The sequence below is a fragment of the Cyprinodon tularosa genome, unplaced genomic scaffold (genome assembly GCF_016077235.1).
Source record: "Cyprinodon tularosa strain WSP-4 unplaced genomic scaffold, ASM1607723v1 ctg452, whole genome shotgun sequence".
Classification (NCBI taxonomy): Eukaryota; Metazoa; Chordata; class Actinopteri; order Cyprinodontiformes; family Cyprinodontidae; genus Cyprinodon; species Cyprinodon tularosa.
This window is the reverse complement of record NW_024039177.1, coordinates 335,757-404,120: the sequence shown is the minus strand read 5'-3', so window position 1 is coordinate 404,120 and position 68,364 is coordinate 335,757. Positions and strand designations below refer to the sequence as shown.

The 68,364-nt window shown below is 40.8% G+C and overlaps 2 protein-coding genes across 3 annotated transcripts; one reads left to right on the top strand and one right to left on the bottom strand.

Annotated features, from left to right (window-relative positions):
• The first annotated feature begins 36,860 nt into the window (after window positions 1-36,860).
• On the top strand, window positions 36,861-44,135 carry LOC119793430 (homeobox protein DBX1-B-like). The gene is made up of 4 exons (XM_038300645.1): window positions 36,861-37,326; window positions 38,009-38,086; window positions 42,357-42,568; window positions 43,660-44,135. Exons 1-4 carry the CDS (start codon window positions 37,008-37,010, stop codon window positions 43,930-43,932), a joined length of 882 nt encoding a protein of 293 aa, XP_038156573.1. The 5' UTR covers window positions 36,861-37,007; the 3' UTR covers window positions 43,933-44,135.
• A 2,620-nt stretch (window positions 44,136-46,755) lies between these two features.
• On the bottom strand, window positions 46,756-62,288 carry dnaaf4 (dynein axonemal assembly factor 4). Of its 2 annotated transcripts, XM_038300653.1 has the most exons (10): window positions 62,154-62,288; window positions 56,366-56,499; window positions 52,552-52,699; window positions 52,281-52,414; window positions 52,004-52,205; window positions 51,792-51,928; window positions 51,126-51,235; window positions 50,899-51,052; window positions 49,475-49,580; window positions 46,756-47,119 (listed from the first exon to the last, which is right to left on the bottom strand). In XM_038300653.1, exons 2-10 carry the CDS (start codon window positions 56,486-56,488, stop codon window positions 46,989-46,991), a joined length of 1,245 nt encoding a protein of 414 aa, XP_038156581.1. In that variant the 5' UTR covers window positions 56,489-56,499; window positions 62,154-62,288; the 3' UTR covers window positions 46,756-46,988. The 2 variants fall into 2 exon arrangements, with proteins under 2 accessions (XP_038156581.1, XP_038156582.1); XM_038300654.1 differs by lacking the exon at window positions 62,154-62,288 and having other exon boundaries at window positions 56,366-56,611.
• Window positions 62,289-68,364: the final 6,076 nt, after the last annotated feature.

Sequence of the window (68,364 nt, the reverse complement as noted above, 5' to 3'; positions counted from 1 at the left end):
ATATCAGTGGAAAAACAATCTAGAAATAAGTACAAATTTCTTAAATTAAGTGCATTTAACCTTAATTTGAGTAGGTAAATGAGATGATGTGTCAATGGAATTAGTATTTTTACTCTTAAAATAAGATATTTAGATGGAATGCACTTGAAATGAGACAATGCAATTGTGTTTTCTTATTTTAAATGTAAATTGTCTTGTTCCATTGGCAAAATGTGTCTTTTACCTTCTCAATTCAAGAACAAATGCACTCATTTTAAGAAATAATGACTTATCTAGATTTAGATTTTTTCCAATGTAGAACACAAGTGATTCCTTTATTGTATAGGCTTGCCCTGTGATGGACTGGCGACCTGTCCAGGGTGTACCCCGCCTCTCGCCAATTGACTGCTGGAGATAGGCACCAGCACCCCTCGTGACCCCACTCGGGACAAGCCTGTCAGATAATGGATGGATGGATAGATGTATAGGCTACCAGTATTTATTTCCTACTTATTGATTTAGCCCAGTCACACTTGTTCAGAAAATAAGAGTTTTAGTTTTTTACAAAATAAGGATTCCTGAAGAAAAAGAATGAGAGCTTCACGGCCGACCGATGTTTTTGGTAAATATTAGTCCTTTTTTTCTCGTTTTTGTGAGAAACTTCAGAGGACTTAGGTGGAGGCATCAACAATCGCCTGGATCAAAGACTACCTAACAAACAGACCACAGCAGCACAGGAGCACCGCAGGGGACGGTACTCTCTCCGTTCCTTTTTACTCTGACTTCCAGTACCAGACAGAGTTCTGTCATCTACTGAAATACTCAGAGGACTCTGCAACCAAAAAAGTCAATCAATAAAGTCAATTATTGGGTGCATCAACAGTGGACAAGAAGCTGAGGACAGAGAGCTGCTGAAAAGGTTTATGGCATGGTGTGGAAACAATCATCTGATCCTGAATGCCAACAAAACAAGGATATGATTGATTCAGAAGAAAAAGGAACAAGTTAAATCCTATAAAGATCAGAGGAGAAGAAGTGGAGGTGGTGGAGGAGTATAAATACCTTGGTGTTCAGCTGGACAACAAACTAGACTAGAGACACATCTAGACGGAGCAGATTGTACTTCCAAAGGAAGTTCAGGACCTTCAGCGTTTGCAGTAAGATGCTGCATATCTTCTATAAGTGGAAAGTGTGATCCCTTCTGCCATCATTTTCTGGGGAAACATTATTAGAGCTGACTTAAAGAAGCTCAACAAGCTAATTAAGAAGGCAGATTTTGTTTCAGGAACTCCTCTGCAACCTCTGGAAATTATTTCAAAGAAGAATTCTTTATAAAGTGAAGAAAATTATGGACAACAGTGAGCATCCTCTTCATTAAGAGGTTTTTCCAGATCCGGTGCAAGACAGACCTCTACAGGAGATCCTTCCTGCCTAAACCTACAGTATCAACACCTGTAACTGCAGCGTTTCATTTGCCTTTAGGATTATTAAAGTTTTTTTTTTTTTTTTATGTATTGCTATTGGCTGATACACTATATTGCCAAAAGTATTTGCTCACCTGCCTTGACTCACATATGAGCTTAAGTGACATCCCGTTCCTAATCCATAGGGTTCAATATGACGTCGGTCCACCCTTTGCAGCTAGAACAGCTTCAACTCTTCTGGGAAGGCTGTCCACAAGGTTTAGGAGTGTGTTTATGGGAATTTTTGACCATTCTTCCAGAAGCGCATTTGTGAGGTCGCACACTGATGTTGGACGAGAAGGCCTGGCTCTCAGTCTCCGCTCTAATTCATCCCAAAGGTGTTCTATCGGGTTGAGGTCAGGACTCTGTGCAGGCCAGTCAAGTTCATCCACACCAGACTCTGTCATCCATGTCTTTATGGACCTTGCTTTGTGCACTGGTGCACAGTCATGTTGGAAGAGGAAGGGGCCAGCTCCAAACTGTTCCCACAAAGTTGGGAGCATGGAATTGTCCAAAATGTCTTGGTATGCTGAAGCATTCAGAGTTCCTTTCACTGGAACTAAGGGGCCAAGCCCACCTGAAAAACAACCTCACACCATAATCCCCCCTCCACCAAACTTTACACTTGGCACAATGCAGTCAGACAAGTACCGTTCTCCTGGCAACCGCCAAACCCAGACCCGTCCATCAGATTGCCAGATGGAGAAGCGCGATTCGTCACTCCAGAGAACGCGTCTCCACTGCTCTAGAGTCCAGTGGCGGCGTGCTTTACACCACCGCATCCGACGCTTTGCATTGCACTTGGTGATGTATGGCTTGGATGCAGCTGCTCGACCATGGAAACCCATTCCATGAAGCTCTCTGCGCACTGTTCTTGAGCTAATCTGAAGGCCACATGAAGTTTGGAGGTCTGTAGTGATTGACTCTGCAGAAAGTTGGCGACCTCTTCGCACTATGCGCGTCAGCATCCGCTGACCCCGCTCCGTCAGTTTACGTGGCCTACCACTTCGTGGCTGAGTTGCTGTCGTTCCCAAACACTTCCATTTTCTTATAATACAGCTGACAGTTGACTGTGGAATATTTAGGAGCGAGGAAATTTCACGACTGGATTTGTTGCACAGGTGGCATCCTATCACAGTTCCACGCTGGAATTCACTGAGCTCCTGAGAGCGACCCATTCTTTCACAAATGTTTGTAAAAAAAGTCTGCATGCCTAGGTGCTTGAATTTATACACCTGTGGCCATGGAAGTGATTGGAACACCTGATTCCAATAATTTGGATGGGTGAGCAAATACATTTGGCAATATAGTGTATGTGCCTGACAGTTATTGGTGGATTCAGCAGCCATGCTTTGGGTGCACGCATCATCCCTCCCTCTATTTAATGTCCATTGTTGATGTTTTGTTCAATTAGTTTTTTTTGTTTGTTTGTTTGTTTGGATTCAGACAGTATAAAATTCATTATTATAATGCCATTTTATTATGTAATAAATAGAAAGAAAAAAACAACATCAGCTTCAAAAATCAGTCACCTACAATTGTTGGTTTGATAAACTGAGGTAAGAGAAAAATGTCATCGGCCATGAAAAAGCCATATTGATCAACCGCTGAAAGAAAAAGTAGAAATAGATTCAACAAGATGAAAAAGTGGATTTTGTCTAATGTAGACCCTTGGTATGGAGTTCATTTTGTTCTGTTGTTGTTGTTGCAAGCAAGGAACATGCTTTATGTATGGAAAAATAGAATAAAAAAGAAAACAGTCAAGAAATGTTGCTATTTTGTCAGATTTTCTTTCCCCTTTTGTGTAAAAAAAAATCTTCTCACTACAGTGTTGTGCATAAATGTGTCCAATGAATGGCGTTCATTGAATATATATACACTATATTGCCAAAAGTATTTGCTCACCCATCCAAATTATTGGAATCAGGTGTTCCAATCACTTCCATGGCCACAGGTGTATAAATTCAAGCACCTAGGCATGCAGACTGTTTTTAAAAACATTTGTGAAAGAATGGGTCGCTCTCAGGAGCTCAGTGAATTCCAGCGTGGAACTGTGATAGGATGCCACCTGTGCAACAAATCCAGTCGTGAAATTTCCTCGCTCCTAAATATTCCACAGTCAACTGTCAGCTGTATTATAAGAAAATGGAAGTGTTTGGGAACGACAGCAACTCAGCCACGAAGTGGTAGGCCACGTAAACTGACGGAGCGGGGTCAGCGGATGCTGACGCGCATAGTGCGAAGAGGTCGCCAACTTTCTGCAGAGTCAATCACTACAGACCTCCAAACTTCATGTGGCCTTCAGATTAGCTCAAGAACAGTGCGCAGAGAGCTTCATGGAATGGGTTTCCATGGGCGAGCAGCTGCATCCAAGCCATACATCACCAAGTGCAATGCAAAGCGTCGGATGCGGTGGTGTAAAGCACGCCGCCACTGGACTCTAGAGCAGTGGAGACGCGTTCTCTGGAGTGACGAATCGCGCTTCTCCATCTGGCAATCTGATGGACGGGTCTGGGTTTGGCGGTTGCCAGGAGAACGGTACTTGTCTGACTGCATTGTGACAAGTGTAAAGTTTGGTGGAGGGGGGATTATGGTGTGGGGTTGTTTTTCAGGAGCTGGGCTTGGCCCCTTAGTTCCAGTGAAAGGAACTCTGAATGCTTCAGCATACCAAGACATTTTGGACAATTCCATGCTCCCAACTTTGTGGGAACAGTTTGGAGCTGGCCCCTTCCTCTTCCAACATGACTGTGCACCAGTGCACAAAGCAAGGTCCATAAAGACATGGATGACAGAGTCTGGTGTGGATGAACTTGACTGGCCTGCACAGAGTCCTGACCTCAACCCGATAGAACACCTTTGGGATGAATTAGAGCGGAGACTGAGAGCCAGGCCTTCTCGTCCAACATCAGTGTGCGACCTCACAAATGCGCTTCTGGAAGAATGGTCAAAAATTCCCATAAACACACTCCTAAACCTTGTGGACAGCCTTCCCAGAAGAGTTGAAGCTGTTCTAGCTGCAAAGGGTGGACCGACGTCATATTGAACCCTATGGATTAGGAACGGGATGTCACTTAAGCTCATATGTGAGTCAAGGCAGGTGAGCAAATACTTTTGGCAATATAGTGTATATATGTATAGATATATATCCATATTTTTTTATTCTTATTTTTTTGGACAAATTTCCTCGTTTCAAATGTAGGTTTTTCACATTTTTCTTTTACAGAATCAAAGAAAGGTTTCCTCACACTGCATTGCTGTGAGTCCAGTATTTATTGCTGTAACGTCTGTCTGATGAACTTCATCAGACGAATTTCTCTTTTAAAAATTGTATTTTCTAGATCCAATTGTCTTCACTTCAAGCCAAATCCAAACGTTCACTCTTGACCAATAAAAGTGTTGCTAATGTCCAGCAGACTAATAGAATGTGATAAAAAAAAAATAAAACCTGTGTAAACCGCAAAGTTGTTCTCAAAACCTTTTTTTTTTTTTATAAAAGACAGTTTTTAAGATTTAATTTCTGCATTAAATTTTTTTTCTAACTTCCATTTATGAACCATGTTTTTTTGCTTGAAACAATAATGAAACAAATTGACTCCATACAGTTGGAGGAAACAGCGTTTTATTTCAATATGAATGCTGGTTGTTCTGGTTCCCATTGTTCTATTGTGACATTTTTTACCTATTATTAGTATTTTAATCTGTGTGTCTGTTGTTTTAGCTGCACACCGGGGATTTTCTATTCTGTTTATTTGCTGTTTTCACTTCTGACCACATTCTTATGAATTCTGCTTCAGAGAAAATGCATTTTTCACAACGAGTGAAAATCCAATTTAATTTTAAATAGCAATCAAAGTAATTTGTTTCAGGATCAGGCTGCAGATTCTGAAGCATAAACTGCAGGGTAATTGAACATTTGCTGCAGTATCCTCTGGTGGTTTTGTCGTCATTTGTATAATTTTCCCTGCCACCCTTTTTGCCAACGAGCTGCTATGAATCACATGATGAGCATCAGCACGAAAGTTTTTGGGTTCAGAGAGAAAATACCGGCAGATGGCCAGCTTGATTAGCAGCTCAAAATGGGACTAATGAAACTTTGGAGATGTCCTTAAACGTTTAGCAAAACTCCCTGAGCGTTGCAGAGCTCAGGCTCTCTGAGGAAAGATGTCAGAAACGCTGTTGGTCACGTAGGATTGCTCTCCTTCGTTTTCTGTTGCTTTCATGAGAAAAACAGCAATTATAGCGGCACAAAAAGAAGGTGAAAGGAGTTGGAAACGCCGTGATGAGGGAGGCTCTTAAATAAATGATGTGAATGATAATCTGAGCACAGAGCAGCTCTATTGGACATATGGCCGAGTGCTGCAGGGTGGAGGGAAGGTTTTTCATGCTCTTCACTCTATTACAAGGATTAGAGATGCTGGGAGCCTGGTGCCCCCCCAACACACCCACAGGGTGATTCAATCATGTATTCCTCAGGCCTTCATGTTAAAGCAGCGCAACAGTTTCTATCTTCTACTTTGTTCTTTACACATGTTGTTAAGAGCATGTTGTTGAAGTCTTCCCCCCCCCATTGTCATGGTGCTGCGGTTGGACATGGTTTGAATTTGAATGACTTCAGTTCTGATACCAACTCCTTGTTTCCATCCCGGTTGTTTTTTGAAGAATAATCATAAAAGTTTCCATTGGTGAAATACTCATTAAACTACTACTTCTCAATAAAATGTAATTGCTTCAGCTTCTACCGTAGCATGAGCCATACCTTAAATCATCACTGTTGTTTTCCAACAGTATTAAATATCAAAACCGTTGAGCGCTGATCAGGGTCGGATTTAGGAAATTTGGGGCCCAAGGCAAAGACAGGCAGGGGGCCCCCTGAATTGATAAGGCAACACATAAAAGAAAGGATTTTTATCAAAAACATAATTAATGTGCAGAAATAAGGAATAGTTGTATTAACAATACATGTAATCAGAGTCTTATGGGGCCCCCAGGAACTTGGGGCCCTAAGCAACTGCCTCGTATTGCCTAATGGCAAATCCCCCCCCCTGGCTCTGATATAATCTTAAGAATTTTCTTTTGACATACTGGTACTTATATTTTCACACAGACATATAACCAATTGTGATGTGCAGCTACTTATGCCGTATGTGACAATGTTAGTATTTTATTATGGTAACCCGATTCTTACCACGTTGCAGCTCTAGACTGAGTTTCTGAGCTAGAGGAAGAAGCGGCGCAGTGGGAAGGCATCCTAACAGTTTATATCCTCTGCATCTTTTAATGCACCTCATTTCCACTCGGCTGGATGTGGAAGGAGTGACGTTTTCCTTCTGTGGGCAGAGGAACGATCAGATGTCATACTCAGTCATTGAGTTAGTGGTTTTCACTGTATCAAACAGATTCTTGATTAACTAAAATAAGCAATCAATGAAATTGGTAGACTGAGATTAAACTTTATTGTATCCATAACAAGGTGGGTATCTGAAAATGCTCTTCTTTCCCTGCAGAAGCTGTGCTACTTATTAAGAGGTGGAACAAATTCCCCCAGGGAGCCTATCTTTGCAGAACACCGGGCAAAAAGCAGGCTTTCACCCTGAGTCCAGCATGTTTAATCATGCCGGCTATGCGCTCTCCTTTGCATAATGATGTCCCATCGCCAGAGTAGCAGGAAGATAATTTACTCAATCTAACTTTAAGCTATGCTTTTAAATGTCCCAAAAGATGGTTTGGTTTCTGCTGCTTTCATAAGAAAAAAACAGAAGTTATAACAGCAATAAAAGAAGATGAAAGGAGTTAGAGAATTGTTCAGAATTGAAAGGTTGGAACGAGTTCTGATCGACGATCGATTATTGATGCCGAATGCATGTCGCCTCTTCATCCTTTGTCGGTCACACCTGTTGTCAGGTGAAGCTGTTTGCTGCTCTAAAACTAAAATAGTGTTAAATTTCCACTGAGAGGATCTACACTATATTGCCAAAAGTATTTGCTCACCTGCCTTGACTCACATATGAGCTTAAGTGACATCCCGTTCCTAATCCATAGGGTTCAATATGACGTCGGTCCACCCTTTGCAGCTAGAACAGCTTCAACTCTTCTGGGAAGGCTGTCCACAAGGTTTAGGAGTGTGTTTATGGGAATTTTTGACCATTCTTCCAGAAGCGCATTTGTGAGGTCGCACACTGATGTTGGACGAGAAGGCCTGGCTCTCAGTCTCCGCTCTAATTCATCCCAAAGGTGTTCTATCGGGTTGAGGTCAGGACTCTGTGCAGGCCAGTCAAGTTCATCCACACCAGACTCTGTCATCCATGTCTTTATGGACCTTGCTTTGTGCACTGGTGCACAGTCATGTTGGAAGAGGAAGGGGCCAGCTCCAAACTGTTCCCACAAAGTTGGGAGCATGGAATTGTCCAAAATGTCTTGGTATGCTGAAGCATTCAGAGTTCCTTTCACTGGAACTAAGGGGCCAAGCCCAGCTCCTGAAAAACAACCCCACACCATAATCCCCCCTCCACCAAACTTTACACTTGGCACAATGCAGTCAGACAAGTACCGTTCTCCTGGCAACCGCCAAACCCAGACCCGTCCATCAGATTGCCAGATGGAGAAGCGCGATTCGTCACTCCAGAGAACGCGTCTCCACTGCTCTAGAGTCCAGTGGCGGCGTGCTTTACACCACCGCATCCGACGCTTTGCATTGCACTTGGTGATGTATGGCTTGGATGCAGCTGCTCGACCATGGAAACCCATTCCATGAAGCTCTCTGCGCACTGTTCTTGAGCTAATCTGAAGGCCACATGAAGTTTGGAGGTCTGTAGTGATTGACTCTGCAGAAAGTTGGCGACCTCTTCGCACTATGCGCGTCAGCATCCGCTGACCCCGCTCCGTCAGTTTACGTGGCCTACCACTTCGTGGCTGAGTTGCTGTCGTTCCCAAACACTTCCATTTTCTTATAATACAGCTGACAGTTGACTGTGGAATATTTAGGAGCGAGGAAATTTCACGACTGGATTTGTTGCACAGGTGGCATCCTATCACAGTTCCACGCTGGAATTCACTGAGCTCCTGAGAGCGACCCATTCTTTCACAAATGTTTGTAAAAACAGTCTGCATGCCTAGGTGCTTGAATTTATACACCTGTGGCCATGGAAGTGATTGGAACACCTGATTCCAATAATTTGGATGGGTGAGCAAATACATTTGGCAATATAGTGTATTTTCTTAAAATGAAAACCTGACCACCACATCGGGGCCCAGTAGGTTAAGAACCGAGATGTTGGAACTAATTGGATATGAAGAGTGTAATGAGAAAATGGGTTATTACTTTTAGAACAACAAAATAAAATAAGGTTGAGCCAAGCAGCCACTCAGAGACTGACATCGACAGTCTGTAACGACAGAGCGTGAAAAGGCGCCATGACAACAGGGGAGGAAGATGAGTTTAAACACATAGAAAGAAGAAATGTAGTGATTCATTGGAAACTGATTACATGTTGAACATCTGCACAAATAATGAGGCTTACATGTGCAAATAGATGTGTTACATTACATGATGTTACAGAATTTGCCTCAGTAAACACATCAACACATTTCTGGCACTGATGGAACCCCATAGAAAAAGGCATAGAGTCAATATTTGTCCTCATGTTGAGTGCTTGCTTTAACATTTCTGTTTTCATTTTTTTCCTGAAGAACCTTCCAAGGTTCTTAAATTTCTCTGGTTTTCTGCTTCCTGATTATTTATTTTAGATCTGTTCGTCCTCCCCTTCCTTTCTGCTATATCATTTGAATAGTTAATTCATCTTCTGTTTCTTCTCCTTCAGCTGCTCCTTGTAATCCTCTAATTATCGCAGCATCATTGTCCTCGCCTCCGCCTACATTTCTCTGTTTGCTCCTTCATGTTCCCAGTTACTCAGTTTCTGTGTTCGATATCTGTTTTATTATTTTCAAACTGGCTGTTCTGTTAAATCCTTATATTTATCACACTGCTCCAGAGTTCCTGTCTGCAATTTGGTCCTGAAAGCAGCCTGAGCTTCATGACATCACTTTGCAGCAGTTAATCCGGCGGCTGGCATGTGCAAATATGAAGCAAAGGCACAAATGGCGCAAACTCCAAAACAACAAACAAATGAAATGAATCAGAAATTGCTGCAGATAGATGAAAGCAAAAACCTCCAACCCTAATTCCAATCAAGGTGGAGTGTAAATAAAAACATAAAACTATTGATCACAATAACTTAAAGTACTTTTAATGTTCAAACTGAGTAAATTTCTTTTTTAGGAAATATTTATTTATTTTTAATTTGATACAGCACATTCCTCATGTGAACAGGTTTCACCATTCTGTGACAATCTGCATGAGCAAACAGTCCAACAGTTCAAGAACAATGTTTCTCACTGCACTACTGCAAGACATAAAGCATTTTATCATTTACTGACATAAACAAACGAGTCAAAGAAATCCTTTTTGAGTGAGTGACGAGACTGACAACCAGCGGTGACCTGCGACCCTTAGAAGACATTAGAACCAGCCGCTTTCTGCAACAGAAATGAACACATGGGCTCCTGTACTCACCAGAAAACTGCTGTCAGCATGAACATTTCACCGCTTTATCTACAGGAGGAAGACAAGACTCCATCAGGAAAAGCAAAAGCCAATGTCAACATCACCCACTCTGAGCCGAGCTCTCCCAAGGGAGGGGGGATGATGGTGCCCAATAACTCCCATCTGAAAGCGTGGGGGGAACAGAAGCTGGTTAAAAGTTATGGAGTAAAATATGCTAACATCCGATCAATGTTCTACATGTTACAACAGGCTTCGTAGTGAAAGGGTTCTGGTACTGAATGGGTCTGCATGCAGGCTGGAGATTCGCCCTCAGACACCGTGTGGCAAATTATTGGTGCAAAATAGTAGTAGTCATAGTGCTGAGTAAAAAGGTTTTTCCACCTGCAAAGAGTCAACCTCCAAGTCAGATGAAACTTGATCTATAGAGAGGATTACAGCTGAGTCAGCAAACAGTCTAACTGCTTACAGTCTAAGCAATTAAAAATCTGTGGAGTCCCAATAAAGAAAATCAACAATCAGTAAAGGTCTGGAGATAAATTTAATTATAATATATAATTTAATTATAAAATAAATTTTATTATAATTAATTATAATCTGTTACTTTAAACAGAATTTAACACTAAAATAAAATGCAGGTGTTTATGCATCCATATTGTACATTAAATTTGTAAATAAAAAATAGAATTTTTTTTCCATTTTAGAATTCAAAGTTTATTTAAATTTTTTTGTATTAATTATTATTATTTTATTTTTTTATAAACAGTGTCCTGTTTAGCGATGTGGCAATAAGAATAATTATCTTGATGCCAAAAAGGACCCAACATATTTTACTTTCACAAGTGGAGCAGTACGGCGGTCGCCATTTATTTATGCATATAAATAGCTTTATTATAATTATGCAGGGAGTATTACAAATTATATGGACACTGCAATGTAAATAGAACAGGAAAGGAAAAACAGGAAAAAGGAGAAAAGGATGAAAGAAGAGAATAAAGAGAGACAATGACATCTTCTGTCTGCTTCATCACCTGCAAAGAGATGTAAAAAGAACAGCACAACCAACGGATAAAGTATAAGAGATACAATAAAGTAGCACCTTGATACTATCGCTGAAGTATAAGTAGTATTATTTAATCTAACATGTATACTGTGGTAGCTGAAGATCAGAATATGGGCTTTCTGTAATCTAGATCTAAATTGTTTTTTGAAGTAGAAAACAACAATCTTTGGTCTCGTTTGGTATTTAAACAATTTCCTGACTTTTTTTAATGTTGGCAGTGGGCTTTATGCTGCCCTGCAGGGCTTTAAACCTGGGTTTGAATGGAGACAAAGCCATTCTAAAGCACATATCAAGGAGCTCATTTTGAGCCTGGTTGGTATTTATTTTTGATTCTGTTCATGGTGGAGAATCCTGCTTTACAGCAGCAGGTTGAGCCAAACATCCTCTAAATGTTCAGGGTCATCTTTGAGCACCATTTCACTTTTCGGTCACCAGTTCTCCACAGTTCTTCCAGCAGTCCACACTTTCTCTGCTCTTTTTTTCTCATCATCTTCTCCTTCTTTCCCATCGCCCGGATTGCCACAGGTTTGCCTGCTGTGTCTAAAAGTAGCAGCAGCAGCAACCCAGACTGACAGCAGCTCATTGGCTAATTTATATCACGCTACGGACGCTACGGCTTTACCATATTAACAGGAGAAGCGGTGCAAGTGAAGTTAGACACCGTCGTCGGACAACATGCGGTAATTTATAAATGTTTTAAATCAGGTTGGGTCCGGATGTACATGATGCTAAACTGACTTTTCTGAACTTTTAACTAAATTCTGATGCTTTTCCTTCATCAAAAAATGAATTTCTGAACTCTGCTCTCAGAGTACCAGCCCAAGAAAACAGCTAACGTTTCACCATTTATATGCTTATATTTGACTAAAAAAGGCAGATGTAGGATCTTTAAAAAAGACCTGAACAAAAATGTTTGCTTTGTTTTGTAGGAAGAAATAGAAAAATGTTTTAATCCACCTGAAGATTCAGAGGTTATGACCAAAAACAGATGAATAAGTTTTTCTCCTGGTGACCTTTTGTTGAGATGAGTGATGTTTTAGGAATGGATGCACTAAAAACTAACAGGTGGAAGCTTTGATGAGCGATGGAGCAGAGAAGCACCTGGACCGAGGAGGGAGGCAGCGATTTCCACACCAGCGTCACGTCCCCTCTTTCTCCGGACGGACCCCCATGAAATCAGGCCTTAAGTGAAGGATCACTCACCATGAGTGTGTGTCCATGCTGGTAAAGCCCATGGTAAATCGAAACCATTACTGTCTGGTGCTGAAAAGGCAGAACTAAAGAGCGTCCTGTGTCCCACCACTCACTGCTGGCTCCCTAATACGACAGCTGCGTGTGTCTAAGTGTGGGTTCGCCATGCAAACGTGTGGATCTCCTTCAACGCATTTTCACTATACAGCAAGGAAATGTCCACTAAATCATATAAGGAAAATATAAAGCAGAGAAAATGAACCTTGCATGTTTGAAAAGATGCACTGCAAAAAGTGAACTTAAATTAAATAAATGTTTTTGCATTTTATTCCAGATAAATTAAATGATCTGCTGAGTGAACATGATTTTTGCACTTAAAAGAGAAAAAAAACAACTCTATTGTCTTATTAAAGTTAAATAAGATGATTTTATTTGTTTGGAAATACTCTTTCACTCTTTCTATTGAAAGGTGAATTTATTTGCCTGCTCAGATAAAAGTTAAATACACTTATTTAAGTAAATCTTTGCTTATTTTTGGATTGATTTTTGTAGGGCCTGATGCAGCAGGTACACTGCTTGATCTAAAAATAATAAAATAAGTTTATTGGCTGTTAACATGAGCAGGTAAATAAGATGATCTGCCAGTTGAAGGAGACTTTTATCCCTTAAAATAATAATTAGTTTTATTTCACTTGAAAAAAGATATTAGAGATGTTTTTTTTTCTATATTTAATTTTAAATAATCTTATTCCATTGGCTGTCCTACTTAAACAAGAAAATAAACTTAATTTATGAATTGTCTAAAAGGATGTAAGCAAAATTTTCTTAAAAGTAGCTGAGAGGATCTGTTAGTTGAATGACTATATTTTTCCTTAAAGGTATCATGGAAGATTTTCTCATAATTTTTAAAAGAACCTAACTTCACTTGAAAAAAGGAAATGCACAACCCTGTACCCGCTCCTGAGAGGGAACGCCTATTTATAAAGGTTTATAAAAGTTGCTTTTCTCATAGCTCATTCAAGCTTACTGAGTCTGAGCATCCACCTTAACCCCTAAATCCCTCAATGACTATATAGAGCGGGGACTATATAGCTGACTTTATAGCGAACTCGGTTAACTTACTGTTCAGACAGATGATCACTACTTTTTGCTCCTCCACTGCACTGTGCCTGCGCCATCTCTGTTATTAGTCGCCACTCTCGGGTAGCGTTACTAACGCCGTTACCTTGTTTTAGTAACGAGTAATCTAACTAATTACTTTGACTGTAACTATAACGCAGTTACCATTGCAGACACCCCGTTACTGCGCGTTACTCAGGTCGCACAATGAACCTTTTTTCATGATAGGACTCGTGCGCGCCTTGTCATGAGAGAGGGGAGGATGAGATTGGCTGATGTATAGTGAGATTCCATCTGTCAGTTGGGTAGGTGGGTGTTTCTGCTGGTGGGTATTAACGCACAGCACACACAGAGAGATGGAGAGTGAGGAGGACTCCAGCAGCAAAACAACGTTTTCCTGATGGAAATACTGGTGTTACGTCGAGCTGTGTTTCCCCATCAGATACGGTTTTCCCTGCATCTCGGCACAGAGCAGGCGGCACGATTCACTGCGCAAGCGACAGGAAACGCGCATGCTCGCTAAAGGCGCGCAACAGTCCTGTGCTCGCACCACAGGAGAACTACGGAGAGCGTGAAGGATCAAATGTTAGCCTATATAGAGAAAGGGAGAAATCTTGATGGATGGATGGATGGATGGATGGATGGATGGATGGATGGATGGATGGATGGATGGATGGATGGATGGATGGATGGATGGATGCTCTGCCTTTTCAACCTACTGTATTTTTTATTTTAAACATTATTTTTTGGCCTTTGTGGCAGGGATGGAGATCCATATTTTATGTCACACACAGAGCATACATCTAGATAGATAGATAGATAGATAGATAGATAGATAGATAGATAGATGTTGCAGTATCTATAACAACCCAAACACACAGGATTTCAGAATTAGACATCCCCAGTTATTATTAATTTCACCAGATCTGAATGCCCTGTTAAAAAACTTCACATGGCGTTCCCCCCTGATGTCATTTACGTTGAGTTGCAATAAATGCTAAACTCTTTGCAGGTTCTTGTCTTTGTCGTCCGCTCTATTCAGCTGGCTTTGGAAACACACGGCGAGAAGGTGGGGGCCGGGTGGTGAGGGTTACGGGGGCGAGAAACGCAAAAGTAACGCAATAGTTACTTTTACTAGTAACTAGTTACTTTTATTGTGGAGTAACTCAGTTAGTAACTCAGTTACTTTTTTGGGAGAAGTAACTAGTAACTATAACTAATTACTTTTTCAAAGTAATGTGCCCAACACTGGCTACGGCCTAAATCAACAGAGTGCCGCTGTGACAGCAAATCCCATATGGCTTTGCGAGGAGAACTCTCTGTGCAAATCTGAGGCCTTTCTTTTCTTCTCTAAGACTTTGTGAACGCTTTTCTCTTACGACCCTTTTTTAAAGAACCACGGTGAAAAAGTTGAGCTTCAATGACTGTCTGAAACCGTAGCTCACCACAGATATAGGCCTGAAAGTGTGCAGAAAAAGGTAGCTAACGGGACAAGCATGTAAAAACATACAATTCAAAACATACAATTCAATCATAGACATGATCCCTTCCAGATATCACCAAACCCCCCACCCCATCACAGAGGAACGAGGGACTTACCCGCTCCAGCCGGTGAACAATACCTCCTTAACGACCAACCCTTAACAATCATAGACAGGTTTCAGGTATTACAGGAGACAATCCCCCCCTTAATGACAATCCCCCCTTTAACGACCGACCCCTAGAATCATAGACAGTTTCAGATATTACAGGCTAACGATGGAACTAACGACCCATTCATCGGTTTCTATTGCATGTTTCCAAGCGATACAAGGCGTTGTCTATATAAGACTCAAACTCACTGCGGATCCAGACATTTGAATTGAGAAAGCTTCCTGGAGAGGTGGCGAAACGTCTTCAAATCTTGAAAACCAAGTCCAGTGGATATTTTTTGAATTTTTACGGAATGACTATGACCTGGATGACTGAGAACCTTCATCAGCCTATTCCATTAGTCTTATGTGTCTTCTGAAATCAGGGGAAATGCTGGTATTTCTGGACATTTGAAATCACTTCGATTTCAATTTTCGCATTGCAGTGTATCTTTAGAATCGAGAGGGGATTTTTACGTTCAGCTTTTTTTTTTCCATCATCACCACAAAACTGCTTTGGTTTCCCAAACCAGAAATACAATTAACAAAAGATTAATTGATTAATAAATAAATAAATAAAGCTTGAACAAAGATTCCAAAAGGAATACCGCCACGTTGATGCCAGCATGTCCAGATGTGCAGGTTGTAAATATGGGTTTCTGTGTGGGTTCTGTGGAGGCCCCACCTGTATCGGAGGTTAGACGTAATAATTGTGGCTGTGGTGTCAGAAAAGAGAATAAAATGAAAGAGGAGTTTGGTAAATTACTCAGTATCTCTACTGCAGCAGGACAAGCTTTTTCTGTCTTCAGGTGAGTTTATGGAAAGAGAGAAATATTCGCATTTTGAAGGAAAGCAGGTAGTTAAAAAGCACCAAAGGTCTGGAGCTTTATACTGATGTGAAGCAGTCTTACAACCATGTAGAGAACCCCCCTCCCTCCCTCCCCCCGCCGAGACCTCCAGCCCAGCCATGTATGACAGATATGCCTGATTGTGAGCAGATCATTGATGTGAATGGATTCAGTGGAACCTCCCATTCAGCTCACAGCTGAAGCTTTCAAAGGAGCCCTGATATGGAAAAAATGGGGAAATCCTCCTGCCTGCTCCTTTATTCTGCAGGCTGCGTGTGAGCCGCTGACTTTAGTCCATCTGAAGTTATCCAGTAAAGCTGGAATAGGAAGTAGCATGAATGGCCCTCCTGCTGGGCACCATGACCATAATCTGTTGTATCTGCAGGCTAACTGAGGACGGCGGCTCAAATGTTTGAAAACAGGAAATGAAAACGACCTTTTCAATCTTTCTTCAATGGTAATGAACACAATCCTGAGTTTGAGCATCAATGATGATTTTTCTTCCAAAGGACCTTCAGCCTGCTTGTAATATGAAAAGAGGTGTTTTTTTTTTTAAGAATGGACATTTAAATGAGTCATTTTAGCAAATTGAATATCATCGTGTTCAGTTCGGCCCACAGTGCTCCGTGTTATAAAGGGTCACAGTGGGGCATCATGTCATCTTCATGTTTAGCTCTTTATGAAACATGTCTCACAGATCTATTTAACATTCTGAGTTCCTAATTTAACGAGGAAATCCAACCGGCTGGATAGATCTAAACTTCCCATCCAGCCTCTATGGACTTGCATATCATATTGCTTTCTGAACCTTGGATCATTCATTGTTGGAAATATTATTTAATATCCAACAACAGTAAATGTATAGGATCATTGTCTGTTTATATTTCTATTTGGGCCACTGGCTTAAAATCCCCACCAGATGTTTGAGAGAAGCCGAGTCTATGATACTGTACATCTGCAGGAAATCTAAGTAAAGTAAGCAAATATGTCTTTTTTTCACCACAGGGTAGATTTATTTATGATGCTTTACTGAAAAAAACATCTTTAAATCTAATTGTTATATAGTGAGAATTTAGATCATAGTGTGTTATAAAGGGTTTTTTGCCAATGAATAAAAATTAATTCTGATTTGACAGGATGCTAGAATCACACTAAAACAGTTTGCCCAATTTGGTTGTCAGATGTCAGAAAGTCAAACTTCACAATGTCAGAGTGACGGACCTTAAAAATAGACCTACTATTAGAACATTTACACTAATTCGAGGAATTTAACCTGAAATTCTGCTCATTTAGATCAAATGGGAACTTTGATCTGTATGATCTGGTTGACTTTGCTCTGTAAAGTGTCTTGAGATGACGTGCGTTGTGAATTGGAGCTATTTAAATAAACTGAATTGATCCAAGATGGCCGACTTCCTATGGAGTTTGGACCATGCTTCTGAGACTTTTGCAGAAAGCATCACTTAGGGCTGATGGTGGTCAAGGTGCTGTGGAGCAATTTGGTGACGCCCATCAAATTTTGGCCTGGATTCCTGTCTGGTGAGGATTTTATCAATTATATGGAGTTGGTATAGATTCTGGTATTTATGTGGATATATGAACAAATTGTATGGTTACAGTGTAATGGCACACTTTGCCATGCTGCCACGGCAACAACCTCCAATAAATACAGTCTGGGACGGAAGAAAGGTTAGTAAAACCTGTTTGAAATCATAGTATCCACCATTTCTTTTTCTTATTTAGACAAAACACCAGAAATTAGTTCTGATCAGACTCAGAGAAGTTCATTTAAACTTACAGGAGGATTGTTTGATAGTAATGAAGACACCAAGATGTCTCCTGCAAAGGGAAACTCCTCACATGTGATGCTTAGCTGTCATTTGGACCCTTTCCTCCATAGAATGGACTTGTCACAACATTAGGAGGGACCCTGAAATGGAGCCTTGGGGGACACCATATGGGATTTTTCTGCTCTCTGATTTAAAGTTACCATTGACACAGAAATGGCTGCTGATTGTTAGAAAGGTGTTTAACTGTTGAACCCTGTAGGCCTGTAGGTTTGCAGTTTGTCCAAGTCGCTCTTTTTCAAAAGCGGTTTGATGATTGCTGTTTTTTAGGCCAGTGGGAAAACACCTGACAAAGGTACGTGTGCTTGGTGTTCATGATCATTTGTGGATAGTTTTGGTCTAAAACCACCATTAAAACATAATCTTTAATGAATGTTATTTGCTGTTGTTTAAACGGCGACCTTAGGACAATTCAAATAAATCGATGTGTCCTGGACTGTAACCCCTGGAGTCAAACTCAGCCAGTTCAGCCACTCTTGCTTCATCCGCCTGAGAACGGCGACAGAAGCAGATGCTGTTAATGTGACGGATAGATTTCTGTTCCCACAGCGGAGCTCCTGCCAGTCGGACTATATGAGCAGCAGATCTCTGGCTGGGTTGGATCTGACTGGATTAGCTGTTTCCTGCCCAGACACAATAGACTACAGCAGGAACCCAGATCAAACCACACGCACGCAGCTACATGTGCAGACCCTGCATATCATAACATGTGCATGTGCACATTGGTGTGTGAGCATTTCAGGAGCAAAGAGCCGGGCTGAAGGGCCGAAAGCCAACAAAGAACAAGGAGAGGGAAGCAGCAGGAAGCTGACTAGTCACCTTATCCGCCCCGCGCTCTCTGTGCTCGTGCAGACGGCGGGATCAAGAGGCAGAGATGAAGTTAAAATCAAAGGTTGCAGCTTGGGATTAGTCCAGAGTGAGAATTGCGGGGGGGGGGGCTGGGGGGTCGGTTCAGGTTTAAAGAGAACTAAAAGCAGAGAAGCAATAATTTTCAGTGCTCAGATTAGATAGTCTGCCTGCTTCTAAGTCCTTCATTTCAGACAGAAATGCCTCCGTGTCTAAAAGCTTCTTTAAAGGCTGAGATCGACATGCGTCATCTGGAGGGAAATTTATTGACTTATAGAGATTTTTAGTCTCATTTAGCAGCTTACATACTTTAATTCATTTCAGTTTATTCCAATAGCTCCAATTCAGCTCATCTTATCTCAAGGCACTTTGCAGATATAGTTCAACCAGATCATACAGTCAGATTGGTTTAAAGTGTTTTAAGGAAAAAAAGTGGATTGCATTGCATTCAGCAATCCCTTACACCAAGCATGCCTGTAGCGACAGTGGGGAGGAAAACTCCCTTGTAACAGGAAGAAACCTCCAGCAGAACATGACTCAGTGTAAGCGGCTATCTGCCGAGGCCGACTGGGGTTCAAGGAGACAGAAGCAGAGAAACAAAACAGTATATCTGCCTTTCACGCTTCTTCTGTCACGCTTATCTTCAGATGTAAATCAATCACTCTGTTTCTACTTCTTCAGGCCACCTTGGTTTTCTAGGTTGTGGTGTTGTTGATGGTTCAAGATGGCTTTTTTAACCTTAAGGATATTTATTGAAAACTGTGAAAAAGAAACAAAGAGCAGCTTTTTTCATATGTTTTTTTAAACATATGAGTCTAAATTTGTAATATATTATCATCAGAAGAGGGAAAATGTTTATCATTTGTCAAATCCTACATTCCTCTGTGATCTCATCTCTTTATCTATTTATGAAATGATCTACGATGCGATATCAGACACACTCCTCTCAACCTATTCTCATTATGAGTGCGTATGAAATCGTACGAAAAGTTATGCACCGTAATTTCGTACGTTTTGGACGTTTTTTTCGTTGTATGCGCATGCGCATTTGACGCACCATTCACGAATATAGAATATAAATTACAATTAGCCCTAACCCTGACCCTAACCCTAACCCTAAGATATAAAACAGCAAGCAACGTAGTTAGAGACATGAATAAGTGCTGATTGCACTGTTTTTCCCATTTTTACGTCCGTCCGCGGATCTGCTTTTTTTTCTGTCTGCCAGCACATGCGCACTGATGTGGTTTTTTGAGGAAAAATGTCCAAAACGTATGTAATAGTGTGCATAACTTTTCGTACGATTTCATACGCACTGATAATGAGAATATCGTCGCTGTCGGATGGAAACCTTGTATGTCCAAAACCATAAAGTTTACAGGAAATTGTAAAAACAGCGACAGCGGAAGAGTCCAATGGAGTAACGAGATTAAGTCCCAACCTTTTTTTAACACTTTTAATTGGTTAATATTTTCCAAAACATACGTTCAGACGTGGGGACTGACCAATCGTATCAATTTATGAAAAAAAAAAAGTCCAAAATGGGAGTTACAAGGTTTTTTCCCGACAGCGACGATATGTTGCTCCTCTGTTCTTCACATTAAAATCTATCTTTTTATTAAAGGCATTTTTATTCCTGAGACATTTCACTTCACCACATTTTAATTTTAATTGTCTGTTATTCTTCTTCCCCTGTTTTGTGTTTTTAGTCTTGATTTCTGCATTTTGTTATTGCTGCTGTTCTAAGTTTCAGATAAACACAGGAAGTAATGGTGGTAATTCTGAGGCACGGAGGTGGAAGTTTCATTGTTTTTTGTATGCTTTGCTGCAGCAGGAACTGGCCAGCACCCCGTCATTCAATTAAATTGAATTCTGTTTATTTATATATGCATCGGCTCATTAACTCGAAGGCAATCCCTCACATAAGCATGCTTGTAGTGACAGTGGAGAGGAAAAACTCCCTTTTAACAGGAAGAAACCTCCATCAGAACCAGGCTCAGTGTGAGCGGCCATCTGCTGAGGCCGACTGGGGTTCAAGGAGACAGAAGCAGTTTCCAACATGACTCTGCCACATATCAGAGGGAGTTTGATAAAAATGTCAGACCATTAATAGATAAATGAACGCTGAAGCAGAACTGGGCCCCAAAGCAAGCAAAGAGCCAAAACAGAACCTGGACAGAGGCAAACACCAGCTCTAAATCTTACAGAGATGTTGTGGAGTGGAGATCTGTTTTATAAATAAAGTTTCCACAAAATAAAACAAATCAAGGCATTTTGATTCTGAATAATAATATTGAAAGTGTTTGTGAATTAAGTCGTTTATTCCTTCGGGCATCAGGAAAATTATTCCTGACAAAAGACTCTGGCAAAAGTAAAAATACTGAAAACCATTTCAATTTATCAAAAATCTTTACATTTTGCAAGTTCTATAATGGACCTAAACACAAAATTAAAATGACGTTTGCAGATGACATGGTGTTGAAATTTAAAGAGTTAATTGGATTAGGTTTTTTGGGAGTGATCATATATCGTACACTTTGTTGGAAACCATGTGTTATCAAAATAAATTAAAAGTTCATTAAACAAAAAATGTTTGCATTTGCATCTATTACAGCATATTGTGTTTTACCATAGCTTTAATATTGTTTGGTTTATTTACAGACTCCCCATGAGCCACAGCAGTGATGCAGCCATTCTTCCAGTCCAGAAAATATTTAATTTAACAGAAGATCATTTAAAATACAATACAAACATAAACAACAAGATTAGAAACAAAGGTAATAGGCAAAGTAAAATAAACAGGCACATGAGATGTGACCCTCAGGTTAGTCACACACTATACTTTTACCTCATAAATCCAGCAATGAAAAATAAAGTAAGCATTAAAGTGCAAGTTTTGTAAACTTCACTATAAAAAGTTATCATTTATATGCAAACACATAATATGTAAATCCAACGTGTTCACCTACATACACTGTATACTGATACACTTTTACACACAAATATACACACATATAAATAACAGTTCTGGATTCAATATTTTGAAAATAGCTGTTTTATATATAATTTAATATGATTTGGCTGTTATGATCCAGAACAGAAGGACCCAGTATTCAGGCAAGGCTGACAGTGGGATTACTCAAAAAGCGCTTAGGCTGCTAGGACCTCTGAGTTAGGAAACTCTGGAGAGAGGAAACACGGGTTAGTGACCCATCTAATGTAGGACGATCATGAAAATGAGTCACTAACCTGGTTTACAAGTTCAGTCCATAGCCAGAGAAGGTAGGATCCAGCCGGCGGGCGCCACCCAGAGTGTCCCAGATGCTGCAGCTACGGAGAACGTAGGGAGAACATGCAAGGGTCCTAAACCAGGTCAGGCAAACAGATCTGCACAGGAACAAGCAGGCTAAGAGACCCAGGAGTCTAAAGACAGTTGAGGCAAAATGTTCAGACAGGAACAGGCAGGCTCAGTGGTTGAGAGACAGAAAAGGTCAGCATCAGGAAATCAGAAACGGAAAGGAATTCTAAAAACCCCTCTCACGACTGGCTAGAAAGAACAAGAATAATCTGGCCCTAATGACTGGATGCAAGCTCCTTAAATAGAGGCAGGAGCAGGTGGATCAGATGAGCAGTGATGAGAAACCAGGCAGAGTTAGAAAGGTGAATGGAACGAGTAATTAAGCCGGTCATAAGTGTCAAGATTAAGACAATTAGCAGTTTATCCTTTCTTTCATTCCTCTGAGCATGACAGTAGGCATTTGTTCCTGCTATGTAAGAACCTGCCTTTAGTTGAACGTCTTCTACTGGCTTAAATTAAACGAAACAGCTTTGAGATGGAAAGCTCCTTATAGGAATCAGTGAAGAAAACAATCTATCTTTGACAGTTCAGATCGTTATGCATTCATTTCATATTTCTCATAGCTGCTCCTAAGTGCTGCACCAGCAGCTTTATTCTATGAACTGGTCATTTATTTATGGACTCAGCGCTGACCAAATGGCTGGACAATAGTTGAGGGGTGTGAGTATTAATGCTTTCTTTTTTTATTATTATTATTTATTTATTAGCATTAGTATTATTGCTTTCATCACATATCCCATAATATTGAAGTAAAAAATGTACATGGCTTCTCATAATAGTCAATACCATCCCCCACCAAGCATTTTGGTCTCTTAAACTTGATTTATAGTTATGTTATCAATTTTAAGATTAAGTAGAGGATTTATATTAATAACCTAATTACAACCTCGGATCAGAAAAGTAGTTTTTACTTTCATATTGTGCTTAATTATGGGAAATACATATAAAACCAATATTAACCTAATAGTCTTCAGGAAAGAGCCATGAGAATAATAAATCATTCTGGATATCAAGAAATGACTAATGCATTATTTGTAAAACCTTTACTTTCACATTTGACATTGTTCATTCATAAATATTGGAAATAACTTTTCAAGTTTTATATAAAATTATTTCTGGTTCTATTCAGAGTCTGTTTTAGTTAAGAAAATCACAATATAATTTAAGGGGATTACTTCTTTTATAAAACAAGTAAAAACTATTGAAAATAAATGTTTGTGGTTTTGGTTTTAATTTGTGGAATTGTTATTGGACCTCTGTCATGCTTGAAAAGCATCAGCACAGAATAAAACCTCAAATAAGGTGCAAGTTGCATGACCTACTGCCGTGATTCCTCGCCGCAAAGTTTCAAGCAATCCGGCTTAAATGTGTTTGGTACACTGTCAGAGCATTCTGCTCCTGGCTCTGGGTCATTAGGGAGAGCTTGTGATCTAAGGAATCCTGCAGGTGCCCGGTTCAAGCCCACATTCTGCCACTTTGGCCTCCTGAGCAACACCTCTGACCCAGATTGCTCTCTATTTACAGCCCACTGCTCCCTACAAAGTGGTGGGTGCTGGCATGCAGATATTTATTTTCATTCTTGCGCTGGACGTGTTATCCCTCAGACCAAAAAAGCAGGAGGAGAGAGTGGAGAGGAAAATCTCCTTTGAACAGGAAGAAACTTCCAGCATAACCAGATCCAGGCTCAGTGTGAACGGTCATCTGCTAAGGCCGGCTGGGGTTCAAGGAGACAGAAGTAGACATAGAAAAGGAACACAGAAGCTCTCATCTATAAAAAAAAACTTAGAAAAGCTAACAGTGAACTAGCTCCACAGTAGGCTCAGTCTCGGAAAGAAATATTTAATTAGATGAGCTCCAAGCCAGTTTCCATGTCAAAGGATAAAGGAGAGAACATCCAGTTAGTCCCAGTAGAAGCTGAGCCCATAGCTATGTCTAGGAGAGAAATAGGACCAAACACTGAAAAACAGGCCGAGCTCCAGCATCTATAAACAAAGGTGTTGATGGCAGCAGCACAGCTGATATTTCTTTCCAGGATGGAGTCACAGCCAAACAGGAACAGACCAGATGAAGCTACTATGAGAAAAAGCAAAGAGAACATTACGTTAGAGATGGAACTAACAAATGTTGCAAAATGGGAGGGGTCCCTATGTCCTCCAGCAGTCTAAGCCTGTAGCAGCAGAACTATAGAGATAGCTCAGGATAACCTGAGCCACTCTAACTATAAGCTTTATCAAAAAGGAAAGTTTTAAGCCTAGCCTTAAAAGTAGACAGGGTGTCTGCCTCACAGACTAAAACTGGTAGTTGGTTCCACAGGAGAGGAGCCTGATAACTAAAAGATCTGCCTCCCATTCTACTTTTAGAAGTTCTAGGAACCACTAGTAAACCTGCAGATTGAGAGCGAAGTGCTCTGTTAGGAACATAAGGAACAATCAGATCTCTGATATCAGATGGAGCTTGGCCATTTAAGGCTTTATATGTGAGAAGGAGGATTTTAAATTCTACTCTGGATTTAACAGGAAGCCAATGAAGAGAAGCCAGGATAGGAAAGATATGATCTATGTTGAATAATTCTCATCAGAACTCTGTATGCTGAATTTTGCATAAGCGAACGCTTTTAACTACAGTCTGCGAACTTCCAGGTATTATATAATTACAATAGTCCAGCCTTGAAGTAACAAATGCATGGACTAGTTTCTGAGCATCACTGCTAGACAGTCTATTTCTCATTGTTGCATTATCCCACAGATGAAAGACGGATCAATAGCTTGGTTCAAAAGCAGGCTACCTTTGGTTCTTTATCATTTGGGTTCTTGCAGGTGGACAGAGACGCGTCTCCTCCTGGCTCAGAAACTTTAATGGTTACTTTTTTTAGGTTTTTTGGAACCCCATACACCCTCCTGGCCTAATTTTAGTCTAACTGTATGTGGTTCAGTGTTTCTCTGAAGGTCTTTGATTTCTTTAAAAGGTTTTGTTTCATTGTGAAGTTTTTGCCCAGAACAACATTTATGGTGTGGATGTGAAGTCTACTTCAGCTGCAATTTTTTCTGGGGGCTGTAAAAGCCTTTCTGTTTCAGAGCAGGTTTTTATTTGCTCTTTGTCTAATAAGTGCATCACGCTGCGTGGAAATGCCATCACAGAGGTGATCTGAACGTGTGGATAAATGGCGGTATGCAACAGTGTTCAGCTCCAGAATCCCTCAGTCTGCTGATCCGTGTGAGAACGCTTGTCCCTCAGCGTATGCATACATAAGCCTACCAAACACTTTCAATTACAACACTGTTCCTGTTCCTTCTCTCACACACAGGCAGCCTGAAAAGGCAGAGTCCCTTTTTCCCTGTTATGCAAATAACAGCAGCCTTAAAACGATTTGAGTGAGAATTAAACGTGAATTAAATGAGGCTTGGTTCTTTTCTCTCCTTTCTGTCTGAATAAGGCAAAGTCCCGTCACCATGGGAGATCCCCACGCCGCTGCCATGCTTGTTATGGGATTGACAAGACGAGAAGTGACATAAATACCATGGCAAGCGTTCAATCCAATTATGTGGCGTGGCCCGCCTCAATACCTGCTGGCCACGCAGCGCTGCACTGGCGTCCTTGTATTCAGAAATGAGACGAGCTGCATTCATCTCCACGCCTCACACTAACCTTGGGCTCCTAACCTCAGTGAGATCTGAGTCTGTGGCCCCTATCCTCCACTCAGCCCATCAGCCCGACTTAGTACAGGCCTTTGGGACAAGGTGCTTTAGGCCGCCCCCCCCAGAATAAAGCCCAATCCGCTCTGAAATCCCCAAAGGGCCACAAATGAACAACTTTTATGTAATGTTATGCAGGCAGCTCTGCAGCAGGAAGCATATGAAGATAAATTCTGAGGTTTCCTTTTGATTTATACCGTGGTTATTTCCGAGGAAATTTATCAAACAGGAAGCACAGACTAGTTGCAAAATGTACATTACAAAAACAACAAATAACATCTGCACACACAGATGAAAATTACTACAGTGTCAATATTGGAAACAAAATAAAGGTTTACTGGAGGATGTTCTTTTTCTGGGTAGATCATCAAAATAAGTGGTCATCCTAATCGTCATCATTCTGGTAATATGTTTACGTAAGGCAGTCCCCATTTTCACTTACCGGTGGTGAGTCTGACAAAGTGGAAAAATTGCAAATCTTCTTTTGGAAATTAACCTTGTATGTGCAATGCAAACAGCAACTTTTAAACAGAGCATGCACGAGGAGAAAGGGGCTTGTGCACGCTCTCTCATGCGCTCAATAGGCATTCCCTCTCAGGGAAACAGGGTTGTGGATGTGCATTCGTTTTTTAAAGGGGAGAGGGCGAGTCTTTTAAAAACAATCATGAAAATCCTCTACTATAACTTTAAATAAAGACCCAGAGACCAGTTAGACGTGAAAAACCATAAGAAACCAGTTCAGCTGGAACTCAGAGGATCCTGATAAGATACTGTTATAAATACTGATGGACAGATGGATGGACGGACCAGATTTTAAAATTGGAATTACCCTAAAAATAGAGAAAAAGGTTTTAATCAAATCATATTTATGCCTCAGAATGGACCAGTCAAAGTACTGAAATGTTCTTTGCCCAAACTGACTGAGCCTGACCAGTTTTGCAAAGAAAAGGCAGAAAATCTCACCTAGATTTGCATAGTTGTTGCGTAGTTGTTAAATTCTGTGCTGGTCTATTAAATAAAAGCATATAACAGGATCAAACACACCTGAGAGGTTATTATTATAGTTTATCAAAATGTAAAAGGTTGAGGCACATTAATGATTTTGGTTGGAAAAAAAGTACCACAGGTCCTGATAAAATATTCAAATATTCCAAACTCTTTAAGTGAAATAATAAATACCCTTCAGGACTTTAGAACAACCATGTTTATCTTATAAAGTAAAGCAGTTCCTCCGGCATCCAGGATGAACACCTCAGGATGAAGAACTCTGTTGGCAGCCTGCAGACCCATGAATTTTCATCAAGCAGAGCTGGAGTGTGAGAAAGTCCTCAGCGTTTTGAATTTATACAATAAAAGTAAAACTTGACCGAAGCGATTAGCCTGTGTCGCTGACAAATATGAGAAATGGCTCGCCTCGGTGTCCCCATCACAGCCTCGGGACACAGTGACATAGAGCACGCTCGTTGAATGCTCATTAGCTGAAGATTTGTCATGGGAGCTCAGAGCAGCACATCGCTGTGCTAACAGTCTTCCCCTTTCTGTGCGCTTCCATTCTTCTATTCACAGCCCATTCTGCTCTAATCGTATTGGAGTCTCATAACGTTCTGCAGCCTTCAGCAGGAGGCTTAAAGCACCTGGCAGGTTGTTTAGAGGGAAGCTTGTAAATGCCTGTGGTTAAAATAGGCTGCGGGGCCCAAACACAAACCCAACGGTGCCGGGGAACCAGGGAGGGGGCAGCGATCTGGTTGTCAGGATAAGTTTATTTTTCTGGTTTGTGAGAGGAGATGGGAAAAAGAACGTTAGCGAGCCTTTAAATGGAACCAAATAACAGATACCAAAGGAAGGCGGTTAGTTCTCCGGGCAGACACCCTGTCTACTTTTAAGGCTAGGCTTGAAACTTTCCTTTTTTGTTAAAGCTTCTAGTTAGAGTGGCTCAGGTTATCCTGAGCTTTCTCTGTAGTTATGCTGCTATAGGCTTAGACTGCTGGAGGACATAGGGACCCTTTTTCATCATTCTGCTTCATTTTAGCTCTATTCTACCATTCTGCAGAATTCTTTGAGTTCAGTCTTTAATGTTATGATATCTGTGCTTTTTCTCATAGTAGCTTAATCTGGTCTGTTCCAGTTTGGCTGTGACTCCATCCTGGAGAGAAATATTAGCTATGTTGCTACCATCAACACCTTTGTTTATAGATGTTCGAGCTTGGCCTGTTTTTCAGTGTAGTCCTGTCTCTCTGACTGTAACTAACTGTATTTGCTCTCTTCAACCTCTGACATGGGAGCTGTCTCAGAGCTCGGCTGCATAGCTGTTTGTTTCAGGCCCCTGTGGAGCTGGTTGAGAGTTGCCTTTTGTATCTAGACTTCTGTCTCCTTGAACCCCAATGGGCCTTGGCAGATGGCTGCTCACACTGAGTCTGGTTCTGCTGGAGGTTTATTCCTGTTATAATGGAATTTTTCCTCTCCACTGTCACTACAAGCATGCTTGGTGTGTGGGATTGCTGAAGAGTTAATGAGTTGATGCAATCAGCTGGTTTTCCTTAGATAGAAAAGTTTGAGCCAATCTGAATGTATGATCTGGTTGAATTGTCTCTGTAAAGTTCCTTGAAATGACATTTTGTGAATTGGTGCTAAATATCAGAAATGCAGTTTGTGTGGTCTGTTTGTGTTTGTCTCTCCCTCCACCACCAGGTGGCGCCCTGTCCTCGTTGGTCCTCCCTGCACACCTGCGTCTCGTTGAATCATTATCTGGAGGAGTACTTAAGCCTTGAACTGTCACTACCTCGATGCCAGAGTGTTTGCCAGTTTTGGGTGCTCTAGCCAATCTGAGTTTTGCTGAGTCTAACTGAGTCTTTGTTTTTCGCCGAGCCTAACCTTGTTTTTTTTGTCTTTGCCCTTTTGGCAGGAAGCCTTCCTGCAAGCTGGATGTTTGGCCTTCTTCCCCTGGAAGGATTGTTTGAGTCTCACACTGAGCAGGGGATTAACCTCCACAAGTTCCGTTTAAGTCCTCCTGAATTCCCAAGTGACAGACCGCTCAATAGCTCCTCAGGATCCAACCAAGTCTAAACCTGTCCGCCCTCCAACGAGTCCCCTCTTCACTAGGTCAACCCACACAGACTGGATTCGAAGCGAGAGAAGAACTCTCCCAAACATGAGTCCCGTTTTCTCTGTCTCTCCAAGTCATCGTTCAAAGTTCCCACGGATCCTGAACTCACCTCTGTGAATTTCCCTCCTCCCTTCCAGTTCCTGTTCACCAGCCCTCTGAGTGCCAGATCCAACCCCTCAGCCCTTACCACAATAAACCTGTTTAAACCTTTGCCTTGCTCTCTGAGTGGTTCTCTGCATTTTGGGTCAGATCCTTAAATAAATCATGACATTAAATATATAATGTGAATTGAATAGAACACAGAACAATAAACAACATCTGGATTATATGCATCTGACACCATCCATCCATCCATCCATCCATCCATCCATCCATCCATCCATCCATCCATCCATCCATCCATCCATGCTCACAAGAGGTAGCATGACTTCCATTAGGTACCAAGATGAGATCCTCAGACCACTTATGAGATAATCTGCTGGTGCGATTGGCCCTTAGTTCCTTCTTATGTAGGACAATACTAGACCTCATGTGGCTAGAGTGTGTCAGCAGTTCCTGCAAGATTAAGGCATTGAAGCCATGGACTGGCCTGCCTGTTCTCCAAGCCTGAATCCAGTTGAACACATCTGGGACATCATGTCTCCATCCATCCACCAATGTCATGTTGCACCACGACTATCAAGGAGTTGGTGGATGCTTTAGATCCCTCAGGAGACTAACTGCCACCTCATCAGGAGCATGCCCAGGCATTGTAGGGAGGTCATAAAGGCATGTGGAGACCACACATTTTTAGCATTTATTATCATCTGGTTCTCTATTTGATTCAAAAGGGACAGCTACCACGAATACTTGTACAGCATCTCCCATGTTTTCTAGAGGTCCTTTTAATTTTTCTCATTTTGCAAGTCACATAGTACATAAAGCTGTAAGAACCTTGGACCACAGAAGGCAACCTTGACCTGACTTGATGGAGCCTCACTTTTTAAAACTGGCAGCTGATTTCATAGCAGAGCCACTCTCTATCTTTTTTATCTTTCAATTGAAAACAAGGACATCCCATCTATTTGTAAATCAGCTTTTGTTCTTCCTGTATTAAAAGGATGTGATCTCTCAGTTCTTACAAATTATAGTCCAATTTCAAATGTATGCGTTCTATCCAAATTTCTGGAGTCTCTGTCAACAATTGAAAGAGTTCCTCCATTCAAATGAAATCCTCTCAAAATATCAGTCAGAAAAAAAATCTCATAACAGATGTAATTGTAGCACTTGATGAAAAACAGTACTGTGCTTCACTCTTTATTAACCTTTCGAAAGCTTTTGACACTATAGACCATGCTATTTTTAAAGACAGGCTACTGCTTATTGGACTGTCAGAGCATGCACTTGCTTGGTTTTCAAACTATCTAGAAAACAAGTCCCAGTGTATACAATGTGAGGGGCTTTGTTCTGAATTTGCTACTGTTCACAATGGTGTGCCACAAGGATCTCTTTTGGGGTCCCTCTTATTTATCTTCAACATCAACAATGTTTAACAAAATTGCTCTAATGCTAATGTGCCTTTTTATGCTGATGATACAATTATTCATTGCTTTGGGTCATCTCGTGAACAGGCTGTTAATTCCCTACTTTACTAACAGTATTCATTTATTAATCTTAAATTATTTGTTAATGCTGACAAGGCAAAATTAATGTTTTCAAATCATAACAAAGTGTCTGGTACAACTGTCAACTCTGGAGGGGGATGACATTGAAGTGGTACATGAATATAAATACCTTTGGATTGTAATTGATGACCCCCTCACCTTCAAACCTTTTATTAATAAACTTTAGAAGAAATTAAAACTTAAATTCTGTTTCTTGTTTCATAATAACACGTTTCTCTTTTTGGAGTAAAAAAGTGCCTTTTCTCTGCCATGTTCTTATCGGTCTTAGATTATGGTGACCTTTTTTTATAAGAATACTACTTCTTCATGTCTTCAAATGTTGGGCTCTATTTACTATGCTTCATTAAGGTTCATCACAAACATTAGAGCCATGACACATCACTGTGACCTGTACAGTAATGCCCTGAGATCCAATGATGAGCTGATCAGCCCAGTTCTTAGAGAATAGACTTTAATATCCTTCTGTTAGTCTAGATAAATCACTGAATGGTGTGTCTCCAAAATACATTACACACTGGTTAGCAGTGGATCGACAGCCAGACCTCTCAGATCTACTGCATCAGAACCAGAACCAAACATGGAGAAGTAGCTTTTAGTTCTTCTGCTTCAATAATCTGGAATAAACTCCTAGAAAACTCTCAAATTTCTGAAACCCCTAGTTGTTTTAACTCTGGATTAGAAACGTATTGTTTATCGAAGCCGTTGACTCAGATATCAAAACATGATCAGTTTAGTTTCCAATCGAACTTTTCTACAATTTTTTTTAAGCATTGTTCTTAATCATAAAAAAATGTTAATCATTAATTTTTCTTTTTTAAATATAGAAAAAAAACATTTTAATTTAATGTGTCCCTTTCGTTATCTTTAACTATGTAATGCCTGTATGTTACTGCAGTGTTTCAATTTGTATTTAACAAGATGCAGACATTTCATTGCACATAAATCAAAATAATAAGTTATTTGAAACCTACTTTATGTCATATTTCTTCTTTTTTTCCTGCAGTATGATTATCAGCTTTTATTGCTGTTTCTCCAAACTTCTGCACAATGAAGTAGGTATGGTAGAAACTCTGAAATAATGAAAAATGATTTATAATTCAGACAATAACTTATTTCTATTCTTCCAAGAATCACTGTAAGTTTCCTAGATGAGGTTTCCAACTGATTAATTGGTCCAGGATTGCACCCAGAAACTTTATTTCATAAACTCTTTTGTTCACTGTATTTTAGATTTATTTTTCCAACTGAGCTTCTGTTATGTCTTCCACAAGATATGGTCTTTCTTTTATTCAGGATTATCTATAGTTTATTTTTGTCAAAGACTTTCAGGAATTAAGTCAACTGATCCTGTCAAAAAGAAGACTTCCTTTAAAAAGTTGTCACCACAAAACCAAGAGGACCACCAAATAAAACAACAAACAAACATCTAAATGACTCTTCAGCACAGATTTCCCTTCCTTTGCATCATCAAAGTGTTTGTTGATTCAGACTTCAGACAGTTAACATGAGCGTTAACCAGTTATGACTGCAGAAAGCCTGTTTGCATGTGTAATGAGTGCAGCCACTAATAATGGAGGCGTGGCCCTGTTGTAAGATTTTGCAGGGCTAATGGCCTTAAAATGAGTCTTAACTGGTGTTAAATTCACTGACAGCTGTTGTGCTGGTTAAGAATCGAGCAGCAGGTCGGAGAGTCTGTCGGACCAGGAGGACAAATTAGTTCTGCTGATGCTCATCAACCATCTGCTCCACTTCAGCACAATGGAGGGATTTTCTGAACGAATAAAATGCTCTGAATGCAACACTTTCCCTCTTTCTTTTTTCTGGTTAAGGTATAAATATCTGGGCTCACCAGATCTGCCGCAGATTTAATGATCTCTTCCTTTTGTGGAGGGGTAGATCATTTCGTCATGACGCCTCAAAACGAGGGCTTCATGGGATTAAACTGCTGTTGGGTGCTTTCAGACTCACACAGACTGGCTGGATAAGAGCTTATGTTTGGTTTCCAACCAGCATGCTAGCCGTTTCTAAAGAGATGCCAAAAATTCTTACCAGAGGAAGGTTTTCTGGGGATAAGCAAAGAAATTTTCTAAATCTTCTTTCATGTTTTTCTTTAATTATTATTTCTCTCAATGAATACGTGGTTAATCAATTTTTTAAATGTTTTTTTTTTAATCTCATTAACAGAAGGTAATTAAAAACAACTGAGCCAGTTTGCTCATATTTATGGCCCCTTGCTGGCCCTTGGGCCCCAAGAGGAGCATGAATTCACTAAAAGAGCTGTAGATGCAGAAAACTTAAAAGTTTAAAAATGTTGTGAAAAAAAACCCCAAACTTAATGCTAACCTGTTTGCATCTTAGTTGAACAGATTAGATTGTCGTCATTACGAGCTGAAAATAAATATGTTAGTCAGAGTCCTGTTTTATTTCTTCAGTCCCAAAAAAACTGGCGGCTTTGTTTGAACTCAACTGTAAATAAAATGTCAGATTAAAACATTGTCATGATCTTGGCGCTGATGACTAACTTGATTATTCATTTCTTTCACCTGCCTAGCTCTGTCCAGTTTTCCTCATTACCAGTCATCTGTTCCACCTGCTCTAGCCGCAATTTAACCTGCCTTCTTCCAGTCATCAGCGCCACACTAAGTGTGTTCCGATTGCCTGATCCTGACCTTTTCTGCCTTTGGACCTCTGAGCTTGCCTGTTTCCATTCTGATCTGTTTGCCTGACCTTTCGTCAGACCCCTGCTGGATTCTGCATGTTTACCAAACCTGTAACTGAACCTGTAGTCTCTTCAGATCTCTGATCTCCTGGTCCTGACTCCTGAGCAACCCCTTGAGACTTGTTTTGGCTTCGTCCTCTGGATTATCCTGCCTTCCTTCATCTGCTCGGTTCTCCAGCAAGACGCGGCATCCGTCTTGTCAGCAGCCAACCAATTGGAACCAACCTGGACCTTTGGGCAGGGACTGAACTGTAAGACCAGAAGTTCCTGCCTCACTACAGATCCGTCACTTTTAATAAACGCTTTTTTTAAATACAAAACTGTCTGTCAGTTTTGAAAACTGGGTTCTCTGTTCTGAGCTGTGACAGTATAATCTGGCCAAACACGGACCCTTTGGCAGACAGACAGTGGCGTTCTGATGTTGAAGAATTTATTTCTCAGCTTGAATCAGGCATGCGGGAAATCCTAACATACGTGTGTATGCAGGCTACCCCGCTCCCACACTTCTGCCTTTGTGGCAAAGTAAGGAAGCTAGTATTATTATGAATGTCTTAAATTTCATGATTGCGAAGGCTGACTGTAAGGAGATGACGTTGTCTTTTCATGTACGCCGAGACCTACTGATGAACTTGTACCAGTTTAGCTCGGTTCGGTTGAGTCTGGCGCGGTCCGATTCAGCTCTGAGTGCCAATATTATATGTCATATGACTGTGGGATTGACTTACTGCCAGGTACTACGCACCCTACGTGGAGGTTGTATTCCTTATCTGGCACTGAATCTCAGGCTATAAGGAAGTACATTTCTGATTCATGGCCTCGCCTCAGCTAAGATCAAGTTCTGTTGGAAAAAACAGGCTTATTGAGAATTTCAGAGACTCAAGAATCTTTTCACTTCTGCACTGTTCTAGTTTCCCCCGATCCAGATAGACAATTCATTGTGGAGGTGGATGCCTCCAGTACTGGATTTGGGGTGGCCCTCAGTCAAGAAGCCAAGGATGGCAAGATTCAACCCAGTGCCTTTTTCTCTAAGGGGCTTTCAAGCGCTGAGGGGAACAACGATGTGGGGGATCAGGAACTGCTGGCTCTGGAGGAATGGAGACATCATTCGGAGGGGTCCAAGGTTCCTTTTTTTGGTTTGAACTGATCATAAAAAGTTGGAATACCTGAGGTCCATTAAGAGACTTAACCCAAAACAGGCGGGGGGACTCACTGTCCAGGGTGTTTGAGGTGGACGAGGAGAGTTTATTTGGTGTAGAGGGGTATTTTTTACCTCAGTTTGTGAGATGTTCTGTCACAATGGTTGATTTAGAGAAGGAAGTGAGAGAGACTCTCTGTAACTATCAGCACCTGGAGGATTACCCTAAAGATTGTTTGTTTGTCCCTGACATTTTGAGAAAGAGTGTCTTAGATTTCAGTCTTGGTCCCCACTTGTTTTGTCATCTCAGAGTTACTAAAACTATCAACATTACTCTTACTTCTGGTGGCTTTCTGTTTTCTGATGTATGGGAGTTTGTGGCAGCTTGCCTCATTTGCAACCAGTATCAAACATCGAGCTGACCCCCGTCTGGCTTTTTATGTCCTCTAACCATTCTGTCCCAACCATGGTCAAATATTTGCATGGACTTCATTACCGGTCTACCCAGCTCTGAAGGCATCAGAGTCATCCTTACTATGATTGACGGGTATTCTAAGATGGTCCATTTGGTTCTGCTGCCCAAACTCATATCCACTAAAGAAATGGGGGGAAATTCTCGCTCAACAGGTGTTTTCCGCATTCATGGTTTCCCCAACGGAGATAATCTCTATGACAGGGGTCCCCAGTTTGTGTCCCAGTTCTGGAGAGAATTCAGCGCTTTGTTGGTGGGTTTCTGCCAGCCTGTCATTGGATTTCCATACTCAGACAGACAGTCAGACAGAGAGGTCCAATCAGGAGGAACACTTAGAACCCTCTAACTGGTCCGGCCAACTTCCCTGGGTTAAACATGCCATTAACTTATTCTTGCACCACTGGGCTCCACCCTACAGAGAACGCTCATTTCAGGCTCTTGTGTTTTGGATCTGGGGGTAGGAACATAGACTGACCAGAATTAGACCTTTGTTTTTTTTGCTCAGCTCAGGGTCTGTATTATTGCAGCATGGTGGCTGAAGGATGAATGGTTGAAAGATGGATGAATGGATGAATAAATGATGGTTGATGGAATGATGGATGGATGAATGATTGATGGTAAATTAATGGATGGATGAATGATTGGATAGATGGATGATGATGGATGGATAGATAGTGAATGGATGGATGGATTAAGGATGTGTGGATGGTGAATGAGTGGATGGATGATGAATGGATGGATGAATAGTTGGATGCTGGATCTATGGATTGATGGTGGATGTGTAATGGATTGATGATAGATGGATGGATGGATGGATGGATGGAGGATGGATGATGGGGGATGAATGGATGATGGTGGATGGATGGAAGAATGATGTACAGTATGGTGAATGATTTATAGATGATTGATAGATTGATTGATGGTGAATGGATGGATGATTAGATGGATGGTGGATGATGGATGGATAGACGGTGAATGGAGGAAATGATTAAGGATGGATGGACGGCAAATCAATGGATGGATGGTGGATGGATGATGAAGGATGGATGGTGAATAGATGGATGAATAGTTGAATTTTGGGATGATGGACAGATCGATCACAGATGGACGTGGATGGATGAATAATGGATGGAGGGTGGATGGAAGGATGATCGACAGATGCATGGTAGATTGTCAATGGATGATGAATGGATGGATGAATGGATGGATGGATGGATGGTGAATAGATAGATGATGAATGAGGGATGGATGGTGAATGGATGGATGAATAGCTGGATGCTGGATGAATGGACTGATGGTGGATGTGTGGTGGGTTGATGATGATAGAGGAATGGATGGAGGATGATGATGGTAGATGGATGGATGGAAGAATGATGGATGGATGAAAGATGTATGGTGAATGATTGAGAGATGGTGAATGGATGGATGATTAAGGATGGATGGATGGCAAATCAATGTATGGATGATGAATAAAGGATGAATGGTGTATGGATGGTGAATAGCTGGATGTTGGGTTGGTGGATGGGTGGTAGATGAATGTGTGATGTGTTGATGATGGATGGATGTATGGAGGATGGATGGATTTGTAATTGATAGATAATGGTGGATGAATCGAGGGTTGTCGATCGATGTATGGATTGATGGTTGATGAATAATGGATGGTTGGAGGACGGATGGTGAATGTTGGATTTGTTTTTGTTTTTATTGTCCTTAAATCTGATTAAATTTCATTACGTTTTTTTATACAGTCACGCGAATAAGTAAAAACTTGTTTTAATACGGTAGTAAAAAATAGTTTTGTTTTTTGGAAAAGTTTCTACTGATTTTGAATTTGTAATCAAAGCTATTTTAAGGTGATCTAATTTTATTTAAAATGTCTGATTCTGGCTTGAAGAAGTTCTTCTGTCAGTTTCTGTCGAATTCAACAAACTAGTAACCAGTTTCCCTAACCCCTCCATCCCTCCTGTCATTAAACCGGTAACCAGTTCCCCCCCCCCTGTCCTTAAACTGGTAACCAGTTTCCCCCTCCTGTCTCATTAAACTGGTAACCAGTTTCCCTAACCCCTCCTGTCAATAAACTTGTAACCAGTTTCCCTAACTCCTCCACCCCTCCTGTCAATAAACTGGTAACCAGTTTCCCTAACCCCTTCTGTCTCATTAAACTGGGAACCAGTTCCAGCTCCTAATGGGAGCTGAGGGTGGACCTTCTGACGCCTGTGTGTCCCAGTTGGTGGGAGTAACTCCTCTATAAAACCAGTAAAAGCGGCTTCAGGGATCAGAGGACCAGTTTGATGTTTTTATCCTCCCAGTTTGGAACACCATGATGTTCCCCTGCAGCGCACTGCCTCCGCCTCTCTATCCGGCCTTCCTGCGCCCTCCTCCGGCTCTCGCCTCGCCTCTCGGTCGCTCGCTGCCCTCCGGCTTCCTGGTGGAGGATCTGCTGCGGCTCAGCCAGCCTGTCGGTTACATCCACCGGACCTTCTCCTCTGGGAACCCGGAGGGGCTGGTCCAGCTCAGCCCTGGGATGGGCGCCTCCCCTCCAGCGGAACCACCGAACCGAACTGGGTCACCGGGCTGCTCGGACTCCGGATGTCTGAAGTTCGGCGTCAGCGCCATCCTGGCTCCGTCCACAAGAAGCGGTGAGTTTTTAAAGGCTTCTGACAGCAGAACACTATTATTACAGAATATATAGATGATAACTGGAATGTTTCCATCATAACATCACAGTTTAATAAAATCCACAAAGTTATGAAAAATATTTAAAATATTGATCAATATTTTTTATCCCTTAAACTTCATAAAAAGCGTTAAAAGGTTGAGTTGTATTGTAAAATTCAAAAATTAAAAAAGTTCCTACGTTTATTTGCCTTTAATTTAAGCAATTTAAACAGATAAATAATTATCCACTCATGGAATCAGGATTTTTTGCCTTTAAAATCATTCAGACATTATGCTCTTGAAATATTATAATAGTTCCTTTTTAAAAATTATTATTTTACATGTAAATCATCACATTCTACTGGCAAATTGTCTTACAGGGTCAAATCGAGGGAAAACACGATTATTTTTAGAAAGCTTCCAATAAAAGTTTAATTCAGGATTAAATAATTTTAAGAGCTTTAAGGGAAATTTCTTTTAAAAAGTGATATAAACATTACCAGCCAAATAAGAAGATTGAGTTATCAGATTCTGTGTTTAAATACATTTTTTTTTTATCATTCTAATAATCCTGAATGATGTGAAATTTGTGTTGTAAAATTGTATTTTATTCTTTTTTCTGTGAATCATTTTAATGGCTGTCCTCTTTCTTCTCCAATGCAGCTCAGAGTCTTCAGACCAAGGTGCTGCCGTTCTTTGATGGAAGCCTTCATCCTCTCATCAGAGCCTCCTACTTCACAGGTAGATGCATCACCAGACCACTGCTGCTTTTTAGGACGCAGTGTTCTATTTACCTTTATTCAGGCCTTTCATTTGGGGATCATATCCAATCCCCTTTAATCCACATCTGGTCACACGTTTCTATCCAGAGTCCGGCTGTGGAGCTGGACTCTTTCCAGCTAATCCAACTTTCTGCTGTTTTCTCTTTTTAAAATCTTAAAGTTTTGGTAAATTGTGAAGCAAAACTCTTCCAGATCAAATAAAATAGAAAATAATCTCAATAATTGAACTCGAACATTAAAATGTTTACTTTATAATGTGAAGATTTTACTTATCAGATTAAACTCTTAAAGAAAAGAGTTTGGTGCAGAAATAAAAATTTTCTGCAGATTTTCTACCACCTCTAACACTAAAGATAACTGTTTAAACCAACAGTGTTGAAACTCGTTTATGTTTAGAAACTTTCAAACACGTGTTCAATAATCAATTATTGTGCTGAGAGAAAACAAAACTTCAGGATTAAGTTTATAAAAAATATCTTAAATCTTAAATCAAACATTTTTCATCCAAAGTGAGACTTTTATAAATTTCTAGAAAATATTTAAAGCAAAACAACAACAAAAAAAATGAATACATTAAATATATTTTTTTTCTTATTTTAATCTTATTGTCACTTCATGTGCCTGAAGGCCTCAGCCCTGCAGCAGCAGGAAAAAAAAAAAAAAAAAAAACACATTTTCAGGGAAACTTTGTTTTAAACTTAATTTAAAATAGAATTAAATGCATGAACTAAAATAAGGATTAAAAGAGGCAAATTAAAATAGAGGGATCAGCTGGTGTTTTAGCAGAGCTTACGTTTTCAGGTTTATGGAGCGTCTGGAAGCTCCAAGCAGTGAATCTAACATTTCAGAAGATTTAAAAAAAATTTTGGTCTAAAAGAATTGAAAGATTAGCCTAAATTTTAAAGTTAAACCTCTAACAGATTTCTGTGGTTGGAATAAAGACGATGGAGTGGAAGGATTCATTTATGTCGGCTGAAGAAGCAGATGGTCTGTAGGACAAGCAGAGTCGCTCTGTTATAGTCTGATGATGAGAAAAACCTCAACAAACCATTTTTACAAAGACCCTCAGAGGTTTAATTTACCCAAAGCATGAGCGACTTTTCTGTCAGGCACCAGAATGCAGATAGGTGGCTCGGTGAGTTAAAGATATAAATGAAAAGGAAAGAAACTGAGTCAGGAGGAAAGCAGAGGATCCAGGGAAGACAAACAGATGAACAGAATCTACTAACAGATATGTCCCACATATTGGCTGGACCATGCTGGCGATATAATGAGCCCTATAGGCCGTGTTGTTGGGTTTGAAGGTGAAACGATAAAACAGCAAAGAGAAGTTTTTCATTACACACCGAGAATCAGAGAAGATGAATGTGAGAAAACTTTGCTCCTGAGTATGGAGCATCGTCGACACAAGCCATCTAATATGGCACAAATTTGCTCACATCACTTTATCAGCAGTAAGGACTTTTACAAATGTTTTATAAAAGTTGATGTAGCTTAAGAAAAACACCCTACATCTAGGTAAACAATGGGAAGTAGAACAGAAAGGCCTCATTATTACATCTGAATGCAAACATTTCTGTTAAATTATTGTAAAAATGTTCTAATCATGTTTGGTTTACATTTATTTTAATTTACAGACAATAAATAAAGAGCATATATGCATATTAGGAACTATATATAGGAAATATCTCTAATTTGAAAGCTCCTGAGGGAGAAATGTTTAAAAAGTAAAAACAAAATGGACTAAAATATCTAAGAAATAAGCAAGAAAAGAAGACTAGAAAACAACTAACAACAAGGGAAATGAACCAAACTGGTACGGCAAAACCCAAAGGCAACATTACTTAATATGGCAAAAGTAATACTTATGAAATAGAGTAAAGGCAAAACCAAAACACAAAATTCTTAGAGTAAAATACAAGAGAAGTGACATCAAAAGATCCAAACCATGATACCTTCAAGATACCTAAACTAAAATTAGGTTGTTTTATTCAATGGCATACATCAGGTTTTTACAGGGAAAATTATTTATTCATTCAATGTTCTGAATCTATTTTTATATATTTGTTAAGGGAACAATATGCGTAAATAGAAAAACGCTGGATAAAAAGGTTGGTTCTGTGAATTCTTCTGGATAAGCAGTTTTTACAGCTTTTTTAAATGAAGAAAACTGTTAAGTTTCTTACATTTTCTTCCAATGAAGAACATTTTTAGGGACAAACTTTGTTTCTGGAATGAAGAGATAAAAAAAAACATATCTAAATATCTAATTTAAACATTCCGAGTGAATCTACTTTAGATGTGAGATGATAATAAATTAGTCGGTCCTTTTAAAGAAATAAATGTTGCTGCAAATGGAAGCTTCTTCAAAACCACCAGTTTGTTTGTGTGAAATTATACAAACAAATAATATTACAATACGGAGTCAATTTCTGCCAAATAGAAACAGGAGATTGCAGGAATCTTCTTTCCATTTTTATCATGGAAATCCCAGGAGCAGCTCTGAATCGGCTGGTCGGGCCTAAACGCCTCTTTAGCCAAAACACTGACTGCTGACATTAGCACCAGTTGTCCTAATCTACAAATTAGTCCGGTTTGTTCCGCTCCAAACATATTAGCGGCGTTTGTCATGCCTCTAAATGTGAGGCGGGTATCTTCCCAGCTCAGGATCTCGGCCGTTTTCCCACCAAACCCCCTCGGCCAGCCCACAAAGCATCCGGCACCGTGACCAATCGCAGCCAGAGCCACACACACAATCACACACACACAAGTTTAAGCACACGCACACGTTGGGATTTCTCTAAATGTTTGGTCTAACTACCTTTTTTTTGGCTCTCTCATCTGGACTCCTTAATGTCTTTAAAAAAGTGCTGTTAGTGCACCACTCGGGAGAATTTGGAAATACGACGGTTGGAAAGGCCGCTTCCCTACGACTTTAACACATTAAAAGTAATGAAAATTATGTTCAGTTGTAATAAAGCTTTTTGTTATTTTCTCTACTCCTCTGTATTAACTTTTAAAGTTTCAATGGTGAGAAAGTAGGAAATGAGAAGCCTGGTTCTCCCTGAGAGCGAGGATGCTGCCCCACATCACCATACCGCCCCCACCAGCACCTGCTTTGTTCTGACCGAGAGGATCCATTCTGGTTTAATTTTTTCACCCTCTTGAATTAAAACGTTGTTCCTTTTATTTGGAAAATTGGATAAAACTTTGAGTTTAATTTAGTTATCTGTATGGAACTAAATGAAAAGAGAGACAGGTCCATTAACTTCCTGTTTCATGGGTCCCAGTTCAGTTGGAGTCTATTCAAACTAGGATCTATAGGAACCTGAGGGTTTGCCTGAGTGCCTGTGTTTGGTTTCTGGTTTATCTTCGGCTAACGTGTGTGATAATTCTCACATGCAGGTGTGTGAAGCGGGGAAGCCCTTCTGGGAGCTCTGACCTGCCTTTAATGGGCCTGTAATAAACCGGCCTGTCGACGGCCTTTTCCACTCAATTCATTACAACACAATCAGCTTTCTCTGAGCATTTGCAGCCTATACAACCCCCCCACCCCCCCTCTTCATGCTTCATTAGAGCCGCTCTTTGGAGGCCCTGTCTCATTAGCATGGGCTGTGTTTCCAGCGCCGGACAAATTGGGCTCTTCAAGCATCAGATTTGAGGCAGAACGAGGATATTATGAGGAGCATCGGGGAGCCTGTGTGCTCATTACAGGGACAAGAAGGGGCTCACAACGCCGACAAACGTGGAGGAAAATCACACGGCAAAGTTCACAAGACCCCACGCTGAATCGGCATCGCAGTTTCTCATATATGAGGATAAAATGCCAGCATCCATAAACACTTGTACAAAACAATATGTGACGAATTTAATAGGAAAGAAATTTCTCAGCAGCTTTACTCTTTTATTTGGTCTCTTAATTTATTTGGACTTCCTTTTTTCAAGGAGGAAAAATTAATAATTAAAAAAAGATCTACAGCGATTTTTCAGATTCTTTATCAATTAGTTTTTACTGTCATGTTTGAAAAGATTTGATTATGAACATCATCCTGTTTTATCATCATTCCAAGCATCTTTCATCAGGAAGGTTCATTTTCACTTTAGAGTAGATTCTACATGTTTTATAGGTCAGAGGTCATAGGTCATCATTTCATAAACTACAATATCCACCAAACAACTATAGAAATCAGAATTTTACTTTCAATTAAATATTTTCTCTGTTCCTGCAGCTTCCTCTTCCTCCTCCTCAGTGGTTCCGGTTCCAGGAACCTTTTCTTGGCCTCTGGCCCCCCGTGGGAAGCCCAGAAGGGGGATGCTGCGGCGGGCCGTGTTCTCGGACCTCCAGAGGAAAGCGCTGGAGAGAACCTTCCAGAAACAAAAGTACATCAGCAAACCAGACAGAAAAAAACTGGCCACTAAACTGGGCCTGCAGGACTCACAGGTACCACTGGGACCAGACTGGTTCCTTAAAATGTCTAAACTGGGTTCAGATCAGCGTTTTACTAAGTGCGATAATGCTTTTTATCAGAAGCATCCACAGCTGTGCTGTCCTCTACTGAAACATCTGTGTATTGCAGGGAAGTTTTTGTAGATTCTGCAAACAGTTAGAAACAGTTTGCAAACAGAGCATCATTCAGAATAATCTCATTTGCAGGCTGGAGGTTGAGTTACAGTCGTCTACAATTAAGCGAAAGTTTACTCTGACTCTTTTCAGTCAGAAATATATGGATAAGTCGGGAGACTCTCCTCAGCTTGTAACCTATCCCAGAAACGGGACCAAAGGATGTTAAGCTTCTGCAGGGCCAACCCTGGAGCCCCATCTGAGCTCCAGGGTTTCTGTCTTTCTCTGAGCTTGTTTATGTGTTTATATCTATGCATTTAGCTGTGGCTTTTATCCAAAGCCACTTGAAAAATAGACACAATGTCAAAATTATCATCAATCTGACAATACGTTCTCTGGTCAGAATCAGTGGTGAAAGCAAAGATATAGAGGGAAGTTCAGAAAGAGTAGTAGAGGGGTACAGAGCTATGGGTAAGAGTTAGGATAGGAGATGCTCTTTGAGGAGTTGGGTCTTTAGGAGTTTCCTGAAGTTAGACAGGGACGCTCCTGTTCTTGTAGCACTTGGTAGGTCATTCCACCATCTTGGAACATGTGAAAACAGTCTAGATTGTCTTAGCATGGTGTAGGCACTGCTAGACCACAATCCATTGCTGACCGGAGTGACAGAGTTGTGACATAAGGCTTTGCTAGAGGGTTCAGGGAGATGGGAGCCGTACCCTTAAGCTTGTGGTGAGTTTGGGATGTCCAGTCCAGGGAAACTTGGCAGCTGCCGTCAGGGTTTTCCCTGCAACTCTTCCCAGCATCATCAGTTGCTTCTCCACGGTCACTGTTGAAGCTTCACCCTGCTGAGTCAACGGTCACTCAAGATGTTTCTAGTTTATCTGTTCTCTACCCACAGATGGGCAAACCCATCTGGCTTGGCCTACTTCCTGACCAATGCTGCCATCTGGTGGCCTTTGTCTTCCTCACAGGTGAAGATCTGGTTTCAGAACCGCAGGATGAAGTGGAGGAACTCCAAAGAGCGAGAGCTGTTATCGACCGGCGGCTGTCGTCAGCAGACCCTCCCCACCAAAACCAACCCCCATCCGGACCTGACTGACGTGGGCAGCACGTTCTGCCAGAGGCTGAACCGGCCTGCAGCCGACACCCAGGAGCCTCATCATCATCATCATCAGAGCCCCTCCTCTCCATCGGATCTGAGCAAACTGTCAGAATCGGACAGTGAAGAAATCACAGTTTCATGAAGAGGACTTCTGAGCAAACCTCCAAAGTGCCTCAATCTGTTCTGTATATATCTGTATCTACTCAGCCTGGTTCTGTACAGTTTTTCATCCGAAGCTAAACCAGTTCAATGAGCTGCTCTAGATTGAAGATCTCTAGATATAAATGTTTCAAAATTAAAGTTACTAAATGTGTGTGTGTGGAGGGGTGGGGGTGGGGATTTTTTAAAATGAAGTTTTCATATTTTTGTTAAAATAAACCAAGATACAATTTCTGATTTAGTGTGTTTACTGAAGCGTTCAGCTGAAGTCATGTCCGAACAGATTCTGGTGTTGTGTTTTATTGTAAACATCCAAGGCTTTGCAGCACGGTGGTGGAGGAATCATGATGGATGAGACTAAAAAGGAGATGTTTGACCATTTTGGAGAAAAATCCCTTCCATACCAGTCAGTTGATGATTAAATCTTATTGACCATGTCAGTATTTTCTATTTCATCTACTGGTGGCAGGTACATCCAGTGGATCATTTTCCATGTCTCCATAGCCTTTAGAATCTGTTGTATTCATTCCTTCAGCCAAATTTCTCCCAATATTAGAAAGAAAGTTATTAAACTGATTAGCCACATTATTTATAAAAAGTACTCAGGGAATCCTTCATTTGTTGATGCCTCTATAATAACAGTGTTTAAAACTTTCCATAAATCTTTAGTGTTAGTTTTGTTATAGGGTATTAACATGCTTTGATCCTTTTTCCAAGTCCTTATAAGTTTATTTATTTTTAGAAATTTTATATTCACATTTAGCCGCTGTTGTGTATTTTAAGAAACGGTCTTTACAGAGACAATAACACACAGATTGGTTGAAAACTTCCATCAAGGAAAACCAGCTGATTGCATAAGTCACTGACTTGCAAATTCATGAATCTATCAAAAGAAAAATGTGTGATTAGTGAGTGTTTTTTTTTACCCAGGTGCAATAGGGTTTTACTTGAAGTTTAATGTTTGCTATTTTTTGGCTAAATAGAAATTTAGATTTCAAGAATCGATTTGATCCTGATTCTGAAACTTTGAATCGATTCTTCTGATCTGGGGTCACGTTGGATCGCTGGTATTTTATAGTTTTACACCAGCAAATTATATAAATCAAATGATAGTAGTTAATGGTGATTGTTATGGTGATGGAAAAATACATTATTTATCTTTAGGAGTTAAAATGAGAACTGATTAAAAATTGGAAAACATATATATTTTAACAAAATTCTTATGTTAATACTAATTAAGAGCAGTAGAGGCTGGCAAAAAGTACACCTGAAGGTTGGAACAAGAGCAAACAAGTGTGAGTGTGCCCCCTACTGGCTAAAAGGAGTTACAGTAAATTTGTAGCTATTTCTTTTAAGAATGATTTAAAATGGAGTATTGGCAAAATTGAGGTTTGCAATCTGTGGCTCCATATAAAAATCTGCTCAATGGCTCCTTTGATAAATTAGTGTTAGTGGTTGATTTTTTCCCCTTCCACTATTAAAATCCTCTGGCCCCCTCCATGAACCTAATATGGTCTATAAGCACCTCTGAGAGAATCACTGCTGAGGAATAAACTCACACACGTGTTCATTGCAGGTGACAGGCTGGTTATTATAATGAACCAAGTGTTTGGAACGTAAACAATGCTGAATAAGTTAGAGAAGTGACCTAAATAATCTTAGTGTAAAGGCTCCTGCTATATGAATTCAATTCAATTGAGTTTATTTCTATCGTGCCAATTCACATCATGACATCTCAGGTCACTTTACAGAGAAAATTCAACCAGATCATACAGTCAGATGGGTTTAAAGTTTTCTATATAAGGAAAACCAGCTGAATGCATAGATTCATTGACTCGATGGCGATCCCTCACACCAAGCGGGCTTGAAGTGAATCTGAATAATAAATAATGGATAAATCTAACATTGGATGTAAACCATTCTTCTGTACCTAAATGTATGATCTAGATGATAGAAAAGGTTGTTATCTTGCTTAGCACCATGCATCATTCATCTTCTACAGATTATATAACCTGGAGGATGCCTACACAGTCATACATTCATTGTTTATTACCTGAGATTTAAAGTTTCACTCTGAAGAAAAGGAAGATTTTTAGACTAAATTAATTTATTTATGAGTTTGGGCAAAGGGGAAAATGTGGAAACCATCACCAGTTTCTCCTACAACTTAATAGCTTAAAATAAAAAAGTTTAAGTTATTTTCATCACAGTAAAATTACGTTTCAAAATCTTCCGAATCAAGAACAATATTTGATTATGGTTTTATTAAAAGCAGTGTTGTTTAGAGCCTTGTAGCTTCTTTAAATTGTTTTCATTTACGTTTGACCAAACAGTGAATGACTGATGACTGGATCTGTGCGTATTCTGGTATTGGTACCAAGTACAGCTAAAGGGATAGGGACCGTATGTAAGTGCTGGAATGGCCCAGTCAAAGTCTGGACCTCCACCTGATTGAAATGGTGATTTAAGCTGAGAAGGAACAAATGTCTGAAAACCTCAACAAGCTGAAAAAAAGTCTGAATTTCTCATTAACTGAGATGATTTTAATGTTAACGTGATGTCAGGTCTGATTCAGGTGTTCTCCTGTCAAACCCGTTCAGGGTGTCCTGATGTGCTCACCTGTCCCTCCACATGGTGGCGCACAAGGAACAGAATCAACCAACAGACTCAGACAATCTAATGAGACTACCAGTGACCAATGTAGCTATACTTTCAAATCTAAATAAGTTCTTAAAAAAATTTCTTCTGGTCCTGATTTCTATGATATTTTTGCAAAAAAAAAAAAAAAAACAGAACATTCTCCTTTGGCTGTTTTCAGTCTTTAGACACCAAGACATGATTACATCAAACATCCTTTAATAAGGTACAGAAGAATATTTGAGAAAAATGCAAAAACAGTTGAAATTATTTTGTCCAACATGCCTGAATACTATATGTTTCTTGAAGTTTTCCAACTATGAGAGCCTTTTACTTTTTAGTCCTTAAATAGGAGAAACCCCAGAACAAAAATAATCTAATATATCTATTTCTTCGTATCCTTTAGGTCTCATTGCTCCAGAGTTTGACTTGTCCTGCAGAACCTTGGATGATGCTGCGGATCATCTGGGCGTCTTCCTTCAGACCCGTGTTGTGAGGATCGATCTTAAGCGCCGCTTCATAGTCTTGTAGCCCTGAAAACAAGTTGTAGAGCCATCAGTTGCGGCTCACCGGCCTACATTTCTTATTTACAGTCCATCCTCCACACCTTGCCTTTAACTTGGTGAAGCACAGAGTAAAGCACTGCATGAACACACGGCTTTCAACAAGTTGTAAGAAATCAAAGCGGTTCTAGTTTCACTAGATTCAGCCTTCCTGACCCAATAAGTCGGGGAACCACATACTGTATCACTTGTGTTTGTTTCTTTGCTTTTTAAACTGTTTCTGTTCATTCCTCCTGGCATTATAACAGGTGTTCAGTCAGATTAGACTAATAACAGCAGCTACATGTCTCACCACAGATTCTCAGCAGGCTATAGTTTTGGACTTTGACTGGACCATTAAAGCTACAGTGTGTAATTTTCAGCGACATCTAACGTTCAGACTGCAGACCGCAGCAACATGAACATCTCCCCCCCACCGCTTCTCCCCCCCAACAGTACGGCGAGCGTTACGGGACAAAATGTCTTCCACGACGTCCGCATCACCTACCTTCTCAAGTGATGAAGTTTGTTTACATAGATAATTTTACAGATAGTATTTCATTAGTCTGTGTAGGGTATAGATTTCAGTACCGTCTCAGTTCATCTCTCTCAACTTGCCGTAGTTACTTTTGAGCGTAATGGGCGATCTCGCAATCGCTAGTTTGTTGGCTCTGCGCTGCCGTAGCGCAAAGATGTCTGCCTCCATGGCTGACAGACCCGCTCCTATGTAATTATAAATAACGAATTCTAAGGCAACGCAAATATTAAGGTTAAGAGGCTGAGCTCGTAGATGATGATAAATAACATAGTTATGTATAATATATTACATTTCTGACTGTATATCCCTGTAATTATTACACACTGTAGCTTTAAAACAACTAAGGCTTATTTCTAAAACCATATCATTGTAGCTATGGTGGATCAAGGTTAGTTTCTTTATAGCGAGACAATATGCAAAGTGCTGTATATGAGAAAAAGAAGATGCTTAAGAACCTAGTTTTAATATGACTCTGGACCCAATCTTCTGGGTCTGTCCTCTCATTAAGAAACATTGGGAAGTCAAAAAAGGCTATGCGTTGGCATCTCAAAAGTTACCATTAGTTTTAGGAACATCTTCATAAACTACCTGACAAGGACCAGGGATACATACGACATATTCTCAAAGGAAACAAGTTATAGTCCTTGGACCAGAGTATTTAAAAAATATTCTGCTTAGTCAGTCACTTTATTTGGATGGGATTAAACTAATCTCAGAAAGTAAAGTAAAAAATCTTGCTGTTATTTTTTTCATCAGGACCTGCCATTTAAATCCCACATCAAAGAGGTTTCTAGTATTTCCTTCTTACATCTGTACAATATTGCAAAAATTAGAAATATCCTGTCCAGGGGTGATGCTGAGAAACTAGTAAATGCATTGTTACTTAAAGGCTGGACTATTATAAATATTTAATATCAGGAAGTCCACAAAATGTGGTTCAGCTGATCCAAAATGCTGCAGCCAGAGTTCTGATGAAAATTAAAAAGAGAGATCATATCTCTCCTATCCTGGCTTCTCTTCATTGGCTTCCTGTTAAATCCAGAATCTTTTTGGTTTCCTTTTTGATAAAGCTTATAGTTAGAGGGGCTCACGTTATCCTGAACTATCTCTATAGTTATGCTGCTATAGGCTTAGACTGCTGGGGGACATAGGGACCCCCTTTTAACCATTCCGCTTCATTCTATCTCTATTCTCCCATTCTGCATTTATCCATTCATAGTCATGGGTTCATAGTCACCTTCTGACATGGTAATGTGCAGCTGGGTGTCATCTGCATCGCTATGGTAACTGATGTTGTTTATTAAGGTCTGAGTTAGGGGGAGCATGGAGATAATAGGAGGGGAGCTAAGATGGACCTCTTGGGGCCGTTGTCTTGCTGGAAAACCTTCCTGCAGGTTTCCATCATGCCTTCAGCTCCATCCATCCTCACATCAACTCAGCACAATACTTTCTCCACCACCCTCTGTTCTTTTTTCAGAGTAATGTGGAGAGATGTTGGTGCCTAACTCCAGGTGGAAGCCTGAACAGGAAGCCCACCCATCAACAGACAAGACAGAGACACAGGACAAACAGTCATGCACCCGCACACTCATATCTAAGGGCTTTTCAGAGTTTGGACTGTGGAAGGAAGCCTGAGTATCTGGAGATATTCCATGCATCCACATTGAGAACTTCATTCTGGGAGGCACCAGTGCTTCTAACAGCAGCTCACAATCTGTTAATCGCAGTTTTCCTAAATTTCAAATAGTTCAAGCAGTGAAAAGCCTTGTTCCCTTTGAAACTGTTGAATCCTGATTAGAAAAGCAGACCTTCAGCGTAGAGCTCCAGCTGGCAGAAGGCGGTTCCTCGTCGGATGCTGGCCCGGACTCTGGCAGCAGCGTTGGCTGGGACTGCGGGGGTCAACAGATCCAGCGCCTGCAGACAGAATTCAGGGTTAAATTTGACCAGTGCAGCCTGAGATCATGGATGTCTCTGTGCGTTACAACTCAAATTTATGGAGTGATCTTTTTGTCGCTATTGTTGCAAACACGTTTTGAAATGTTTTAATCCAGAGAAGGTTTTGAGAGTAACTTGCAATTCCCACAGATTTAGGTTTACCAATTTTTTCTGTATTTTTTACATTTAGTTTTCTTCAGATGTATTTATTTGTTTTTTTTTTTTCAGATTGAGATTTACTAATTTCATTTGTTTCAAGTTGTGTTTTTACAGATCACATTCTCCTCACTTCTGGGGGCGGGCTTTGATCTGGATTGAAGAGAGAAGAGGCTTTTCTATTGGTCTGCTGGATGTTAACAACATTTTTACTGGTCGGTGGGAGCATTTGGATTGGGCTTGGTGTGTAGAGAATGTGAAAAACACTATTAGAAAAGAATGAAATTAGTAAAACTCAATCTGACAACCAGAAATTTAAACAAAAAATTGAAAATATTAAATCTGTTAAACAATTATTTTGAAAGGAAAATGTTAAAAAAAATAAATGAGAAAAAAATAGTTTCAATTCTGGATAGGATTTTTTTTTTCAAATTTCAATTCACAAAACGTGTTCTTTGCTTGCAACAATAATGGGACAAAATTCACTCCATATGATTGATGCAGCTGATTAAAGGCAGGGGCGTGCATACATAGACACTAGGTGGTGCAAAAGCACTAGGAAGTTTGCCCTTTATCAACGAAAATGCCCTTTTGAAACTCGTTTTTTTTCTTTTTATTATTAATATTATTAAGATTTTACTGAGGTCGGTTTTGAAATTATCTTTTGAAAACCTGAGCCATTAAAAACGACTGAAACAATGCCCCGAAATGAGCCACCTCTCTTCCTTTGTCACGTGAACTTGCGCGGTCGCCCACAGGGAGATGAGCCAGATGAAAGAAGAAGAAAGATGAGCAAGCGTACTACTTTAAAGTAGTACGCTTTAGCCTGTTCTGTTGGTGGTGGGACTTTTTTTCATTGAAAACTCTCGTTTAGAGAATATTACAAATAAAAGTCAAATTTTATTCAACATGCGTGTGTATTTTTTTAATTAAGTGTTCCATGTGCGCTAAAAAGTGCCCCCCCCCTCCTGAGCACCTGCCCCCCAAAATGTCTGTGCACGCCTCTGATTAAAGGTGTATTTTTTTTTCACAGGTAAATGAAAATGTCAATCAATCCAACTTGTTTGGTTTATTTATCTGCAGCTGAAGGGACAAAACATGTAAAAGATCATCTTCATCATAATCCACCTCTCCAACCAACCTTGGAGGAGTCCTCGATGGCTTTGTGCAGATTCCTTAACTTCAGGTGACATGCAGCTCTGTTTGAGTACAGAGCAGGAATGCTCCCATTGAGTCGGATCCCCAGACTGTAGGCTTTCACCGCTCCCACATAGTCCCCGTTTTTAAAACATTTGCTGAAAGACATGATGGTTGAGAGAAGAGCTGTGCTGTCTGTTGGAGTTTATCATCTCATCTTATTGGACTTACTCGCCCTTTTGCTTCAGCCAATCAGGGTTCCTCTCCTCCTCTGTCAGATCCTGGAGCTCCTCCGGCTCGGCGTTCACTGCTCGCCTCACTTCAGCTTGTTTCTTCAGCCACTGCAGGGGACAGAAACAAATATTCCACCTGTCTTCAGACAATCAGGACAACATATCAGAAAGCATAGAGCAGCAACAAACAGCTGAAATATTGGGTCTACTGGGAGTACCGCAGCATTTAGAAAGATCCTACAGGGAAACCGTTCTTTGGGCAAGAAGTAGTAGTAGAAATGGAAGAAACTTTGATTTATGGATGAAATTATTGTTTTAGGATCAGTAAAGTGCAGGCAGTTAGTCAGATCAACTTTAAACTCTGATACACTGTTAAGCATGGTGAAGAGGGCATCATGGTATGGGGATTGCTGCTTTTCGCTGTTCTCTCATCCCAGAAGGAGGAAGAAGGGGGTAGACCTGTTAGACATCACCTCCTAGGGTCTTGATTGAGCGGATATAGGAGCCAGGAGTCTGTTGAACACCATGAGAGCCAAAGTTCTAGAGCTTTCTGTGGATTGTACCCTCAGAGCATCGGTGGATTAAAGAGGAAAAGGCTTCACTGACATCCCTGAAGGTCTTGCAGGAACGGATGAAATGAGAGGAAAAGTTCCCACAGACTCACCTCTTCCTCCTCGGAAACCAGTGACTCTCGGAGAGCTGTTGGGAAAACTCGCGGAGTAAACGTGACTGGAATGTTTCCACGGGGTCTAGGCGGAGGTAGCCGGGTTTGGATCTTCTGGTTCTTGGTGGTACTGTGAACTAGAAGCAGGAGGATTTCCTTTATAACTGATTTTATGAAGCGGGAAAGCGGATGATAAGCAGGAAATGACTCACCATCTTTGTTCTTCTGGACCTCCATCAGTCTATGTTCTGCCGTGTCTGTGCTTCCTCTGGGTTGGATCTGATTGTTCTGGTTCTTTTGGGCTTTCTCTGCTTCCTGTTTCCGCTTCATCTGCCACGCTGCCAGCTCTGCTGTCATTTGCTCTCGCTCTGCATCCTTCATCTTCTGGATTCGCTCCTTTTCCTCCGTCTCCAGCTGATCAAGCATAACAAAAAGTCTTGTGAATCATCACTAATTCGTACACTTTTGGTGATTGCGTTTGGTTTTTACCTTCATCATGGTCTCTAGAGCATATTTCCTCTCTGCTTGCTGTTTCTCTGCCTTTTGTTTTGACTCTGCAGATAGTTTCTCCTGCTGTTTCAGCAGAGCTCTTTCCCTTATTCCTCTTTTTGTCTCTTTATCATCTAAAACACACAATAAACTTAATTTCACATTTTTCCAAGAAGCTGTACTGTCACAGAATCCATAAAGGAGCAAACCAGAGCCACTATCATCTGACAGGAAACCAGCATGGATCAGGAAGAACCTGGAGAAGTCTCACCTGTGGTCATCATCAGATGTTCCCACATTTTTGGCGTCTTTTTTGGTAAAGTGAAAACAGCGACTCCATTTCCAACCTTGGCTGTGCTTCGGTCATCGTCGACAGGTTCCAAGAGGAAGGCCTCAAAGAGGAAGGGAGGGAAATGGACCTGAGGAGGGTCAGAACAGGGGTCAGATGGATAATCAGCAGGAGGTTTTCCTTCTCAGGAGCTCAGAGAAACTTTATGATAAATCTCCACACTGACTGCAGCAAACATGTTTTAACTTTCAATCAGATCAAATAGGGAGAAAAGCTGAAAAAATAAGAAATCATAACAATTTCAGAACCAGATTTATAACACTCATCATCAGGTAGATAATTCCTCAGGATGTTCTGCAGATTTTTTACACAGCTGTTTTAAGCAACCTGCAAAAAACCGTTTACAAGACAAAAGATTTTTTTTCCAGCAGTCCACTGGAAGAACTGTGGTGAACTGGTGAAAGAAAACTGCAATGGCGTGCTCAAAGATGATCCTGCACATTTTGAGTAGGTTTGGCTCAACCTGTTCTTGTTAAGCAGGATTCTCCACCATGAACATCAAAAATAAATATGGATCCAGGCTCAAAATGAGCACCTTGATATGTGCTTGAGAATGGCTTTGTCTCCATTCAAACCCAGGTTTAACTATTTTTAGGGCACTCAGTGAAATCTCAAGCCAATAGTGTTATTTGAATCCAGGACAAGACCTTATTACCTTTGTAACATTAAAAAAAATATGGATATTTTGATGGCAAAAATGAATGTCTATGTAATAACAAGAAACGCCAACTTTGCCAAATATATTAAGAAAAATAACAAAAGTGCTTCTATAAGAAATTAATGAAAAACTCTGAGAGGGAAATAATTTTTTTTTTCTATTACAACATAACCTTAGAGGCCCTAATGTTTTGTCCACAATAGAGTCTTTTTCAGAAATATCAGGCTATAAGATAAACTGGGAAAAATCTGAATGTATGCCGATATCTAAAGGATGCAGCCAAACCATAATGACAACATTCCAGTTTAAGTGGGTTCAAACTGGAATGAAGTATTTAGGTATTAGACTTAACCCAGATTTGGCTACTATAATTGATATGAATATATCCCCTCTTCTTAAGATGATTAAGCTGAATCTGCAAAAGTGGAGGATGATTAATCTAACATTATGGGGGAAAATTAATGTAATTAAAATGATGGTCTCCACTCAATTTAATTATATCTCAATGATGATACCAGTACAGATTTCCAATACTATTTTCAAGCAATATAACAAGTTAATCACAGAGTTTATGGAATTGGAAAAGACCAAGAATTAAGCTCCAAAAACTACTGGCCTCACGACATGTTGGTGGAATGGCGCTCCCAAATGTGGAATTATATAATATTGCCTTTGAGATTAATAAAATGGCAAGGCATTGGGGTACTGGTGGGTCCCAGCCGGGTTGGGTCAAAATTGAAGAAGGACTTGTGTGCCCATTTGGTATGGTGGAATATATGTCACAGAACACACGGGTAGGGGAGGCAAATTTTATCTTGGCTCACTCACGATGGGCATGGTCAAGAGTGCATAAAATGTTGGGGACTTCATAAACAAAGCTACTCTTCTTTATGGAATAACCCCTCAATCTGCATTGGTAAAAAGGTATTTCTATGGCCAACATGGTTAGAGAAGGCCATACGTACTGTCTAAGATCTATATAGAGCAAAAAGACATTTATGTATTTTGAGGAACTTAAACAACAATTTAGTTTAACGGACAAAGGGGATTTCTGGAGGTATCTGCAGTTGAGAAGTTCAGTAGGAACTGTTTTTGGTCTAAGACGAGAGAATAAAGATGAAAATCTGTTGCAGGAGTTTTTTAATGCTCCGCCTATTTCACACTTACACTCTGCCTCTGCTTTTTATAGCAAAATGTCAAAAACCCAAAGAAAAATGTGTGAAAATCTAAGAACTATCTGGCAGAAAGACCTTGATACAGACATTGATGACGCTGTGTGGGAAAATATTATCTCAAACGTGGGAGGGGCTACAAGGGACGCAAGAAATAAACTTATTCACTACAAAATTGTACATAGGTATTATTTTACACCAAGTAAGTTATGTCGAATGGGTTTAATAAAGGATAACAAATGCTGGAAGTGTAATAAAGAGGTTGGCACATTTCTCCATGCATTATGGGAGTGTCCCTTGATAATGCCCTTTTGAAAAGCGGTCTTGAAAAAATTTGAGGACTGGCTTAGTCAACCTCTACCAGAGTCTGCACAATTTTGCCTTTTAGGAGACAAGTCATTGATGCCAGAGGGCATCCCAAAAGCTGAAGGTAGACTAATGATGACAGGTTTTCTAGTAGCAGCCAGAATTATTCTTCGTAAATGGAAGAGCCCACATAGACCAGAAATCAAGGAATGGCTTCAACTTATGTCAGAGACAGCTGCTTATGAGGTCATGATTTCTAGGGTGCAGAAAGAGCCAAGTAAGGCTAGCCAAGCATGGGTATATTTTGACTACAATGTTGGTAAAAATTCTTAGGGGATTTGGGGTTTGATGTATGCTGTGGGTATGAATATGTGCATTTTTATATCTATGAATAGGTAACTGATAAGTGCTGTCATGTTCTGTGTTGCTGCCGATGTTTATGTTTTTGTTGTTGAATGTCCTATGTTTGTAACTGTGTTATAAAAGAAAAATAAATAAAAACTTTAATGAGAGAAAAAAAAAACGTAACCTTAGAGGCATTAATGCTGATAGTGGCACTTACATTTTTTACTTTATAAACCTAAATATAATTGTTAACTAGGAGTATTAACTTTTTACCTTTACTTTTTAACTTTTCAGTTAGCTTTTTATCTTTTTTTTTCTTGTCTTTTTAACTTTTTGATTCCATCTTAATTTACAGTAGGTAATATATCATTCAAGGGCTTATCTAATTGGTTAAATGTCAAAATAAGATGTACAGCCATGTAGCAGCATCTTCATATAGATATAGATCTTGTGCTTCTAGACCTCACTGAGGGACGGGGGAACTCCATTTGTAAGGGGTATGCAAGTGATCAAAAACAGTAATTTGCCATATAAAGGGTTAAAGCTTTGCAGGGTTAAAGCCCCCTTCTCTCACTAAGCCATAAAAAAGAAAAAAAAAAGAAAAAAAAGGTCAGTTTAGGTGTTTTATAAAATATGTGAATCAGGAAATTGTCTATATACCAAACTGAACGACTGTTGTTCTCTACTTCAAAAAGTACCTTAGATTTAAAATTTTCTTTACATATTTTTAAAATATAAATGTTATACATTGAAATTAATAAAATGTTATAAAAATTCAATATAGACCAAGGATGCATAAAAACCTGATTTTATTTCAGCATTAATTTTTTTTTTAAGTAACAGTTTAGAAATGTGTGAGGATCTTTACTGGTTAATGATTTTCTTTATTCGGACCCCGCTGGTTTTTAATTGGGGACCCCTGGTATAAAGCAGGACCTGGCTGGACAGACATTTTCCATTTTTCTATATATCTGACCAAATTGGGGCGCTAAGCAAAAAGTATGGAGACATTTAAACCGATTTTATGATCCAAAAACCACTGAGTACTGAGAGACCATTTTACCAAGTACTTTTTTACTCTAAATAGCAACGTCTTGAATTACTACTTTCTAGTTTTACTTGAGTAAATAAAATTATAAAATAGTGTGTAGGCTACTGATACATAAGGACATTTTTAGGACTCTACCCACACATTTTTTTGTAGTTCAAACACAGAGCTGTTTATTTTATTTCATCTTTTTTTCCCCTCCCTCACCTTCAGATATTCCTCTGTTGATACTATGTCCACACTTCCGGCCTTCGCCCCCTTCAGCGGCACTTTGATGTGGACCGTGGACTCAGTTTGGGTCCACGTGAAGTCCGTCACGTGCAGAGGCATGTCAGCAGAATCTGTGAGAAAACAGAGTTATCTAATTTAACCCTTCTATAAAATCCCCGACGAGTAACCGCTGTAATTCGTTGCTATGGTGACGAGAGTAAAACAGTGTGTGTTGCTTTTTGGGGGTGTCGGAAATTTCAGTACTTGGTTTTCTACTTCCTGTTTTCGTAACACCTTTCACGTTACGTAACGTGAACGAATAGTAGGTAGGTTGTGCACTGCCTGGAATGTCTGAAAAAAGCCCATTGGTTACATTTGGTTATCAACATTGTTCACTGACTTCTTGTTGTAAATTTTGCAGCCAGATGTGGCAGATGTTCTATCAGTCATTGTGGAGACTGTGATCCTTCTTCCATCATCTGCTGGGGAAACAGCATCAGAGCAAATGACTGAAAGAAGCTCAACAAACTGATAAAGAAGACCGCCTCTGTTCTAGGAACTCATCTAGAGATGATTCAAAAGAGAAGTGTTTTTTATTAAGGGAAGAAGATTACAATGAGCATCCAAAAATAAAAAATTTGGGATTGAACATTCTATTAAATATTTGAATTTGAATAATGAATTAATTAGTTACTTGTATCATTTGTTATTCATCATCTTCTGATGAAAACTGAAGGATCATATCTCCTATTTTAGCTTCTCTTCATTGGCTTCCTGTTATATTCAGAATATAATTTAAAATCCTCCTTCTCACATATAAAGCCTTAAATAACCAATCTCTGGTGAAGAGAGACCTGAGCCAAAAAGCTAAGCTCTCGATTTACCGGTCGATCTACGTTCCTTCCCTCACCTATGGTAATGAGCTTTTGTTCATGACCGAAAGAAAAAGATCCCAGATACAAGAAATGAGTTTTCTCCATAGTGTGTCTGGGCTCACCCTTAGAGATAGGGTGAGGAGCTCAGTCATCTGGGGAGGACTCAGAGTAGAGCCACTGCTCCTCCACATTGAGAGGAGCCAGCTGAGGTGGCTCGGGCATCAGATTAGGATTCCTCCTGGACGTCTCCCTGGTGAGGGGTTCCAGGCAGGTCCCACTGGGAGGAGGCCCAGGGGGAGACCCAGGACACGCTGGAGGGACTATGTTTCTCGGCTGGCCCAAGTGGCTGGGGAGGGGGACATCTCGGCCTCCCTACTGAAGCTGCTACCCCCCAACCCGACCCCGGATAAGCAAAAGAAGATGGATGGATGGATAACCAATCTCCATCTGAAATCAGGGATCTGATTGTTCCTTATGTTCCTAACAGAGCACTTCACTTTCCATCTGCAGGTTTACTAGTGGTTCCTAGAATTTCTAAAAGTAGAATGGGAGGCAGATCTTTTAGTTATCAGGCTCCTCTCCTGTGGAACCAACTACCAGTTTTAGTCCGTGAGGCAGACACCCTGTCTACTTTTAAGGCTAGGCTTGAAACTATCCTTTTTGATATAGCTTATAGTTAGAGTGGCTCAGGTTATCCTGAGCTATCTCTATAGTTATGCTGCTATAGGCTTAGCCTGCTAGAGGACTTAGGGACCCCTTTTCATCATTCTGCTTCATTCTACATATATTCTTCCATTCTTGGGTATTTGTTAGTTCAATCTCTAACGTTATGCTCTCTCTGAATTTTCTTATCATGGTAGCTAAATCTGGTCTGTTCTGTTCTGCTGTGAAGGAGACAAATATCACCTGTGCTACTGCCATCAACACCTTTGTTTATAAATGATAGAGTTGGGCCTGTTTATCAGTGTAGTCCTTCCTGTTCAAAGGGAGTTTTCCACTCCACTGTTGCTATAAGCATGCTTGGTGACAGGGTATTCTGAAGAGTCAATGAATCAGTGCAATCAGGTAGTTTTCCTTAGATAGAAAACTTTGAATCCATCTGACTGTATGATCTTGTTTAATTGCCTCTGTAAAGTTACTTGAAATGACGTGATGTGAATTGGCACTATAGAAATAAACTGAATTGAATTGAAGTAGACATTTCTGCCCACTTTATTATAGGTTTCCTGTTCACATCATGTGTCTGATTGTGTTAGTCAGGTTTTTCATGAACAGAAATATCTTGATGATGTAGAGGTCTCAATAACTCATGTGTCAAACATTACACTCTAGGTGTTAAAGGGTTAAACACCAGCAGTGTCTCCAGTAAGAGGTTTCTCCAGATCCGGCATAAGACAGCCATCTACAGGAGATCCTAACTTCCTACAGCATCAACATCTACAAGAACTGGATGAAGAAAAATCAGAAGTTAAAGAATAATATAAAAAAAATAATATGAGAATAATAAAATTTATTTTCTCTTTGGGATAAAATTAAATTCTTTTTTAATTCTAGTAGTCTGCAGCACTGTTGTCTTTTAACAAGAAGGTTCTGGATTCAATTCTTCCTGCATCTTTCTTTCTGCATGGAGTTTGCATGTTCTCCCTGTGCACGCTTGGGTTCTCTCCGGGTACTCCAGCTTTCTTCCACAGTCCAAAAATATGACTATTCGGTTAACTGGCTTCTCTAAATTGTCCTTAGGTGTGAGTGTGTATGAATGGTTTTATGTCTCTGTGTGTCTCTGACACAGACTGGTGACCTGTCCAGGGTGGACCCTGTCCCTCACCCATAGACTGCCAGAGATAAAGACCGGCCCCACCGGGGCGGGAGAAGATGGAACGGATGAATTAATTTTTTGTTTCAAACATTTTTATTGCGGAAACAGACATGAAAATTCAAACATCAACAATAAAAATTTGTCCTCTTTTTTGATGTTAACATGAAACATAAAGACAACTCAAAGTCAAAACGAAACAGAAATGGCATAAATAAAGAGGAACACTCCCCCCTCCCCTTTCCCTAGGACTTACATTTTATCACACAGAGAATCAAATCGAGTTCTTTTCAAATAGAATTATCAATATATTGCCAAAGCGAATGCCAAGCTCTATTGAATCGCTTTAAATTATTTGCTAATGAAAACTGCATTCTTTCCAGATGAGAGTCTTACCAGTTCCTTCAGCCACAGTTTAACTGATGGGACCTCTGATTTTTTCCAGAACGTGAGCACTACCTTTTTTCCTATGATAAAGGCATAAGATAAGTACAATCAAAAGTGGGTCCAGCCTCAATTCTACATTAAACATATCTAATACAATTTTGAATTTGCCAGATCAAAATGGGGTTAATTTTTCACACAAAAAATACGAATGTAGAAGTGTGGCCTCTTAAATATGGCATTTGTCACGCAGCGGGGATGTGTTTTTGTGTAACTTCACTTTACAGTAATAAAGCTTATATGAATAAACGAATTAAACCTATATAGATATCCTTTTTAAATGTTTTCCCTGTTTGCAATTCCATGAAGGAGCCTCGGCCTAACTAGCATTAATGTCAAACCAGATGAGAGCCCCATAAAGAGAAAACAGCATTATATTACTCCAGACTCCAACAAAATTGTCACACTTTTTCAATAACCCAGGGCAAAACATCACTTTTAAAGGGTTTTACTTTGTTCATATCAGATTTTTTTTATTCTTGATTGACTGGCAGAAAATAGAAACATCTAAAGGCACAAAATAACCTCTGGATCATTGAAGCCAGTGTCCCCGTCTCTACATCAAAGCAGCTAATATGAATGCCTAAATAGGAAGACTCTGTTCCAGTCTTCCTATCAGATGCTGTGGGATGATGTGCTCTATTCATCCTCTGATATCAGAGCTGGCTCAGAGCTCGTCTGCATTGCTGCCTGCTTCCTGGACGGGGGCCGCCTTTTACAGTTGCCTTTTGTATCTCTGCTTCTTTTTGTATCTCTGCTTCTGTCTCCTTGAACCCCAGTCGGCCTCAGCAGATGGCCGCTCACACTGAGCCTGGTTCTGCTGGAGGTTTCTTCCTGTTAAAAGGGAGTTTTTCCTCTCCACTGTCGCTACAAGCATGCTTAATGTGAGGGATTGCATTTGAGTCAATAAGTCGATGCAATCAACTGGTTTTCCTTAAATAGAAAACTTTGAATCAATTTGACTGTATGATCTGGTGAACTGTAAAGTGCCCTGAGATGACATGTGTTGGGAATTGGCACAATAGAAACAAACTGAACTGAATTGAATTGAATTTAAAAAAAAACACTAACCGCAGTTAGAATGAGAACCTTCACAGAACAAATCAATTCAGGATCAGAAAGAAGAATTGCTACCCAAAAAGCTGCACATTTTCCACCCCTGTTCTACACATTTATACCACTATAACAAGTTTCTGTTCATAATAACGAGTCTTTGTTGGGATCTGGAGATTCTCCACCTTCTCCAGCATAGTGCGCTGTGGATCCTCCTGGGCTGGAGCCCTCCAACACAGCTGACGTTCATCAGCTCATCAGGAGACCAGCCTTTATAAGCAGCTGCCAGACCTTCCTTCGACGCCGCAGTGTTAGCCAAGTTTGGTTAGCGAACCTGAGCCTCTGAATTTACTTATCAGAGTTTCTCTTCTTAGAGAAACCTTATTCTAATTGCCTCTGTCTTCTCGCTCCTAGGAAACCAGTCTCTCGAGAGAAGCTCTGGATGAGCTTAACCTGTGCCTGCCTGCCTGCCCTAGAGAGCCAAACCTGAAGACCTCACTCTGGAATCCACTAGCTGCTCTTTGGGAAAGAGCTAATCACTCAAACCAAGGTCTTTTCACTGGAAGTCAGAAGCTAGACGCTGCTCAAGCACTCTGCTGAACCAACAGTCTCTGGACCCAACCGGTTCCCTCTCTCAGAACAAGCCTGGACCTCTTCAAGGTATCCACTGAAATATCTGATAACCCATTTTACTCATCGGCAAACCAAGCTAACCAACTATCCGTCTCTGCAGACGCCAGAGAATCCTGCCCGGACCAGAACCTGAATCTTGTTTTTTGTCTTTTGTGTGAAACTTCAATAAACTCTGTTAAATCTTTTACCAAGTCTCCAGTAGTGTTCTGCATGTGGGTTTATCTCTAAACCGATCATGACAGTCTTCAGCTTCAGATCGTTGAGTTCAAACATGTGAGAACTGTCACTTTTGGTTCTGGGTTCATGACCTTTTGTTTCCATGTTCTGCATCCCTCTCCTTATCTTTATTGGCTGCTTGAGAAGAAAAGGTCACACTGTATGCTTATCAGGATAGTTTGATGTTTCAACATTTCCACAACACTGGCAGTGATTGTCTAAATCCTATTTACAAATGAAAACCTTGGACCAAACAGAGCCATGGAAAGGCCATAAATCAAGCTTGATAAACTACTCAGCAAAATAAAAGGTGTTAAAACGTCCAGTGTTGGTTATGTACTGTATGCTAATCAACACTTGGTTAATCTAACAATGCAGGAGTTACTACCTGCAAAGCGTTGGTGTTAATCTACTGAATTCAATCTAATTTAAAAATAAACATTTGATAGACATCCCAAAGTATCCCAAATGTAGCCTGAAGTACTCACCTGCAGCTGTTTCATACCCTGTTGGTACATAAAAAAATAATAAGCTGTCAGGTGGTTGTAGGTGCCAGTTAAATATTAAATATCTTAAATGCTCACAAATTCCTTATAGGGTACCTAGAGGGTACCCTGTAACTACAGCGATGGTTGTCATGTTCCAGACTGTAGCTGTCCAGTAAAATAACCCAGAAAGTGTCTCATCATTTGTTAAAGAACACATCGTCTCCAGTCTCTCCCCAATATCCGACCTGTTCCAGTTTACCTACCGACAGAACGGCTCCACTGAAGACGCCATCTCCTCTGCTCTTCAACTGAGCCTGGACTTCAGTTCATCTTTCAACACCATCATCCCACAGCATCTGATAGGAAAGCTGGAACTGCTGGGCTTTAGTACATCCTTCTGCAACTGGCTGCTAGACTTCCTCACAAACAGACCTCAGTCAGTCCAGGTTGGACAGAACACCTCTGATGTCATCACCCTAAGCACAGGCTCCCCTCAGGGCTGCGTCCTGAGCACCCTGCTGTTCACCCTGATGACACATGACTGCATCCCCAGGTTCACCACCAATCACATCGTGAAATTTGCTGATGACACCACGGTGGTGTGCCTCATCAGAGACTACAACGACCTGGACTACAGAGAGGAGGTGGAAGAACCAGTCTAACCACTCTCCACTGGTCATCAACAGCTCAGCTGTAGAGGTGGTCAGCAGCACCAAATTCCTGGGTGTGCACATTACAGACACCATCACCTGGAATGTAAACACCACCTCACTGGTCAAAAGGGCACAGAAGCGCATGGACTTCCTGCGGAGGATGAGGAGAGACACAAGGGACACAAGGGATAGTGCAAATACAGTTCTTATCAGGATAAGCAGTGTCTTTAATGAGTAATTCATTATCAACTCAAAACTTAAGTGCAGTCACAATCAGATATTCTTATCCACACTTCCTTTAACTTTATCTCTAAAGGCTTTATTAAAACCATTACATCAAAATGATCTGTCGTCTGAATGTTTATTCAGCAGATTGTTTCAGGTGCTAATCAGAAAACATTAAACAGGTCTCACCTTTAAAAGCCTGGCAGTTGAAAGGTATTTGTAACAGTATTCAGCCTGAAAATCCTATTGATGTTTCAGCTCATTATGTTGGGCATATAAACACAAATTACCACAACTAATATGGATTAATCCCATTTAATGATGTGCATTGAGGCTGTAAAGAAACCTACAGGTGTTTAGAAATCATTTAACCATGTTTCACACATTTTAAGATTTAATTCATTAATAATCTAAAGAAAAATTTAAAACTATATTTAATCTGAAACCTAAAACTCATCACAGCATACTAAGATTAGTTTCTTCTAAATTTAGAACTGCATTTCTAGTTTACTCTTATCCTATAGAAAGTGATAAAAGTTCTTCAATTTCTGCTTGGCACTGATTCCCCCTTTAAAATTCCCTCAACAGACTCAGTAATTTTGAATGTCAGTGTATGAAAGAACCTAATTCCCATGCAGACCCTTGAGTGTCTGAAACCATGGGTGTGTGTCTTAGTAAGTGAATGTATGTGTGTGTATGAATCTGTGTGAATGGATCTATATGTGGGAAACTGGTCTTGGAAGAGAAAGTGTCTCTTGGAGAAATGATCCTCTCCAAGATGAAAAACAGTTCAATGGAAGTCCATCAGCTTACCCTCTGTTACCACAGCAGCTTTGAACCATAAGTGCCTTGGGGCCCAGGTGTCCCCAAACCTTCAGAAGGACAAAGGGCTGGTTATACTCCCAGCAGCAGTGGGTTGCAGTGAGCTTGTCGCAGATATTTTTGATTTATGCCCAATATTGAAGCGTGGTCTGCTCTAAGTTATTCCACGCCACAAGGCAAGAGGGACAATCATGAACTAGCTGTGAGTCTAGATACGGCCAAGGCGGTGAGGAAGTGGGGAGATGAGGGCGAAACAGAGCGAGGATCCAGGTGGAAAAAGAGTCCCAGCATTCTTGCGCACCTCGCTGGTCCATCTTCACAAGTTGTTTTCCACAATGGCGGTCATACAAACAAAACAAGAGCGGATGTAGATTTGACCAATCAGAGGCCTCCTGTCTGCAGTCACCTACAATTTTGGAGAGGTGCAGCAGAGTGTTTGTGGAAGGGGTGGGGATTTGCAACACACATGCAGCCGACCTAGTTTCTGAGTATAAAACAGCCTTAAATCTTTACCTGTATCATCAGCGTCATAACACAGAGGAAGAAAGAATCAAATCGTCGATGAAGGGGATCCTCCCTTCTAGTGGAATGTCATATTTAAATCTTCATCTGTTCAGAGCATAGGATTTTAGTCTGACTTCTTTCTGTGTTCCCAAAACCTAGTAGTTCAAAGTTTCTGAAAGTGCTGAATTCTACTCCATCTTCTCTATGCAAAATGTCCAGCTATAGTCCATTGAAAATGTTCTCCATAAAAAAGGTGCCCTATTTCGTGATGGGTTCTAAAGATCTCCCCGACATGCAGACATTCACTCAGATAGCCAGGGGAAAAGCAAGTTAATTGAGAGGTTGACAAAAAACAGAGAGAGAGATTATATGCAGGGTTATCGCAGTGGGACTTCAGCGGTCTGGTGAACCGGAACCGGAAACTGTTAGGGGAGATCACAAAGATCAGTTCAAGGTCCGTAGGGAAAATAACTGAGACTGGTGAATAGCAGGAGAAAACTCAGGTTAGGGAGATTATTGGTTTCCCTTGGGTCCAGTTTGTGGGGGTTTTAATCCAGAGATGAATGAATTCATTGGAGGGCGGACAGGCAGACTTGCTTTGGGTCCAGAGGAGCAATGGAACGGACTGTCACCGGGTTTTCCTGAAGTGGGCTTGAACAGATCTGGTGAATGTTTCCCCTTGCCCAGTGTGACTCGAATTATTCCTTCCAAGGGGGGTAGAAGGACCAGGCTTATCCAGTGGATCAGGAGGGCTTCCTACTGGAGAAGAAAGACAAAGGCAAGACTTAGACTCAAAGAGACAAAGCAAAGGTTAGACTCAGCTAATCTCAGTAAGGCTAGAGTACCAAATACTGGCAAACACTCTGGCATCGAGGTGGTGACAGTCCGCAGCTCAAGTACTCCTCTGGTAATGACCCAACGAGCCGCAGGTGACCAGGGAGGCCCAACGAGAACAGGGCACCGCCTGGTGGTGGGGAGAGCAAAAAACACAGAAAAACAACCCACACAAACTGGAACCATAACACCCTAATGTAGATTAATTAACGAAAAAGAACCAGTAATAGTCTGTTGTAGATAGTCTGCATATCTGGACCCCTGGAGAGATCAAAAGATGTGCAGGAAACATTATATGTTCCCATATGTTGTATTGTTTTATCAATCAAACAACTTTATTTGTCCCAAAAGGGGCAATTCAGTTTGCATCTTTCTCATGTCAATAGTTTTCTGTTTTTCTTGAGTTACAGATTAAATTTTTCCATATTACCATTAAAAGAAATTATAAACAGAGTGACACTTTTACTGTATAAAACAGACTACTCTATTTTTTACTTTTGGCACCACTGGATGTAACCAGCCCTGACAGAGCTGCAGCAAGTTTATTGTAGGAGTGGGAATCTTCTGTGGGGGTGAAGAAGAAAATAAAATAGTCTCTGTCTCCTTTATTTGATCATTTTGTAAGGACAACCAACAGGCCTTGATGGCAAGACCTTGAAACCTCACCAGGTCAGAAGCAAAATCTCTACATGCGGTAGATGATGAGGTGGAGTAGTTAAATGACAGACCTTTGAAGATCCAGTCAGCAGCCAAGCAACAGTTTTCTGCACAGACTGCAGTGGCTCTGGGTGGTTTTTAGTGAAATGTCTAGATTACATTACAAAAGGCTTGACATATGCTGGTGAAGGTTTTCAGTCCTCCAGGTCATAGTCATTCCAAAAAAAGAAATTTAAAAAAGAATCCACTGGACTTTGTTTCCAAGTTTGAAGACGTTTCGCTTCCCACCGAGGAAGCTTTTTCAATTCAAAATGTCAGGAATAATGTTGAGTTTGAGGTTTTATAGAGTAGCCCAATAAAGACTTGTTTTTGTTTTGAAAACAGACCAAGGGGTCCACCCTGTTGGAATGGGGATCGTTTGGCTTGACAGGCTGCCACGAAAGCATGGATTATGATTTCCATTCCAGAATGTGTTGGGATCCAGAGGCTTGCCCACCAGAGGGCGCCGAGGATCCCTTCCTGATGGTTTGTTCTTCTGTTGGGATCTGGGGTGCTGTCTACCTTCCTCCACCAGAGGGCGTACTGGATCTCCTGAAGCTGGAACTGACTTCACCAGCTGCTTCTCATCTGCTCATCAGGAGACCAGTACTTAAGTGGGCTGTGGACAACACTCCAGTGCCAGAGTGTTTTGCCAGTTATGGAAGAACCTGTATGAGATCTGAAACTCAGGAAGAGTTTTCTCTGTCTGAAACCAGTCTGTCTGATTACTGGAGAAGCCTGGAGATCAGAAACTCTGGAAGAGTTTCTCTGTCTGAAACCAGTCTGTCTGATCACGGAAGGAACTCTGGAGAATCAAACCTGTCAGCCCTCAGCCTGCCGTCAGCCTCTGGACCCTCCAGGTGTCCCCCTCTGTCGCTCTGCTCAAATCTCTGAACAGGTACAAACCTGCACTCACTCAACCAGCAAGATTACCTGGACTTGAGCTAACCATTCCGTCCCCCTGAGTGAAAATCGGTCGTGACCAGTCCTGGACCAGATTTCTCCCAGAATCAGTTCTGTGTTCTACCTGTGTATTTCAATAAACCTTTTTGAACTTTTCCCCCTGTCTCAGAGTGTGTTCTGCACGTGGGCTAGTAACCTGATACCCATCATGACAGAATACTCTGGCCAACAGACTAACCCAGCAGGCACACTCCGGAGGATTTTAGAACAACAAGAAGCTACTCCCAGAGCGGAACCAGCACCACTTCCGGTTCAAGAGGCAGATCCCCCACTCAGGTCAGAATCCGGTCCATCACTTCCTGAATCCCGTCCCTCACTTCCTGAAAGGTTTTCTGGCACACCTAGTCAATGTAACAGATTTTAGCTTCAATGCAAATTGTTTTTTGAATTTTCTCCGTCCTGTTTTCCTAATGACAAGAGAAAAATAGCCTTTATTCTCTCACGATTATCCGGAAAAGCCCGCAAATGGGCAAAGACCAGTTTTTCTTCTGAATCCAGTGTTTTTTGTACATTTGAACATTTTTTAAAAGAATTCTCTCTAGCCTTCTCTGAATCTACTCAGTCTCTGGGTCTGTCGAACTTTAAACAAGGGAATAGATCCGTAGACTATTTTTCAGTTGACTTCCGGGTCAGAGCCGCTACTTCCGGTTGGACTGATTCCACGCTCAAAAACATTTTCTTCCACGCATTAAATGAAGAGATTAAGGATGAACTGGCAAAAATCGATGAACCTGCAACCTTGGAAGAGCTCATTTGTTTATCTAGCCACCTGTATAACAAACTTCGAGCCAGAGTCAGGTCCAGATCTAGGAACCCAGTTCAACCCAGCTCAGCCCTGTTCAGCCCAGTTCAGCCCAGTTCAGCCCAGTTAAGGGAAAAGCCGTTCAGCTTTTGGGTTCTGTACTCCATTTCCCATCTGCGCCAGGTCAGTCTCTGCCACCACTTACATGATCGTCATTTAGCACCATCCACCAAGAAACTTAAAATAGGTCCAGTATTTTCACCCCAGACAGTAAGAGCTCCCCATATCAATGAGTCAGACCTCTGGAGGTTTTTCTATGGGGATAGAGAGGATATCTTCCCCTTCAAGCCACCACATTCAGCTCCCCGCCAGCCAGATTCAGCTCCAGAACCAGAAAATAACCCAGTTAGTCTTAAACCTGACCCCATGCCTGATTTTCTAGCCTCAGAACCCACTTATAAACCAGTTAGCTTACTGCCTGAACCCACTAGCACACCAGTTAGCTTGTTGCCAGAATCAGTCAGCGAACCTGTTAGCCCTGCTCCCAAGACCCCCTGGCGTAAGGAACGGCGTCGCCGTGAGCCCGCTCTGAGCCGTCTAGAGACCCCTGAACCAGCTCTGAGCCGTCTAGAGACCTCTGAGCCAGTTCTGAGCCGTCTAAAGACCCCTGAGCCAGCTCTGAGCCGTCTTGAGTCAGTTCTGAGCCGTCTAGAGACCCCTGAGTCAGCTCTGTGCCGTCTAGAGACCCCTGGGTTAGCTCTGTGCTGTCCAGAGACCCCTGAGCCTGCTTTGTGCCGTCCAGAGACCCCTGAGCCTGCTCTATGCCGTCCAGAGACCCCTGAGCATCTATTTAAAGAGGCTTCAGAACTTGGAAATATGCCTCTAAGAGCCCCTCAGCAGGCGCCCCAAATCACCAAGAGCCCTCTGCAGGCGCTTCAACCCACCTCAGGGGCTGAACCTGTGCCGCCATGGGCGGTTTCCTCCACGCTGGGACCTGAGCCGCAATCGCCGGGCTCCTCTGTTCCTGAATCGGAA

Excerpts from the sequence above, each read along its gene's own strand:
- LOC119793430 (XM_038300645.1), top strand. The coding sequence starts at position 37,008 with ATGATGTTCCCCTGCAGCGCACTGCCTCCGCCTCTCTATCCGGCCTTC. Across the intron at positions 37,327-38,008 it reads GGCTCCGTCCACAAGAAGCG|CTCAGAGTCTTCAGACCAAG; the intron begins GTGAGTTTTTAA and ends TCTCCAATGCAG. Across the intron at positions 38,087-42,356 it reads CAGAGCCTCCTACTTCACAG|CTTCCTCTTCCTCCTCCTCA; the intron begins GTAGATGCATCA and ends CTGTTCCTGCAG.
- dnaaf4 (XM_038300653.1), bottom strand. The coding sequence starts at position 56,488 with ATGCCTCTGCACGTGACGGACTTCACGTGGACCCAAACTGAGTCCACG. Across the intron at positions 52,415-52,551 it reads ACATCTGATGATGACCACAG|ATGATAAAGAGACAAAAAGA; the intron begins GTGAGACTTCTC and ends TGTGTGTTTTAG. Across the intron at positions 51,236-51,791 it reads TGGTTTCCGAGGAGGAAGAG|TGGCTGAAGAAACAAGCTGA; the intron begins GTGAGTCTGTGG and ends TGTCCCCTGCAG.